The 70,354-nt window shown below is 48.6% G+C and overlaps 1 protein-coding gene and 2 non-coding genes across 7 annotated transcripts; 2 read left to right on the top strand and 1 right to left on the bottom strand.

The window, feature by feature from the left end:
* The first annotated feature begins 4,423 nt into the window (after nt 1-4,423).
* On the top strand, nt 4,424-4,496 carry TRNAE-UUC (transfer RNA glutamic acid (anticodon UUC)). Its single transcript has one exon. It is a non-coding gene; the product is annotated as a tRNA-Glu (tRNA).
* A 13,914-nt stretch (nt 4,497-18,410) lies between these two features.
* INCENP (inner centromere protein) lies at nt 18,411-51,255 on the top strand. Of its 5 annotated transcripts, none has more exons than XM_055415753.2 (19): nt 18,411-18,524; nt 26,252-26,403; nt 26,802-26,915; nt 27,721-28,505; nt 34,076-34,127; nt 34,995-35,052; nt 35,136-35,250; nt 36,650-36,701; nt 37,126-37,243; nt 37,437-37,571; nt 38,031-38,042; nt 43,533-43,642; nt 43,712-43,832; nt 44,155-44,277; nt 45,440-45,618; nt 47,346-47,424; nt 47,607-47,714; nt 49,153-49,303; nt 50,729-51,255. In XM_055415753.2, exons 2-19 carry the CDS (start codon nt 26,264-26,266, stop codon nt 50,941-50,943), a joined length of 2,667 nt encoding a protein of 888 aa, XP_055271728.2. In that variant the 5' UTR covers nt 18,411-18,524; nt 26,252-26,263; the 3' UTR covers nt 50,944-51,255. The 5 variants fall into 5 exon arrangements, with proteins under 5 accessions (XP_055271728.2, XP_055271730.2, XP_055271727.2 ...); XM_055415755.2 differs by lacking the exon at nt 18,411-18,524 and adding an exon at nt 22,815-22,971 and having other exon boundaries at nt 35,136-35,229; XM_055415752.2 differs by lacking the exon at nt 18,411-18,524 and adding an exon at nt 22,815-22,971.
* A 16,880-nt stretch (nt 51,256-68,135) lies between these two features.
* On the bottom strand, nt 68,136-68,207 carry TRNAH-GUG (transfer RNA histidin (anticodon GUG)). The gene has a single exon. It is a non-coding gene; the product is annotated as a tRNA-His (tRNA).
* Nucleotides 68,208-70,354: the final 2,147 nt, after the last annotated feature.

Raw genomic sequence — 70,354 nt, 5'->3', positions numbered from 1 at the left:
GAGTGACATTTCTGCTTTAACCCAGCCTCTTCATTCTTTCTGGAGCTATTTCTCCACTATTCCCCCAGCATATTGAACGCCTACCAAGCTGGGGGGCTCATCTGCCTTTTCATTGTGTTCACGGGGTTCTCCAGGCAAGAATACTGCAGTGGTGCCATTCCTTTCTCCAGTGGACCACATTTTGTCAGACCCTGACTAAGCCTGACAGGCCACTCCATGCAGCAGAATGACACATCCAGTGCCCTGGTTAATGCACTTGTATGAAATACATAAACATATATATCTTTTTGTTTTTGTTTATAGGCCTCCCTCATAACTCAGTCGCTTAATCATCTGCCTGCAGTGCAGGAGACCTGGGTTCGATTCCTGGGTTGGGAAGATCCCTTGGAGAAGGAAATGGCAACCCACTGCAGTATTCTTGCCTGGAGACTTCCATGGACATAGGAGCCCGGCGGGCTACAGTAGTCCATGGGGTCGCAAGAATCTGACATGACTTAAACCACCACCACCGTATTTTTGTTTGAGTTTTTCTTTTGGCTGCATCATGCAACCTGCAGGATCTTAGTTTCCTGACCAGGGATTGAACTGATGCCCCTTGGAAGCTTGGAGTCTTAACCACTGACCACCAGGGAAGTCTCTAAGTATGTATATTAATCCACAGTTGATTCATTAGTTTCCTGCTGAAAAGTTCTTTTTGTAACTCTGGTATTTTACTTGTCTATTCTCCTTACAATAAAGTGATGGCAATTAGATAATTCATCTTTTTCTTCATCTTTTTCTTACTGACACATTTGAATTCTTTTCATGTTATGAACACGGATCCCTTGCTTATCTGATTCTCTGATTACTTCTTTCACCTGGTGGCTTCTCTGTTCTCTTTACGGCATCTTTTCAAATACATGATTTTTACACATCAAAGACAAATATATCTGTCTTATCCGTTCTGGTGAATGCATTTTGAATCTTCTGAAATCCCTCCAGATCCCAAGGTCATGTGTTAGTTTTCTATCTTTTTACTTTTAAAAGAATTTTAAAGATTGGCTTTTCACATTAGATGCTTAATCCCCCATGGTTTTACGTATTTGGTGCACCAGCTCTTCGTCCCTGTGAACTTCTCGCTGGCAGAATGCACACTAGAATAGCCTTGGGAGTTTTTAAAAAACCAATTTCTGGGCTTCTTCCCAGAACTGATAAAATCTTAATCCCTGAGGATAGAGCTGAGACATTAGGACTTAAAAAAAAAAAAAAAAGGCAACTCTTTCAGGTGGTTCTAACATGCAACCAGGGTTGAGAAATTTTGCTAGAAGGTCAGATCAAGGATAGAATTGCTGAGGTGTGGTATTACATCATAAGCTCTACTGGATATTGCCAGTGCTCTATAAAGTGATTATAACTATTTATGGTCCTTCCAGTAGGAGAGGTCCAATTGCTTAACATCTTTGAAAACACATGGCCATTATTATCCCAATTAAGTGATAAGAAAACCACACCCAGAGAGTTCAGGTGATCTGGTGTGTGTGTGCTAAGTTGCTTCAGTGATAAGCCTGTGTGCTTAATTGTATCCAGCTCTTTGCAACCCTTTGGACTGTAGCCCGCCAGGCTCCTCTGTCCATAGGGTTTTGCAGGCAATAATATTGGATCAGGTTGCCATTTCCTTCGCCAGGGGATCTTCCTGACCCAGGGATTGAACCCATGTTTCCTGTGTCTCCTGCATTGGAGACGGATTCTTTACCACTGAGCCACCAGGGAAGCCCCTCAGTGATCTGAGGACTTGCCTAAAAAATCACACAGCAGATGCAGCTGCGTCTCCACCATCGCTGACATCCCGCCTCTTGGTTTACACACACTGCTTCTATCCAGTGCACCTCACTAGTACCTCTGGATGAAGACACTGGTAATATCTCTGGTTCTGTATGTACCCAGTTTGGCTCCTATTTGGACTCTAAATTCAACCCCAGAGTGGACAGATTCACCCTACAGCTAACTTCTTGAATTCTGGAGTCGGTCACTCCCATAAGCCCAAGCTTTCGAAACACACAGAAACATCTAATTAAGAAGGTAGGGGTCAGGAGGTGGTGGCTGGATATTAACCAATTATGTGCTCCGTCGTGTCTAACTCTGCAGCCCCACGGGCTGTAGCACACCAGATTGCTCTGCTCATGGATTTTCCAGGCAAAAATAATGAAGTGGGGTGCCATTTCCTCCTCCAGGGGATCTTCCTGACCCAAGGATCGATCCTGCGGCTCTTGCATCTCCTACATTGGCAGGCAGGTTCTTCATCACTAGCGCCACCTGGGAAGCCCATTAACCAGTGAGTTACTCTTCAAATGTCTGTTGACAGTTTGTCAAGTTTACAAAAATGTATGTATCCCTAACTCTGTGCCAAGGAGCAGGCAAAATGTTTGAAGAGTTTCAGAAGCATAAGGCAGGTTTTCTGCTCTTCAGAGATCTGGGGGTTCTCATACAAATGAGGCAAGGCTTATGCAACTCAGTTTTAAATTATCAGTAGAGATTTTTAAGTGACATGATTTTAAAGAAGTGATTCCTGGACTTCCCTGGGGGTCCAGTGGTTAAGAATCCCCCTGCCAAGGCAGGGGACATGGGTTCGATCCCTGGCTTGGAAAGATTCCACATGCCTCAGAGCAACTAAACCCACGTGCGGCAACTATTGAAGCCCTTGCGCCCTAAAACTCATGCTGTGCCACACAGGAAGCCACCACAATGAGAAACCTGAGCACCCCAACTAGAGAAAGCCAGCGAGCAGCAAATAAATTTTTTTTTTAAAGAAAATCTAATTTTTAAGAAAGTGCTAAAAATAAAAAAAGGAAGTGATTGCTGTGAGCTAGATGTTTGGACTAACTGATCCTGGAATTTCTTTCCTACTCTGCGTATCTAGGGCTTTATGAGATAAGGAAAGCTTTATGGCAGAAGACTAAATAATAGAACCTTCTCCTAGGTCATGGTAGGCAGCCTCGAAGCTAGCCCCTGGTGATCCTTGTCTCCTGTTATTCGTGCCCTCGCATGGTCCCCTCCATGCTGAGTAGAGTTGACTTGTGTAGCCAGTTGGATGCTGTGGACAGGATACCTTGAGACTTCTGAGCTAGTTCGTAAAAGGCATTGAAGCTTCTTCCTTGTTCTGTCTTGAACTGCTTGCCCTGTGGAAAGTCAGCTGCCGAGTGGTAAACACACTCAGGCAGCCCTGTGGGGAGATCCTTGAGAGAAGCTGTGACTTCCTACTAACAATCAGCACTGACTCATCATCCACGTGAGTAAGGCATGGTGGGAGCAGATCCTCTGGCCCTAATCAACTTCAGATCAGCTGCATCGTGTCTGACATCATGACCACAGCCTCGTGGCAGACTTGGGGCCAGATCTACCCAGACAAGCTGCTCTTGAATTCCTGACCCACAGAAACAATGTGAGATAATAAATGTTTGTCCTTTTTTTTAAGTTACTAGGCTTTGGTGTAATTTGTTTTGCAGCAATAGATAACTTGTACAATGATTTTCTTATAGATAATTACCAGCCTATTAACAAGAAAACAATTCTAATTGCTCAAAAGCCTTTAACGATTATTATTACTCCCACAGACTCTTAGAGAAGAAGATGGTGAAAGGGAAGTCTTAGAGAAAGTGAACTATTTCTTTAATTTAGAGGGATAGATGACAGGGATAAAAAGATATTTCAGATTTCAATGCACAGTACAGTACTTGCACTCCCAAGTTATAGCTATTTTTAAAACACTCAGGGGAATTCTCTGCAAACACCCCTTGTTCCCAGTACAGAGGACCTGGGTTCGATTCCTGGCCAGGAAACTAAGACCCTGCATGCTACAACCAAGATTTCATGCCACAGCTAAAAGTTCCCATGTAACTAAGACCTGGCACTGCCAAATAAGTAAATATTTAAAAAAAATGAAAACAGTCTGGCAATTCATTTAAGCCTTACAATGCTAAGTTTATAGATGCATACATGGTATATGTGTGATTTAGAAAAAAGTTTTGCAGCTTCCTAAAGTTCCAAATAAGATGGCTGGATGGCATCACCGACTCGATGGACATGATTTGAGTGAACTCCGGGAGTTGGTGATGGACAGGGAGGCCTGGCATGCTGTGATTCTTGGGGTCACAAAGAATCGGACACGACTGAATGACTGAACTGAACTGAAAGTACCAAAAATATGCTAGCTAGTATTCTACACACTCCTGTCGTTACTGATCTGTTTTTCCCACTTTAATAAATGGTCACCATTCATTCCTAGAGAAAGCATCAACTTGTGGGCAAATTCATGTTTGACAGTCTTTTTCCACTCCACACAGAGAAAAGGAGGGGAGATTTAAAATATTCAAAAAGAAAACAGAACCAAAACAAACAAAAAGAGTTTCTTATGGCATCTTTAACAAATACTGAAAACTGAGGGACTTCCCTGATGGTCCAGTGGTTAGGACTTGGTGCTTTCACTGCAGAGGGCCCAAGTTCAATCCTTGGTCAGGGAACCAAGATCCTGCAAGCCATGTAGCACATTCAAAAAATAAACTATAAATTAAAAAAAAAAATTTAAAAGAAGATGTAGTACATATTACACAGCCATAAAAAGGCCAAAAAATATGTTTCACTGAACTCAAAATTAAGGTGTCAACAGGTCTGAATTTATTCTGAAGAGTCAAGGGTAAATCTGTTTCACACAGATGGGGCTGAGTTCAGGATCTTGACATGGGGAGATTATCTAGGATTCTGCAAATGAGTTGATGTGATCATAAGAGTCCTTATAAGGGAAAGGGGGAGATAGGTGACTCAGAGGAAATGCTACAGGCTGCCTGCATTCCTTGGCTCATGGCCCCTTCCTTCCTCTTCAAAGCCAGCATCTTCAAACTTCTTTCTTTCTGTGACATCTGCTGTTTCCATTGTCAAGATCCTGAACTCAGTCCCACCTGTAAATTCCTTTTTGCCATGTAAAATAGCATATTCACAGGTTCTTGGAATTAGAATGTAGACATCTCTATGGGCAATTATTCTGCGTGGCGGGGGGTGGGGGTGGGGTGTGCTCAGAATCACAGATGAGAAGCAGGATGAAAATGCACTATGGTAAGTGGGCAACCCACTCCAGTGTTTACATATATCCATTCTTTTTCGGATTCTTTTCCCACTTAGATTATTATGGCATATTGAGTGGAGTTCCCTCACTATACAGCAGGTCCTTGTTGATGATCTATTTTATACCTAGTAGTATGCATATGTTAATTTCTTTTTTTTTTTTATGCGACTGTACTAAGTTCATATCTTAGATAACTAGTATGCTTAAGACAACTTAAGTATTTTAATAGCTACAAAAGGAAAAATCAAAAAGTCTGTATTTTAAATTCTTCACATTTATATTCTAAAAGAGTACTATATTTCAGAACATTTAAGACCCAGGACCAAAAAAAAAACATTCAAGATGATCAAACAGATTTGACTGAAATTACATACCTCTAAAAATGTGTCCACTTTAGTGTCAATACTATACACATCAAAGACATAAAAAATACATTAGTTTGATTTGCGTTTATGCATTACATGTTTAATCACTTACTGAGAACATTAAGTTATATTATCAGAAAAATGAGAAAAAAAAAGAAATACATTTTCTGTGATTTTTTTATACCTAGTAGTATGCATATGTTAATTTCTAATATATCCCTCCTCCAACTTTTCCCTTTGGTAACCATAAGTTTGTTTTCTATGTCCGTGCATCTATTTCTGTTTTGTAAATAAGTTCATTTGTATCTTTTTTTTTAAATTTATTTTTGGCCACTCTGGGTCTCCATTGCTTTGTGCGGGCTTTCCCTGGTTGCAGCGCTTCAGGATCTAGAGTGTGGGCTCAGTAGTTGTGGTGATGGGCTCAGTTGCTCTGACGCATGTGGGGTCCTCCTGGGCCAGGGATCGAACCCACATCCCCTTCACTGGCAGGAGAATTCTCAACCACTGGGCCACCAGGGAAGTCCCCATTTGCACCATTATTTTTAGATTCCACATATAAGTGATATCATATGATATTTGTCTTTCTCTGTCTGACTTACTAGTCTTTCGCTTTAAAATAACTTTTCATCTATTTATTGTCCTAGTTGTTTAGTCATTGAGTCATGTCTGACTCTTTGCGACCCCACGTAACTGCAGCATGCCAGGCTCCTCTGCCCTCCACTATCTCATGGAATGTGCGCAACTTCACGTCCACTGAGTTGGTGATGCTGTGTAACCTATTTATAACTGTTAACCTAGCTAACCTACATCTAATTTAAAATAGATTATTTGATAATTACAGCTACAAAGTTTAGCCCTCTCACTCCCACACTGTACGGAATGCTGCCTCTTTGAACATGCACTGCTAATCTCTAAATGGTTATCAACGGGAAACATCCTTCTACTTGGTTCTGCCTGAAGGATTTAACCAGTATGTCCCCAAAACAGAAGATGCAAACAAAAGAATATGGAAAAGTGTTCAACTTTACTGATAATCAAAGAAACATTTATTAAACACAAGCTCTTATTTTAATTCAATTAGTGAAGATTTTGAGCATAACAATGACTAACATAGGCAAGGGCCTGGCAGAATGAATCTTTCAGGAGTTTCCAGTGAGTGACAACAACAAAAACTGTATTGTCCTCAAGCTCAACAAGGAAATATTAACTGACATGTGCCACTCACAGGAAGCAATTTCATAGGCAGTAAAAGTGAGACTCGTGGAGTGGCGACATGGTAAAATACACACACACACACAAGTGACAAAAGAATATGAGGTGGTTAGGAATGGTTTTTCCAGGAGTCATGTATGGACATGAGAGTTGGACTATAAAGAAAACTGAGCGCCGAAGAATTGATGCTTTTGAACTGTGGTGTTGGAGAAGACTCTTGAGAGTCCCTTGGACTGCAAGGAGATCCAACCAGTCCATTCTAAAGGAGATCAGTCCTGAATATTCATTGGAAGGACTGATGCTGAAGCTGAAACTCCAATACTTTGGCCACCTGATGTGAAGAACTGCCTCGTTTGAAAAGACCCTGATGCTGGGCAAGATCGAAGGCGGGAGAAGAAGGGGACGACAGAGGATGAGGTGGTTGGATGGCATCACCGACTCGATGGACATGAGTTTGAGCAAGCTCCAGGAGTTGGTGATGGACGGGGAGGCCTGGCATGGTGCAGTCCTTGGGGTCACAGAGAGTCGGACACGAACTGAACTGAAGGATGCGCGATTACAGTTGTGCTTAAAAAAAAAAACCCGGAAGGAGTCATGAGAAGAAATATAGCCACGGTGTAATGAGGTAGTGAGGTTAGCGACCACTTTCTATCTCGGTCTGTCTCAAAGTTCCTATAATGAATGTGCCCTATTTGTAAATACTTTCTTTTACTTTATAGTTCATCTTAAAAATTTATTTTAATTATGTAAAAACCTGGTGGTTAAAGATCACAGACCTTGGTCCCCAGTTCATATGTTGATGGAAAAAAAAAAAAAATCACAGCTCTCAAGGTGACAAAAACTCGGGTTGCAGGAATAGTAGAATGACTATACCATTCTCCTGAAAGATTCTAGAACATTCCTAACAGCCTACCTGGTGAAAAAGGTTTTGCGAGTAATATGTACTTATCTTTGGGAAAATATGTACTAACCCATCAGAGCTTCTTAGTGTAGCAGAAACTTTATAATCGTTAAAGTGTTTTCTTTTTTTAATTCATTTATTTGGCTGCATCAGGTCTTAGTTGGGACCTTTCCTTGTGCAGGCTTAGTGGCTCTGCAGCATGTGGGATCTTAAGTTTCCTGACCAGGGATTGAACCCATGTCCCCTGCTTTGCAATGTGGATGCTTAACCACGGGATCAACAGGAAAGTTCAAACAGTTTTTTTTTTTTTTTCTTATTTCACCCTCTCTCCCTGGATCAACCTTTCTGAAGAAATGAGATTTTCAGGCATAACTTCAAGTTCTGGAGAGATGTCATGGCACAAACCCCATTCCCTTCAGGTGGTCATGGTTTCCTGTTCCCTGTAGGTAGAAATTCCCTGGGCTCCTACTTTATTCAAAAGCACACACAGTGCCTAAGGAGTGCCCTGAATGTCCCTACTCTCTGGGAAGAGCCCTAGATTCACTTTTATTTGGCTCTTTGAAGAAAAGAGGCAGAGTCTAAAAGAGAGAGCAAAATGGATCATTATTGATAAAACAGAATGTAGGTACAGTCTTATGACCGAAAGGTGTTGGGAATCATACTCTGACTTGTATACACCCAGTAAATCTCGAAAGAGGATGAAGTTTGTTTTTTATTCTTTTTTTAAGTATGTGTTTTTTTCAGACAAAGAAGAGACAGATAAAGTGCAGAGTGCCAGTTGCTGTCAGGAACATGTTGCTTGTTAAAACTGGAATCTTGGGACTTCCTTGGGAGTCCAGTGGCTAAAAAGATCCCACATGCCACAACTAAGACCTTGCAGCTAAATACATAAATGAATAAATATTTTAAAAAGAGAAAAAGAAAACAAAATAAATTAAAAAAAAAATAAAAAGAGAAAAAGCTGGAGGGACTTCCCTGGTGGTCCGGTGGTTACGACTCCATGCCCTCAGTGCAGGGGTCATAGGTCCCATCCCTGGTGAGGGAACTAAGATCCCACATACCATGTAGTACAGTAAAACAAAACCACAAAACAGCTGGAATCTTGTTTAAAGAGAAGAAAAGAAAAGCCAGCATTATCTGAGTGTCATACGATGTCCTTTAAAACTGTGCACAGGGATTAGTCCCTTTGCCAAATAGCCACTGAGTAATAAAAACAGGAATTCCGGTGTCTCGGTTTCTCCTGGGGATGACTTTTGTTGTTTTTCAGACACTCAGTCATGTCTGACCCTTTGCTACCCCATGGACTGCAGTACACCAGGCTTCCCTGTCCTTACTGTCTCCCAGAGTTTGCTCTAACTCATGACTTGAGGCAGTGATGCCATCCAATCATCTCATCCTCTTGTCTCCCCCTTCTCCTCCTGCCCTCAGTCTTTCCCAGCATCAGAATCTTTCCCAGTGAATCAGCTCTTCGCATCAGGTAGCCCAGGTACTGGAGCTTCAGTTTCAGCATCAGTTCCTCCAATGAACACTCAGGGTTTATGACTGCCTTTCCCTTACCTGCACTCTCTGCATTTCTTGATTCAGAGCACACTGACTCGTGAGCCCACACAGCAGCCGCCTACACCATCCTGTAGGATTTAACCTACCTCTTACTGGTCCAGCAGGTTAACATTCACAGAAGGAAAATTTTTTCTCTCTTTCCCACGCCTATTTGACTCCTAAGCTTCCAGAATGTTTTATCATCTAGAAATCCAAGTTACAAATCTTCTCCTAGGAAGTTCTTTGCAAGTTCGGCTTTAGAAGACCTACTTTCCCACTCTCACTATTCTCTCTCAGTTCAGTTCAGTTCAGTCGCTCAGTCGTGTCCGACTCTCTGCGACCCCATGAATCACAGCACGCCAGGCTTCCCTGTCCATCACCAACTCCTGGAGTTCACTCAAACTCATGTCCATCGAGTTGGTGATGCCATCCAGCCATCTCATTCTCTGTCATCCCCTTCTCCTCCTGCCCTCAATCCCTCCCAGCATCAGAGTCTTTTCCAGTGAGTCAACTCTTCGCATGAGGTGGCTGAAGTATTGGACTTTCATTTTTAGCATCAGCCCTTCCAAGCAGCCTGGAAATATGTTCAACCTCCAGCATCTCTTGAGGGGAGCCAGTCACAGGCAGAAGAGTTCTTTCGTAGAGGAACTTCAGTCACATTGGTTAGTTCCTTACGGCAGTGGTTTCCAAGGCTGATGTGTAGGCTGGGTTTGGTGAGTGACAAGGATTCTACTGATTTGGGCAAAATGAGAAAAATAAGAACAAGGCAAGTGTTTTTCAAAAAGGAATTTATCTAGCTGTGACGGATTCTGAGATTGCATACTCTATTATTTTTTGAGTTAAAATGTCTTTTATAATAGTAGAGTCATAAAGAGTGACAGATTTTTTAAAAGACATGTGTGTTTGCTCTGTAAAAGCAATACAATGTACATTTTTATTAATTTACAATTTTGTGAAATCCAGAAGTCCAGAGAGCAATTGCTCTCATGGATTTCATCAGAGACTTAATATGAGATAATGGTATTTAATGAGACTTAATAGAAATTCATTCCAATGAGGAAAGTTCTGAATAACCTGTCTTTGTACACTCAAAAGGTCAACCTACTTGGAAGCAACCACGGTGTCCTTCAGTAGATGAATAGATAAATAATAGATAAATTCCATTTTCTGTGGTCCATCAGAAAATGGAATATTATTCAGTACTAAGAAGAAATGAGCTATCAGAGCATGAAAAGACATGGAAGAAACTTAAGTGCATATTATGAGCTGAAAGAAGCCAATCTGAAAAGTCTGTGTATTCTGGGATTCCAACTATATGACATTCTGGTAAAGGCAAAACTTTGAAGATGATAAAAATAATCGTGGTTGTCAGGGGTTACAGGCAGGGGTAATGACTAGGTTAAAAAGCAGAGACATTACTTTGCCAACAAAGGTCCGTCTAGTCAAGGCTATGGTTTTTCCAGTGGTCATGTATGGATGTGAGAGTTGGACTGTGAAGAAGGCTGATCGCCGAAGAATTGATGCTTTTGAACTGTGGTGCTGGAGAAGACTCTTGAGAGTCCCTTGGACTGCACGGAGATCCAACCAGTCCATTCTAAAGGAGATCAATCCTGGGAAGTTCTGATGCTAAAGCTGAAACTCCAATACTTTGGCCACCTCATGCGACAAGTTGACTCAGTGGAAAAGACCTTGATGCTGGGAGGCATTGGGGGCAGGAGGAGATGGGGACGACAGAGAATGAGATGGCTGGATGGCATCACCGATTCGGTGGACATGAATTTGAGTGAACTCTGGGAGTTGGTGATGGACAGGGAGACCTGGCGTGCTGTGATTCATGGGGTCGCAAAGAGTCGGACATGACTGAGCGACTGAACTGAACTGAACTGAATGACTAGGCAAAGCAGGAGGATTCTTAGTACTCTGTTTGATATGTAACATTTTGATACGTATCATTGCAATTTTAGCTAAATCCTACAGCACCAAGAGTGAACCCTAATGTCTAAGCTATAGACTTTGAAGCTTAGAAGTCTGTAGACTTCTTTTTTTTTCTATAGACTTCTTTTTTAAATATAGAACTTTATAGACTTCTGGTGATAATGATGTGTCAGTGTAAGTTCATTAATTATAATAAGTGGACCATCTGATCAGGGATATTAATAACTGGGAAGGCTAAGCATGTGGAGGGGCAGAAGGTATATGGGAAATCTCTCTATTTTTCACTCCAGTTTGTTGTGAACCTAAAAATTCACTTAAGAATAAAGTCTTTTTTAAAAAAGTCAACCTACCAAGCAAAATTAATGATTAGTTAGAGCCTCCATGGGGGAGCAGAGATCTCTGACCAAGACCAGAACATCAGTTTCTTAAGCCTAAAGCTTTAGCTCTTCAGAGATCACTTCTCATATAGCTGAGAAAGTTCAGTTTGATGCTTTCTAGTCCTGGCCCTACCACTAACTTGACATATATCCTTGAATTAGCCACTTACCAGTCTGGTCCATTTCCTCAGGCTGCAAAGAGCCCTTTCCAGATCTGAAATTCTGTAACTTAATAAGTTAATGATCTGCGTGTTCAACATATTAAGAAAAACAGAGGGTTCCTTCTGGTTAAGGGGTCAACACTGGGGAAATTCACATTAATTATAGAAAGCAGCAATATACTCAGTGAAACTAAAAACTGGAAACACAGTTTTTCTTTATTGCCCTAAATGGTCATGACTTATAAGTTGTTATTCTAGAGTGGTTTGGTATTGGGAGGAAAGCTAAGAAGATATTCCTACCCCATCCCCTCCCCTCTCCCCATTCACTGACTTCTAATAAGTGAGAAATCCCATGGACAGAGGGGCATGTCAGGTTACAGTCCATGGGGTCACAAAGAGTCAGACACGCATGCATGTTAAGTCGCTTCAGTCATGTCCAACTCTTTGCGACCCCATGGACTGTAGCCTTCCAGGCTCCTCTGTCCTTGAGATTCTCCAGACAAGAACACTGCACTGGGTTGCCATGTCCTCCTCCAGGGGATCTTCCCAACTCAGGGATGGAACCTGTATCTTCTGTGTCTCCTGCATTGCAGGCGGATTCTTTACCACTGAACCACCTGGTAATCCTGAAGAGTCAGATAGGACTTAGCAACTAAAACAAAATAAGTGAGGCATTGTTCTCAAAGGGCAGTGGATCCAAGTGCAGACAGTCACTGCCTCTTAGTGGACACACAGCGTGGGGCTCATCTCTAGATTCAGAGATTTCAACTCAATTGCCCAGAAGCTGCAAGAATCATTAAGGCGGGAGGGGCCTTAAACAGCTGGCTGTTTCACTTCCTTTACTTTGCAATGGGGATGTTGACACTTGAAGTCACATGGTGGGGCCCAGGGTTTTTTGTCTCAAGTCCAGGGACCATCCCCCTGCATCACATGGCAGCTTCATAGGGCTGCACAAACTCTGCCTATTTCTGTAAACATCTTGAGTGCTGGGGAACTACCTTTGGCAGGAAAAGAAAGATACCTCTCCATGTCAATTGGTCTCCCACTGGAACAGGAGGAGGATGCCTCAGACACAGCCATGTGACCTGCGGACCTGAAAAATATTCACAACCTAAAAGTTGAGAGTTATGTTTATTCAGTGGGAATTTTTAGGACTTCAGATCCAGGAGACAGCATCTCAAGTAGCCCTAAGAGAACTGCTCTGAGGAGGCAAAGGAGGAGCCAGGTTGCATAGAAGTTCTGCAACAAAGGGCAGTAGTCTAAACATCAAAAGATTGTCGTGAATTAAAGGAAAACCAACCTGCCATTGCAGGAGATGCAGAAGACTCAAGTTCAATCCCTGGGTAGGGGAGATCCCCTGAAGGAGGAAATGGCAACCTACTCCAGTATTCTTCCCTGGGAAATCCCATGGACAGAGGAACCTGACAGGCTACAGTCCATGGGGTCACAAAGAGTCAGATGCAACAGCACACAAACACACACAGACACAAAGCAGCAAAATACCAGATACCTCAAGTTAAGGAATTTAGTGCTTTCCTATGTATGGGAAAAATCAAAGGTTTCTGTTGGCGAAGGAAATGGCAACCCACTCCAGTATTTTTTCCTGGAGAATCCCATGGACAGAGGAGCCTGGTGGGCTATAGTCCATGGAGTCACAAAGAGTTGGACACGACTGACCAACTAACACACAAGAGTCTCTGTTCACTTAACTCATTCCTGGGATATGCACCTATGTAGGATATTCCCTATATGTCACTTAGCAGCAGCAGCAGGATATTCCCTATATGTCACCTATCTGGGGCCAGTAAACTGTGTTTTCCCATCCTGAGTTTCCTCAGGGCTCACCATGGGGAGTGGTTGCAGTCTGATGGCTGCTAGATGGCAGGTATTCTTTCCTTCCTGAGTTCCCTCAGGACTCACCAGCTTACCATCCATAATGGTTATAATTGCTGATGACTGTGACATCCTTTGTTTACGATATGGAAGAAATTATTCCATTTCTCGGGCCTGATAAGGCTAACACAGAGGGAGAAGGTCATGGAATATGAAGGCAGAGATGGGATGTGCCAGGATGCCCAGCAAACCACCAGACACTAGGAGAGCAGCAGGTAACAGCTTCTCCCTCAAAGTCCTCAGAAGGGGCAGATGCTGCCAACCCTATCTTGAACTTCAGGCCTCCAGAATGATGAGACAATACATGTTTGTCATTTAAACCACTCAGTTTGTGGTACTTTGTTACAGCAGTGCTAGGAAATTCATAACAGATTTTGCAGAGCTTTCTCCATCAAACACCTTCCAGTTGTCAAACAGATTTTGATTTTGCAGGACCAAATGAATCTGCCTTTTCTCCAAAGTATCCAATGACTGTGAAATTTCAAAACATGGAAAGGTCGTGTGTACTGAGAATTTCAGAATCATTCATTGAGGGACTTCCCTGGTGGCCCAATGGCTACCAAGTGCTACCAGGTTCAGCACTCGCAATGCAGGGGCTCGGGTTCGATCCCTGGTCAGGAAACTAGGTTCCCACATGCCTTGACTAAGAGTTCAAATGCATCAACTAAAGATCCTGCATGCCGCAATGAAGATCAAAGATCCCATGTGCTGTAACTAAGACACAGAGCAGCCAAATAAATAAAAACAAATATTTTCTAGAAAAGAATCATCAGTTGGAAGGAACATAGTCTAAAGACAGAATGAGTAGGAATCCTTATACAGTAATTCCTTCAGCCAGGGGCAGAAAAGAATACTGTATCCCAGGATGCCCCTCGTGGTCCAGTGGTAAGAATCCATCTGGCAATATAGGGGACACAGGTTCGATCTCTGATCTGAGAAGATCCCACAAGTCTCAGAGCAACTAAGCCAGGGAGCCATAACTGCTGAGCCCAATCTCTGGGGCCAGTGCTCCACAAGAAGAGAGCCCCCTGCAATGAGAAGCCCACACACTGCAATGAAGAGTAACTCCCACTTTCCACAACTAGAGAAAGCCTGTGCACAGCAACAAAGACCCAGCACAGCCAAAAGAAAGAAAAGAAAGAGAACTCGCTCAGTCGTGTCCGACTCTTCACAACCCCATCAACTGTTGCTGACCAGGCTCCTCCATCCATTGGATTTTCCAGACAGGAATAGTGGCGTGGGTTGCCATTTCCTTCTCCAGGGAATCTTCCCAATCAAAAATAATAAATAAGTAAAATTAAAAGGAAAAAAAAAAAGACTTCTGTATCCCTAGGGCACAAAAAAGGCAGGACAGTCCAGAAAAGATATTCTGTAATAGAACAGACATGTAGCCTTAGAACTCAGCAAAGGATTAGCACACTCAACCACCTTCCATACTTGAAGCTATAGAGGAGCTCCTTATGAACCTTAAATGAGGTAACTGGGGTTGCCATCCATGAGCTTGACTCTGCGATCATGTATAAGGGACTAAATCAGAGACAAGCAAAGTCCCCCGAGCAAAGCAAAAGGAACAGCAGGAAGCAAACGCTTCCTGTCCACGGGCCATACAGGGAAGGGTGAGTTTTAGTCACCAACTTTAAGCAGTTCTGTTCCAAAGCGGTATTTTTCCAACTAGAATGGTTTACTCAGGATCAGCAGAGAATTGCAATTTAGGGTAAGCCACCATGGTGAGCTATATGCAAGTCGCCATACGGCAAAGGAAAGGAGATAATTTTTTATGGAGAAGAAAAGGAAATTGGGGGGTTTCCCTGGTGGCTCAGTCAGTAAAGAATCCTCCTGCAATGCAGGAGACCTGGGTTTGATCCCTGGGTCTAGAAAATTCCCCTGGAGAAGGAAATGGCAACGGGTGCTCCAGTATTCTTGCCTGGGAGGGCTAGCGTAAACAAAGGGTCCTTGGCTTTTCAACGGCAGAGTCCTTGCCAGGAGTCTTTCTGGTGGGCTCTGCTGTTCTTGCAGGGTGTGAGAGCTCCCCCTGCTGGTCTCCCAACTCTATTTAACTGAGGTATCTGTTAAGAGTAACTTTACATCTCAGACTATGTATTTCTGATTCCACTGGCAAGACTCTCTCTGTTATAAGCTGGATGCATCAGGCTGTAGTAGCTGGCTGCCATTAACCATTCATCCAAATCCCCATGCTAATTAGCAGCACAGGGGACTACAGCGTGGCTTTTGCTGTGCATTAAAGAGAGAAATGCACTTGATTGCCTCCAGCCTAAAACCGGCTGCCCCAAAACTAGGATTCCTCAAACTAAACCCTCAACAAATGAACTTCTGATTGTGATTTCATTCACTGCCTGAGGGAGACTATACAGATAACACTTACTCAAGGGTTTAGTTTGGTGAGCTTTATTCTTTACTGCATGAGGATCAAGAAGCATTCTTTTAATAAATTTCCTTTGCACACTTCCTAGCTCATATAAATGAGTTTCTCAGCCATTATGATCAGAGGGTAACAACGAAAAGAGTGATTCTTTGAGACTCCAGTATATAGCCCCACCCCCAAATAAAACACAGCTGTGGAGAACTTTGGCTACCAGCTGTGATGGAACTAGTACAGAATAAACCCTCCTATGGTAAACAACAGCAAAGCTGGAGTGAAAAATGTGAGCAACTCTTTTTAGGCATTAGACCACAGGAGGAGGCAGACTGTTGTCCTGGAGAGAAGAGACACACCTGGGGTTGAGCCCCAGGACCACTCTGTCTCCCTGGGGTGCAGCCAGCTGGCACCTCAAGTAGCTGAGGAAGCAGATATCAGATCTAGGAGCAGGTGGACTGACTGGAATTTCACAGCATGGGCAGACATTTGTGTGGTCCTCTGCAAGGTAGGGAAGATGCGGAGCAAATGAAATTAAAATCAGTTGCATGTGGAAGGTACAACCACTCTGGAAAACTGTATTTTATAAAGTTATGTATACACTGGCTATATGCCTCAGCATTTTCATAATAACAGAAATATGGAAAAAATCGTATCCCAAATATCCCCGTCAGCAGAATTAATTAAGGTTGCAAAATATTCGTAAGTTGTATTAGTACTTGTATACAGCAGTAGTAAGAATGAAGGAACTAGAGCCACAAATAACAGCATGGATGAATCTCACGTAATATTGATCAAAAGATGCCAGACACAAAAGCAAACTGTTAACACTTTATTTATTTTTTTAAACACAAACTTTTATTTTTAAAAAAGCAAAAATTATGTTGAGAGATGCATGTGTTTTGGTGGTAAACCTATACAGCAGTCTCCCTTATCTGTGCGGGATAGTTTCCAAGACCACCAATGGATGCCTAAAATCTCAGACAGTACCAAAGTATATAGCAGGTTTTTTCCTACACATACATACCTACGATTAAGATTAAATTATAAATTAGGCACAGTAATAATTGACAACAATAATAGTAGAACAATTATAACAATGTACTGTAATAAAAGCTATATGAATACGGTCTTTCTTTCTCAAAATATCTTATTGTACAAATGTAATGAACTGTGGTGCCGGAGAAGACTCTTGAGAGTCCCTTGGACTGCAAGGAGATCCAACCAGTTCATTCTAAAGGAGATCAATCCTGGGTGTTCATTGGAGGGACTGATGCTAAAGCTGAAACTCCAATACTTTGGCCACCTCATGCGAAGAGTTGACTCACTGGAAAAGACTCTGATGCTGGGAGGGATTATGGGTGGGAGGAGACAGGGACAACAGAGAATGAGATGGCTGGATGGCATCACCGACTCGATGGACATGAGTTTGAGTGAACTCCGGGAGTTGGTGATGGACAGGGAGGCCTGGTGTGCTGTGATTCATGGGGTCGCAAAGAGTCGGACACGACTGAGTGACTGAACTGGACTGAACTGAACTGAATGCCTTCTCCATCATAACTAAGCAGTTCTTGGGCACTGTAGGCTGAAACATTTACAGTTTGTGTTGTGACAGCAAACTAGAGTTTCTTTTTCCTTCTTCACAATAGAAGGAAGAGATAGAAGGAATAGATAGAAGAGTCATTTTTACCAAAGTTCTTAGTAACCTGTGTATTTTTTTTTTCTTTATTAAGAACTTCCACATTTTCACTTAAAGGAAGCACTCTATGGCTTTTCTCTGTCATATCCGAATTGCCAGCATCACTACTCTGGTGCCTTGAGGCCATCATTAAGTAAAAGTAGGGCCACTTGAACACTGAGCGCTTTGATGCCTGGACAATTAATCCAATCAACCAAGACAGTAAGTAGCTAAATGGGTGGGGTACACTGGAATGGGATGGATCTTGGCACCAGCTGGATACAGCAGGTGGTGTGAGATTTCAACACCCCTCTCTGAACACAGCACAATTTAAAACTTATGAATTATTTACTTCTGGAATTTTCCATGTAATATTTTTAGACTGCCTCTGACCCCGGATAACTGAGATCTTGTAAAGTGAAACCATGGATAAGGAGAGACTACTGTACAAGCAATCAATGATTACCATATATTTTTTTAAAGGCTTTACTTTGGGAAAGGGAGCAAGTGGGCTTCCGGGAGGCTAGCGAAGCTCTATCTCTTAACCTGGGAGGTGCTTTTTAGGGAATGATTTTGACAAACTAATAAGCTGTATACCTCTGTTTTGTGCGTTTTTCTAGATGTGTGCTCTATTTCACAATTAAACTGTTGGAAGAGAGGAATGAAGGGAAATCCCCACTCAGGATAATTTGAGGTGTCCAAGAAGCCAGGATCTGCCCCCAGGTCCATACACTACCCGCAGCATGAAGTCCCAGCCAAGGTAGCCCGTTCTTCGCTGGTAGCCAGATTCTCTGGCACAAGCTGCCTAGAAAGTAAAATGCCTCCAGGGGCGCTTGACAGCACAGCATTCTGGGCTGCCAATCAGCGGCTTCTAATCACCTGCGCCTGCGCAGAGGTGCCTGCGGGAGACACGCCTGCGCAGTCTGAACTGGTGGACTTTAACTGCAGTCCAGGAGCAGCTGCAGCAAGGGAATCCTTGGCAGCTGCCCAGTGGGTAAAGTATTAATACTTGGCCAGGAGGTGCAGTCGCATGTCCGCTGAACCGAGTTGCAAGCTACTAAAGGGGTACCCGTGTTTAGTTCCAGAAATGTTGTTCTAACTTGTGCTGTGCTTAGTCATTGTCGTGTTCGACTCTTTACGACCCCGTGGATTGTAGCTCGCCAGGCTCCTCTGTCCATGGGGATTCTCCGGGCAAGAATACTAGAGTGGGTTGCCATGCCCTTCTCCATGAGATCTTCCCAATCCAGGGGTTGAACCCAGGTCTCCTGAATTGCAGGCCGATTCTTTACTGTCTGAGCCACCAGGATTCTAACATAGGGATCGCAAACTTCTATAGAGGATAGATAGTAAATAGTTTAGGCTTTGTGGGCCAAGAGTGGAAATCTATATTATGCAGGTACTTTAATAATGAGAGAAAAACTTATCTACAGCTTTAAAAATTGATGTAATTCAAAATAAAGCAATAATGATTAAAATTTTTAAGGGAATAGGCCTACTAATTAAAATAGAAGTGTAGTTTGAGGCTGGGGCATGGAGGATAATATTTTCTTAATTGTGGCTCATAGTTAAGCTTGAGCGAATGCCAGGACACAGTCAAGGACAGGGAAGCCTGGAGTGCTGCAGTCCATGGGGTCACAAAGAGCTGGACAGAACTGAGTGGCTGAACAACAATAATCATTAAAACTCAAATATGATGTTCATCTGTAAATGTAGATCTACAGTGAGATTTTTACCCACTTCCTTTTTAAAGTGTCTTTTCACACAGATATGTAATGCCAGATATCGATAATCTGAGATGATTTCAGCTGACCATATTCATCACCAGAAAATGGGCTTCCCTCATGGCTCAGTTCCCCAGGTCGGTAGGTGCCCAATATGCTACTGGAGATCAGTGGAGAAATAATTCCAGAAAGAATGAAGGGAAAGAGCCAAAGCAAAAAAAAAAAAAACACCCAGTTGTGGATGTGACTGGTGATAGAAGCAAGATCCAATGCTGTAAAGAGCAATATTACATAAGAACCTGGGTTGTTAGGTTCACGAATCAAGGCAAATTGGAAGTGGTCAGACAAGAGATGGCACGAGTGAACGTTGACATTCTAGGAATCAGCGAACTAAAATAAGCAATAAGCGAACTCCTTATTGCCAAATTCAGACTTAAATTGAAGAAAGTAGGGAAAACCACTAGACCATTCAGGTATGACCTAAATCAAATCCCTTATGATTGTAGAGTGGAAGTGAGAAATAGATTTAAGGGACCAGATCTGATAGACAGAGTGCCTGATGAACTAGGGACAGAGGTTCATGATGTTGTACAGGAGACAGGGACCAAGACCATCCCCATGGAAAAGAAATGCAAGAAAGCAAAATGGCTGTCTGAGGAGGCCTTACAAATATCTGTGAAAAGAAGGGAAGTGAAAAGCAAGGGAGAAAAGGAAAGATATACCCATTTGAATGCAGAGTTCCAAAGAATAGCAAGGAGAGATAAGAAAGACTTCCTCGGTGATCAATGCAGAGAAATAGAGGAAAATAATAGAATGGGAAAGACTAGAGATCTCTTCAAGAAAATCAGAGATACCAAGGGAACATTTCATGCAAAGATGGGCTCAATAAAGGACAGAAATGGTAGGGACCTAACAGAAGTAGAAGATATTAAGAAGAGGCAGCAAGAATGCACAGAAGAACTGTACAAAAAAGATCTTCACGACCCAGATAATCACGATGGTGCAATCACTGACCTAGAGCCAGACATCCTGGAATGTGAAGTCAAGTGGGCCTTAGGAAGCATCACTACAAACAAAGCTAGTGGAGGTGATGAAATTCCAGTTAAGCTATTTCAAATCCTAAAAGATAATGGTGTGAAAGTGCTGCAGTCAATATGCCAGCAAATTTGGAAAACTCAGCAGTGGCCACGGAACTGGGAAAGGTCAGTTTTCATTCCAATCCCAAAGAAAGGCAATGCCAAAGAATATTCAAACTACCACACAATTGCACTCATCTCACATGCTAGCAAAGTAATGCTCAAAATTCTCCAAGCTAGGCTTCAGCAATACGTGAACCATGAACTTCCAGATGTTCAAGCTGGTTTTAGAAAAGGCAGAGGAACCAGAGATCAAATTGCCAACATCCGTTGGGTTATTGAAAAAGCAAGAGAGTTCCAGAAAAGCATCTACTTCTGCTTTATTGACTATGCGAAACCCTTTGACCATGTGGATCACAATAAACGAAAATTCTGAAAGAGATGGGAATACCAGACCACCTGACCTGCCTCTTGAGAAATCTGTATGCAGGTCAGGAAGCAACAGTTAGAACTGGACATGGAACAACAGACGGGTTCCAAATAGGAAAAGCAGTACGTCAAGGTTGTATATTGTCACCCTGCTTATTTAACTTATATGCAGAGTACATCATGAGAAACGCTGGGCTGGAGGAAGCACAAGCTGGAATCAAGATTGCTAGGAGAAACAAAAATAATCTCAGATATGCAGATGACACCACCCTTATGGCAGAAAGTGAAGAACTAAAGAGCCTCTTGATGAAAGTGAAAGAGGAGAGTGAAAAAGTTGGCTTAAAGCTCAACATTCAGAAAACTAAGATCATGGCATCTGGCCCCATCGCTTCCTGGCAAATAGATGGGGAAACAGTGGAAACAGTTGCTGACTTTATTTTGGGGGTCTCCAGAATCACTGCAGATGGTGACTGCAGCCATGAAATGAAAAGACACTTGCTCCTTGAAAGGAAAGTTATGACCAACCTAGGCAGCATATTAAAAATCAGAGCCATTACTTTGCCAGCAAAGGTCCGTCTAGTCAAGGCTATGGTTTTTCCAGTAGTCATGTATGGATGTGAGAGTTTGACTGTAAAGAAAGCTGAGCTCTGAAGAACTGATGCTTTTGAACTGTAGTGTTGGAGGAGACTCCTGAGAGTCTCTTGGACTGCAAGGAGAGTCAACCAGTCCATCCTAAAGGAGATCAGTCCTGGGTGTTCATTGGAAGGACTGATGTTGAAGCTGAAACTCCAATACTTTGGCCACCTGATGCGAAGGGCTGACTCATTTGAAAAGACCTTCGTTCTGGGAAAGATTGAGGGCAGGAGGAAAGGGGAATGACAGAGGATGAGGTGGTTGGATGGCATCACCAACTCAATGAACATGAGTTTGGGTAAACTCCGGGAGTTGGTGATGGACAGGGAGGGCTGGTGTGCTGCAGTCCATGATGTCGCAAAGAGTTGGACATGACTGAGCGACTGAACTCAATTGAGTGGCTCAGTCAGTAAGGAATCTGCCTGCAATGCTGGTGGACCAGGGTTCAGTCAGTGGGTGGGGAATGTCCCCTGGAGAAGGAAATGGCAACCCACTCCAGTATTCTTCCCTCGAGAACCCCAGGGACAGAGGAGCCTGGTGAGCTACAGTCTACAGTGTCAGCTATAGTCCATGGAGTCTCAGGAGAGTCTAACACAACTTGGCCACTATATATCACCAGAAAGTTATGTGTAGAATTGTTAGCTTCTTCTTTTGATATTTGCCTTTTGACAGGTCATCGCATTGCAGATTAATGACTTCCAGTTGGAGATTAAGTGGCAAGTCCTGAATAACAGAGTTAAATGGATTATGAAATAACACAAATTTCCTCTGCATTTGCATCAAAGTCTGAAAAAGTATGCTGGAACTGCAGTTTGAGGTTGGAGATTTGTGTGGAAATGGAAATCTGGATTCTTACTTTAACCTTTGACAGCCTGGAAAGCATATAAGCAATTTGGCTTTACTTGTGACTCAGACAGTGTTAATTGTTATGTAAATAATTTGGCTGTATTATAAATTTTGCTGTTTTGCTTTGTAATTTTAAGTTCAAATCATTAAGAAATATCATCGTCTATATTATTTCTGTAAAGTGGCAGAGGTCGTCCCGTATTGAGGACAGAGTTGGGTGAAGAAATGGCAAAGGGAAGACTCCCGAAAACAGCACAATCCACAACTAAGGCTTCACCTATCTCCCAGGTCCCTCAGGGCACTCGCAATGCACGCTGGGACTTGTAGTTCTGGCGTTTGAGGCCTTGCGCGTGCAACCCCCACCTCGGGCGATCTTCTCTCTAGGCCGCGCGCCGCTGTTCCCGGAAGCTGTGCAGGTTAAAGTTTCAACGCTTCCTCTCCTCCTCTTAGTCCCGCAGACTGCCAATCCACGTAGCCAATCGATGGCCTGACTGGTGCTTCCTTTTACCTGATTGGCCTAGAGTTTTGCAGCCGCCGAGACAAACTTGACGGGGATTGGTCGAATCTTCAGTTTTGAAAATCGTAGGTTTGGCCCGCGCTGTACCGCCCCGTTGCTTCACTGCAGCCGCAAGCCTTGGAGGCCGGGAGCCGTGGGGCTTGGGCGGGCTGGGATTTGTGTTGGGAAGGTCGCCGGACTTGGATCGGAGCAGCACGTAAGGAGACGCAGTGCAGTCGAGTGAGTGTGCGCTGGCGGCCGGCGGGGCTGGGGGGTCGTTAGCAATTTGTTAATCCTCCGCCAGCCCTGGACCGGGGGGCATGACCTTCCCTATCCCCGTTGCGGCCCTCAGGGGATGGGTCACCTCTTCCAAGTGACGAGGTGCCCTGCCTTGGTCCTGGGGCCCAAGATGACTCCAACCCGCCCCGTCCCCCTCCAGGTGCCTTTTGTTGACCTGGACGCGCAGGAAGCACCGACCGACCCGGTTGTGTGGCGGCATTATACCAGATGGCATTTCTGTACAGTTAACCCTCGCTCACCACCTCCCTTATCGGCTGAGCAACATTTTAAATTGACCCATTTACGGAGGCCAGTGCTGCCTTGTCACTCCCCAGGCCCGTTTACTGACAGTGGCCTTCTCTGGGGCGCCCGTTCAGAACTTGGCGCCTACCTGTCCGAAGTTGAAATGGAGTAGGCGGCAAAGCTTGAGGTTAAGAGCACAGTTTAAATCCGGGCCCCGCCCCTGACTTGCCCGAAGACCTGGATTTAACTTCAGTCTGCCTCAGTTTGCTCATCTGCACTAGGATCTCCTTGAGGTTGTGGCGAGAATGAAATGAGATAATGCTTCACCCGAGCATGAAGCAGGTCTCTTTACAGAAGGTAGCTATTAGGACCCTCCTTCACTGAGGTGTGGTCAGGGTTGGCTGATGGACTTCCCACACCCTCAAAAGAACAGGCGTTGTGAAGGAGGGCCGTGGGGCTCTAATGTAAGACGTGAGAAAAGTACTGGGAGAGGAAGATGAGCCTCCTTCACCCTTGGTGGGACGTAAGGTGCTTTGTGTTTGTATCTAGGTTCTTATAGGGACGTAAGGTGCTTTGGGTTTGTATCTAGGTTCTTATAGGGACTGAAAAGATTTTTATGGCTCTTCCCCGGACCCTCATTCTTAACACTGATCTCCTTTCTCAGGGTCATCTCTGATCTAATGACAGTGACCCTTTTTATAATAGGCTGAGGCTGCTGAAAACAAACCTCCTTATGGAAGAAGCTCAAACACTTTTTGCACTTTGTGTAAGAAGCCCTCACCCACTTTACCATTTTGAACAAATACTTTTTTAAATAAAAGAGCAAATTGTTGCTTTCTCTAGCCCAAAGTAGTTTGTGTTCCTTAAACAGGTCTCTCTTTCCTGCCCTCAAACTGGATTCCTGTCGTTAGCCAGGGCTGAGAGCTGGGACAGAGGGACTGGGGGGAGTCAGAGGGATGGCAGCCCGGAGACTATGCTGTGACTGGAAACTGCACACCTGTCTCTGCCCAAAGCCTCTGCGATCCTGCCCAGTTAGTCCTGCCCTGATGGGTGCTGCTCTCGGCTCCTCAGAGTAGAGCTTTGGATGAGGAAGGCGTGCTCTAACCTGTGTAGAATGCCCTCATTTGGTGTCCCTGTGTGTGTGTGTGTGTTGTGTGTGTGTCTTTGGGGGAGGGAGTTAGAGTGGCTGTAGAATGTTTATTTCTAGGTGTGCAGTTGATAGATGGATCTGTTCATCCAACAGGTATTCCTTTTGTGCCAGGCACTCTGCCAAGCTCTGGGCTTCAAAGCTACGAGCAAGACAGACCGGGGCTTGCCCTCGGAACAGATGCTTAGTGGGCAGAGACAGGCAGTCAGCAAGCAGACACATCGTGCTGTGCTGAGTATTGAAATTGATGGATAGGACGGTGGCTGGTAGTCCGGTCCTCCCTGCGTTGCTGAGAGCCAAGTGCTGAAGAGTGAGCTGTACCAAATAGGAGACAGGAGGTTCCAGGCAGAGGGCAAAGCTTGCTCGAGGAACAGACGCTAATGTGCCCTGGAAATCAGGCCCCAGGAAGTCCGTCCTGTGAGGCTGCAACAGCACCTGGCGTTAAGCCCTTTGTAGGGGTCAGTGACTTAGCCCCTCCTTCCAGAACCTCCTGTCTTAGGTGTAGGCTGAGCTGTGTGTGGTTCTTGGTTTTGAAGGTGTCGGTCGGGGTGGCGGGTCACTGCCATGGCATGAGACGTGCAGTCTGTTATTATGGCTTGTGACTGTCGCCCATTAATTCGTTCTTTGTTCATTGCCCCAGTCGTAATATTTATTGAGCCCCTGCTGTGAACCAGAATAGAACACTTCTTCCTTGCCTGGGGCTTTGGTGATAATTTTATAACTGAGTTTTGAGGAGAATATCTGAGTTTCTAGTTGTTTTTGTTTGAGTAGCTAGTTTCTTAAGAAATTAAGACATAGAAAGCAAGCTTATGGTTACCAAAGGAGAAAGGGGGAAAGAGATAAATTAGGAGCTTGGGATTAAAATATACATATACACACTATGATATACAAAATAGATAACCAGCAAGAACCTACTGTATAGCCCAGAGAACTCTACTCGGTATCTTTTAATAATCTGTAATGAAAAAGAATAATATATATGTATCTGTAAATTGAACCACTTTGCCACACATCTGAAACTAATAAAACATTGCAAATCAGCTATACTTCAATAAAAATTATTTTTAAAAAATTAAGGGAAAACTAATTTTGTATTTTATACTGCCTTCTAGACTGAGTTTTCTAAAAAAACAAGACATTGCTTATCCGCTCCCCTCATGCTCCCTCATCCATCTGAAGGCGTTTCAGCTCAAGGGAGAGAGTTATAGGGGCCCCTTAGAGAAGAGCCTGTCTCTGGACCACCACTTTCTTACCCAGTCCTTTGGAATGCGGATCTCCTGTCATTTACTGGCATCCATAAGAGGCAGTTGGATTCGATGTTCTTTGACCTGACACCTGGGGTTAGCTTGTGTGTAACTCAAGTGTTAGTCACTCAGTCGTGTCCGACTCTTTGCAATCCCATGGAATGCAGCCTGCCAGGCTCCTTTGTCCATGGGATTCTCCAGGCAAGGATACTGGAGTGGGTTACCATTCCCTTCTCCAGGGGATCTTCCCTTCGCAGGGATTGAATGCAGGTCTCCTGCATTGCAGGCAGATTCTTTGCTGTCTGGGCCACCAGGGAAGCCCCTAGGTGTCCCTTAAGGTGGCCCTCAATCACCTTCAGGCAGTAAGAGGGGTGGGTAAGAGCAGGCCTGTGTGTGGGCAGGTCAAGGGGTCCTACCTGTTGGGACCGCAGTTTCTCCTGAACCCAGGAAGGCCATTTGTAACGAGGTCCATTGATCCCAGAATTGGCTGGGCAGTGTGGACTTCTGCGGACAGTGTCAGTTGTATGGGGCTGGGGAGGGGGTGGTGTTTGAAGAGTGTGAAGATTCCAGCCTGAGCCCCCATGCCTCTTGTCTCTGCTTTCTCCAGGCAGAGCCCACCATGGGGACAACAGCCCAGGGGCCCATTCACTTGCTGGAGCTATGTGACCAGAAGCTCCTGGAGTTTGTCTGCAACGTGGACAATAAGGACATGGTGTGGCTGGAGGAGATTGAGGAGGAGGCTGAGCGCATGTTCACCAGGTGCGGGGCTGGAGGGGCGGCAGCAGGAGTGGGGTGCGCTGGCAGGATGCACCAGGGGCTGCCTGGCTGCTGCGGCCTTGGGGCACTTCCCCACCTGCCAGGTAAGACAGGATGCCAGGGGTCCCTCCTGAGTGCCCCAGATGCTCGGGGCTAGGGAGAGGGGTTGGCCTGCGCCTTGGAAGGTAGGCCTGCCTGCCAACCTTGCTCCCTTGCTGTGTCTACGCGAGGAAGCCCCGAGCGCCTGGCAGTGGCTCACACGCAGCCTTGGAGCACTTGCTTGGCGCTGGTCACCCCAGCTTGACCAGCCACTGCCAGGAAAGGGGCAGCGGTCTGGCTGGGTGGGGAAGGGGCAGTGGTTTCCAGGCAGCCTCGACCATCACTGTCTTCGTACCAAACAGAGAATTCAGCAAAGAGCCTGAGCTGATGCCCAGAACGCCTTCGCAGAAGAACCGACGGAAGAAGAGACGAATTTCTTCCATTCAGGACGAAAACAGAGACCCCATCCGGAAAAGGTAGGAGAGGTGGGAGGCTTGGTGCCCAGGAGGAGAGTTTGATTCGAAGGTGTTAATTGAGATCAGGAGCAGTGGGCACCGTGTGTGCCTTGCCGCCGGGAATGAAGCAGGACTGGAGACCGTGGAGTCCAGAGCTTGTGCGCGTTAGGGTAGGGGTGGTGTTTGATCTGGGCCTCGGAGGATGGGAAGGGTTTCTGGAGGTGGGAGAAGCAAGAGAATCTGACTTTCTGCTTGGAGGAGAGTGACCAGAGGTGTAGACTGGGGGCTGGCTGTCTCCCAACCCCCTGTTGCTATGCTGGTTCTAGCTGCCCCTGTAACGACTGTGGATTTCACAGTACCAGGGGAAAGAGGCTGGGTCTTGGAGTCAGACAGTCCTGGGTGTACACTCCAGCTCTGCTGCGTAGCAACTGTGTGTCCTTGGGTTAATGTTCCACCTCTCTGAACCTCAAGTTTCTGAAATCTAAAGTGAGGATGAGGATCCCTGCCTCTCTGGGACTGTCTGGTGGATTAAGTGACAGAAGGAGCGATTCCTCCTGCAAGGTGCTTGACCCAGTGTGACCCAGTCAGCGGTAGGTTTATGAGAATTTAACCTTCCCAGCGGTTTTGTGAGGATTTTCATCATCCCAGTTCACAGATAGGGAGACTGAGGCTCGAAGAGCATCTGGGGTCTCTTGGCTAGAGGTGGCAGATCCTGAATTGAAACCCTAGTCTTCTTCAGACTCCACTGGAGCTGGCAGTTCCTCCAGCTGGAGCTTCGGGCAGCCTCCTTGGGTCTTCTCAGCTTCTGCTCCGCCCCCTCCACCAGGTTGTCCCGCAGAAAGACGCGGAGCAGTCAGCGGATCTCCCGGCACCTCCGCAGCAAGGACAAGGTGGAGAAGCTGACCACGGTGGTGGGGGAGAACGGCTCCGTCCTGCGGCGCGTGACCCGGGCTGCCGCTGCAGCAGCGGCCGCCTCTGTGGCAGCCGCCCCTCCTTCACCCACCCCCGAGTCTCCCACCGTCCTGAACAAGAATCCCAAGGAGAGCCCACCCCAGTGCCAGCTGATGCCTGCGGTAGAGATCAGTTCCAATGAACGCCAGAGCGCTGAGCAGTACCTCAATCAGCTCCAGCCTGCCCAGGCTCCGACCCCTGCCCTGGCCCCGGCCTCCCAGATCCCCTCGAGCTCAGATGAAGATTCAACACCCCAGAAGGCAGAGGCCGGGAGGCTGGAGTCTGTCACTGTGAGCTCCCTGATGACTACACCCCGGGACCCCAAGGGCCGAGGGGCCGGGGCAGGAAGGTCCGCCTCCAAGCTCCGGATTGCGGCGGCCGCCCCGGGCCCGCAGGACTCACCCAGCTCTCCGGCCTCCCCTTGGCGGGAGCGGGTCCTGGCTCCCCTGCAGCCAGATAACTTCTCCACTCCCATGGGCACTGGTATGGACCGGCGGTCTGTGCGGCGCAGCTTGATTGCCCCATCCTCCCCGGGCCCCCAGGCCTCCCTGGCCCAGAATCGCTCCCCAGTTTCCAAAGAAGAGAGCACCATCCGACAATCAAGCAGAAGGATCGCCAAGAAGGCTGCCAAAGAGCCAACTGCCTCTGCTCGCATCATCTGTGAGTCGGGGCTTGGCGTTGGGCAAGGCTGCAGAGGGTGGTCCTTTGTGTCTGGCTCAGCGGAGTGTGTCTGGGGGCTTGGCGTTGGGCAAGGCTGCAGAGGGTGGTCCTTTGCGTCTGGCTCAGCGGAGTGTGTCTGGGGGCCCTCTAAGTAAGAAACTGTCTGCAGAACTTTCTGTGATGATGTGAACGTCCCAGATCTGTGCCGTCCCACACAGTAGCCACTAGCTAGCCACTTGTGGCTATAGAGCCTTCAAAAGGTGGCTCCTTTGATCCAGGAGCTGAATTTTTAGTTTTATTACATTTTACTTATTTCAGATTTAAGTTGCCACACAAAGCTCATGGCTGCCACGTTGAACAGGGCAGATTCAATCCAACGCTCTTGTTTTCCAAATGAGAAAATTGAGGTCCAGCACTGTTTTCCACAGTGTCCCCATGATTAATGCCATGCTGAGCTCAAACCTGGGCCTGTCCCCCAGAGCTGGCGTGTTCCCCTTCCCTCCTGCCCAGACTTTCTTAGATTCAGCCTGTTTGTGGGCCACCTCCTGTTAGCATAACTGTAGGGCTTGGAGATACTGAGGTGAAGAGAGATGAATTCTGGGAGGGACACATAGCTGGGTTCGAGTGCCAGCTCAACCCTTTACCCACCCCGTGACCTTGGGCAAGTTACAGGAAGTCCTTCATGAGCTTCAGTTTCTCATGTGTCAGCTGATAATAATAGCATCACCTCAAAGGGTCATTGGGAGGTTTTCTTGTTAATGCACATAGGATGCTTAGAACAGTGCCTGCACGGAGAAAGGGCTGTGTAATGTTAGCTGCTTTGTCATCATCTGATCCCAGCTCCAGGGATCCTTGTCCCGGGTAGGAGCAGGTGTCGTGAGCCACAGAGAAGGACAGGCAGCTCTAAGAGGGCTGTCTGCATGGAGGAGGTGGGGTCTGAGCTTGGAGGGTTGCGAACGCTTCCTGGACTTTTGTCTGGTGGAAAAATGCAGGAAAAGGTATTCCTGGCAGAGGGAACAGCTTGTCCAGAGACCCTGAGGCCCGAACTGGCCAGTATGCGGTATCTGGGACTCGAGCTTGACCCCACGAAGGATGTGGCCCCTTGATGGTTGTTGGAAGGTTCCGGCACTGTGTGAAAAACAGCCAGGAAGAGAAGGAGCAGGGCAGGGAGGCCAGGGAGGAGGATGCAGGGTCCAGCCAGAGGATGATGAGGTCCTGGGATTGGTGGAGAGGACAAGCCAGGTTTTTACATTAATGAAACTGAGGCTTAAGGAGGCCACTGAGTCTGTTAAGTTGGGAAGCTGGGTTTAGAGCCCCATGTGTTTCGTCCTTTCTGGGATGGCAGGCCGCTCGCCAAGGAGGCCAGGTGGAAAGCCTCAGGGAAAGGCATCAGGCAGGTGAGGGCCTGGCCCAGTTTCTTCCCTGCCTGGGTCTGGGGCTCAGGGACACACAGCCGGCGGCCTGTACAGACCTGTGTTCTGACACACTGACCACATTTGGATTCTCAGAAGGGCCCAGATGGTTCTGACATGTCTTGGGGATTTCTTTAGGTGTGAATCTCATCCTGGGCAGGAACCTAAGGGGGAGGGCAGGCCTGGAACTCTAGAGTGGGGAGTCAGGGAGAGACCCTTAAGGCCCTCCTCATGCTTCTGGTTCAGACCTCTGGATACTCTTAAGCCAGTCTTTTCACTGGAGAAGGAAATGGCAACCCACTCCCAGTATTCTTGCCTGGGGAATCCCATGGAGGGGAAGCCTGGTGGGCTGCAGTCCATGGGGTCACAAAGGAGTTGGACTTAGTGACTGAAAAACAACTCGGCCCCCGCCCTGCCCCAGGTGGTCTTCAGATTTGATCTGCCTTTGACCCAGTCCTATGGAAGGAAGACAGTCAGACAAGGTGGTTAAGCCCTGGAGTCACCTAGAGCCTGGGGGACCTGGGGCACACCCTTCTCGAACCTCAGTTTCCCCATCTGTTAAATGGTAAGAATGCCTGCCTTGAGTGTAGGTAGAAGAACCATTTTAGTGGTTGGATATGGTACAGCTCATTCCTGTAAAACAAAACAAAACTGGATGATAAAACCACAGTCAGCCTGTGTCCCTAAAGCTCAGCGGAGGTGTGGCCTGGCTGACCCTCCTAGGGTGTGGAGCAGGGAGGGGCAAGAGGGCTTCCTGGAGGCCTTCCTGACACCCGGGCCCTGGGGCTCAGCTGGGCGGGCAACTTAGAGGTGGGGGTTTTAGTTTGGGTTTCCTGGAAGCAGCCCTCAATGTCAGGATTTGAGAGAAGCTTGTTACTGTGGGAGGGGGAGGAAGCACCTGCAGCAGGGGAGCAGGGAAGTGAGCCGGGTAGAGAAGACCACCAGTAATGGGACTGGGGCCTCAGGGGGCCTCTGGAGCCAGTGTGGAGTCTTGGGAGGGGCTGCTGGGTGGAGGGATTAACCCCCCCAAACTCCTGGCAGGGTGCACAGTTGGCCACACTTCACTGGGCAAAGAAGTGATCTCTGAAGTGGTCAGGTGGGGCCAGGGCTGCTGCCCCGGGGTTTCTGCAGGGCCCAGCTTTACAGGCTGGGCTCCTCCTCGGGTGCCCCGCCCAGCTCTGCACTGGGAAATGGCCCCTCAGCCCCTCTCCAGGCCTTCTCCCTACCACCAGACCTGTTCTAAAGCCCTAATGGCATGAGTTGGCACTTAACATTCCAGAGAAGTCTTTGCACGCTTCTGCGTGGTCACATGGGCGTCTTCTCACCTTTCTCCCCCCTCATCAGCCAGCCCTGAGCTGGGATAGGAGTCTGGGGATGGGAGGAGTCTCCTGGCTGTGGACCCCGCAGGTAGGAGCCTGCCCCTGTTCTCCACCCCGCTCCCCCAGGCCTGCCTACGTCCCCCCAGTGTAAGTCGCTCAGTCTGTCTGACTCTTTGCGACCCCATGGACTGTAGTCTGCCAGGCTCCTCTGTCCATGGAATTCTCCAGGCAAGAATACTGGAGTGGCTTGCCGTTCCCTTCTCCAGGGGATCCTCCCAACCCAGGGATCAAACCCCGGTCTCCTGCACTTGCAGGCAGATTCTTTACCATCTGAGCCACCAGGGAAACCTCCCTGCAGGAAGGTGCCTGCTTCCAGCCTCCCATCTGCTGCCTTTCAGCCTTAACTTCTGGCCACACCCCCGTGGCTCAGATGCTCCACAAAGCCTGCTCCTTCCTGCCTCATGGCCTTTGCAGATGCTGTTCCTTCTGCCTAGACTGGCACCTCTTAATTTGTGGCCTCAGGACCTCAAAGAGCTTTTGATTATAAGGACTCTTATCTGTTGGTAGTTATTTAATACTTTAATATAAGAGTAGCAAACAATTATCAAGGTTAGTTTTTCTTTTTTTTTTTTTTAAGAAAAAACTGTTTTCTAAGCAAACGTGGTGAGGAGACTGGCATTATTCTCATGTTGTAAATCCCATTCATGGGTGGCTTAGAAGGCAGCTGGGTGCTGCGTTCAGTCTGTTGCATTGTGTTGTTTGGGTTCAAGTCTGTGACAAAAATCTGGCCTCACACAGAAACCTAGTTGGAAAAGGGAAGAGGACTTAAAAAGCCTTTTGTTGTGTATTCTCTTTTTTCTTCCAATTAATTTGTGCATACTCACAAGTGTGCAGAGTTGCACACATCCTCCAGGTGTCGACACACTTTATTTTATTTTATTGGAGGCTAATTATTTTACAACATTATATTGGTTGGTTTTGCCATACATTGACATGAGGAGCACGTTTGTTTTTTGGTCTCATCAGAAAGGTTTTTAGGTATCAGGAAGCTATGAACTTCATGGCAGTTTTGATTTTTTGTGGGGCTCAGTTTTTTATTCTTGGCAGCAAATCCTGTTCATTAGATTTGAAGGGACAGGCTCCCTTTGTTCATTTCTAAGGAAGTATCTGCCAGACACCCAAGCTTGTTAAGCCATAGTTTGTCAGTTATTCTTTGACTTAAAAACAGCATTCTGTTTAGAAAAAAGGGAGGGGGTGGGACCAGTTCAGGTGAGACCTCAGACCCCTGTGCTTTTTAGAGGTTTGGCTATGCAGCCCAAGGGCATTTTGCATACTTTCTACTTTATGACACAGTGTATTAAAAAGATATGTACTTAAGTTTATTTTAAAAATATTTTATTTATTTATTTATTTGGCTGCAAGTTTTTTTTTTATGCTTACTTGTTTGACTGTGCGGTATCTTACTTGGGGCACACGGGATCTTCAATCTTCGTGGCAGCATGTAGAATCTTTAGTTGCAGTTTTGGTATTATGGTCAAAATAGTTAAGACCTGTGGGTCCCCTGAAAGAGTCCTCTTGGGCCCTCAGCTCTCAGGAGCCCCAGACTACACAGAACTACTGGCCCAGTCTACCCCCACCCCCGCCTTTACAGCTTTCTTACACTTCACGTTCCAGCCTCTGGACCAGCTTGTCTCCCCATCAGAGGCTTTTCAAGCCCTCTCCTCTTTCCTGTCATGGCACGTGTCCCATGTCAGCCACAGGATTATCTGGTGATTGTCTGGATCAGGTTGTGGCCCATCTGGTTTGCTCTCTGTTGGGTCCCCAGGGCCTGGTGCATAGTAGGCCCTCGACGTATGTTTGCTAAATGCATCTGCTGCTTTGTGTTTGGCCTGTGCCAGGAGGTGGAGGCCCGAAGCCAGGCATTGTCCCTCTTTCCAGACACTCCCAGCCCAGTGAACTTTGTCCTCGGAGGGGCATGTTACCAGCTAGGGAGTATTAGGAGACATTCAGGCAGCAGCTCTGCGGAGGGTGTGAGGAGTCAAGGGAGTGCTGACGGCAGGGCTATGCACCCTGGAAGCAGGGAGAAGTCTGTGGGGTGGAGGGGTCTGGTCTAGTGAAGGGAGGGGTCTGCAGGGTGGGGAGGATCTGTGGTAGTGAAGGTGGAGGGGTCTGTGACTAGTGAAGGGAGGGGTCTGTGGGGCGAGGGGGTCTGTGACTAGTGATGGGAGGGGTCTGCAGGTGGAGGGGGTCTGTGACTGGTGAAGGAAGGGGTCTGTAGGTGGAGGGGTCTGTGACTAGTGAAGGGAGGGGTCTGTGGGGTGAGGGGGTCTGTGACTGGTGAAGGGAGGGATCTGTGAGGTGAAGGGGTCCGTGACTAGTGATGGGAGGGGTATGCAGGTGGAGGGCATCTGTGACTAGTGGAGGGAGGGGTCTATGGGGTGAGGGGGTCTGTTACTAGTGATGGGAGGGGTCTGCAGGTGGAGGGGGTCTGTGACTAGTGAAGGGAGGGGTCTGCAGGTGGAAGGGGTCTGTGACTAGTGAAGGGAGGGGTCTGTGAGGTGAAGGGGTCTGTGACTAGTGAAGGGAGGGGTCTGTGGGCTGAAGGGGTCTGTTACTAGTGATGGGAGGGGTCTGCAGGTGGAGGGGGTCTGTGACTAGTGAAGGGAGGGTTCTGTGGAGTGAGGGAGTCTGGGTCGAGAGAAGGAGGGGTCTGCAGGTGGGTGGCGTCTGATGCAGAGAGATGCAGCCAAGCCCCCAGCAGAGCCTGGCTGCCCTGGACTTCTTGGACAGGCCAGGCTGGTTCTGAGGGCATCTTTTTGTCCCTTTGTTTTCCTGTCAGGCCACAGTTACCTGGAAAGGCTCCTGAATGTTGAGGTGCCCCAGAAAGTCAGGTGAGTTGAGTTCCGGGGCTTGGGGACTTTCCCAGGGCTGGGCAGGGCACACACACTGGGGGCCCTTTCCAGGTGAGCCCCCAGGTGGAGGCATTTCTGTGCCCGAGCCTTTCCTTTCCTTGGGAACCACTCCTGAGCAGCCCACCGCTGCCCCCTGCCCCTGCCCCAGTCTTACCAGGAAGTGCCCCATAGGTGCCAGGTCTTCGCACATTGCTTGTCAACATCCCTTGTCAGCCCTGACCCCTTCAAACCTTACCCTGGGGCCAGGGTTCCATAGGGTGTCAAATCCAAAGCCCTGAGGGTGAGCCAGCGCAGCCATGAGGAGCCAGTTCCTCCTGGAGTGGGCGGCGTGGGGATTGGGGCTGCTCCATTTACACCCCAGCACCGCTTGGGGCCAGTGCCCCTTTTCCGGAAGGCCATGTCCTACCATCCCTGAAACTACTGCAGCAGTCTGGAGCAGAGGGTCGGTGCTGGGGATGGGCAGACCCACTGGCTTTGCTGGCCCCATGGTGAATGGAGGAGAGGCCTCAATGAGACATGGCTTATTCCAGTCAACCGGGTTGACAGGGAGCTGGGAAAGGGCTGACATCTGGAACCCAGGCCCCAGTGGGATCTGAGTGAAGCCAGACTCAGAAGCTGACACCCCTCATCTGCCCGGGCCGCAGACTTAAAGCACCCAGCACCTGGTTCTGGCTGCCCTGCCCGCCTGGGGCTTTGGGGCTGTGGTCCAGTCTGGGGAGTCTGATGGACCCCTCCTGGCTTGCTCCCCCAGGGCATGGGAGAGGGGCTCCCAGGGCATGGGAGAGGGGCTCCCATGGGGAGGCTTGGGCAGGGTGGGTCCCACAGTGCCCCCTGCTCTGCTTCCAGCCCCAAGGAGGAGGAACCCAGCAAGGAAGCTGAGCCTAAGAAGGCAGCCGAGCCAGAGGTAAGTGGGCAGGCCAGGGAGGGGTGGGCTCGAGGCCTGCAAGTCCCTGGGGCTGACTCCTGAAGCCTTGGTTCTTCCCTTAGGTCCCCAAGAACAATGGCAAGGTCTTGCAGCTCCGCAGCACCACCAACATCACCCTTAGCCCACCCGGCTCACAGCCTGCAGCTGGTGGCCAGGGTGAGTGGGAAGGGCGGCAGGGTGAGTCTCCTGACGTGCTGGTGAGGGACACTCAGGGCTGTGCAGGCTTTGGTAGCCTCTGCCTGACTTTCTCTCAGAAGAGGGGCCAGCCCGGGTTTCTGGGCTGACAGGTTGAGGGTACGTGAGACCCGCGGTGCAGAAATCTCCTTGAGTCTACGTGTTTCATCTCCCACCTTTTGGCTGAAGCTGCTGCCGGGTACAATTGGGTGGCCATGGCCGGTCGGTCCAGGAAGCTGGGGTGGGGGGACCTGAATTAGGGCAGTAACTATGAACATGCCAGGTCAAAGCCTCGAGCCTCCCTCCAGGGTGGGGAACAGGAGGGACTGGGTGCTGGGGTGTGAGCAGGTGGCCTCGTTTTTCTCTGCCGCTGGCTCACTTCTCACCGCTGGGTCTCCCGGCTGAAAGGGCAGGAGTGCTGTGGGCTCTGGAGCCCCGCCCAAACCTCCCCTGGTTCAAAGTGCAGTAACTGAGGGGGCTTGAACGTGGCTCCCTGGCTTCATGACTGGGTTAGGGACAACGGCCACGCCAGCCCCACAGACCCCAGGGGTCGCTGCCAGAACCCTCTGGAGTAGAGAGTGTTGTGAGGGACTTCCCTGACGGTCCAGTGGCTAAGACACCACACTTCTACTGCAGGGGGCATGGGTTCAGTTCCTGGCTGGGGAACTAAGATCCTGCATACCACATGGTGTGGCCCCCCAAAAAAAAACAGAAGTGAAGAAGTGTAATGAGTGAACTCCGGGAGTTGGTGATGGACAGGGAGGCCTGGCATGCTGTGATTCATGGGGTCGCGGAGAGTCGGACACGACTGAGTGACTGAACTGAACTGAACTGAACTGAATAGTGTTGAAGAACCAAGGGAGGGGAGATCGGCCCCTTCTCTTGCCAGGGAAACAAAACCTACTGACCCACACCCCACATGTTGACCCTGCTCGGGAGCACCCCACCCCCACCCCTGTGCCACCCCCAGCGGAAAGGGCCAGGAGAGGTCAGGTTTTGAAGCCAGTGCAGGGGCCTGTTAGAGCGTGCAGCTTCCAATTCTTCCCCCTATGAAAGGCACCCCATGTTAGTGTTGGGCTGGGGCGAGGGGGCAACTGGGCTCTCAGTGTTAAAGGCGGGTGGGACGTGCTTGGGGCCACCTCGATGGGACTGTCTCACCATTTTTGCCCCGGAGGCCAGGCCTAGGGACAAGGGGTCTTTGGACTGGGGACAGCATGCTGGCTCTGCACGTCCCGAGATGTGTCAGGACCAGATGGTGCTAAGGCGGATGCTTCTGCCCCTGGCCACCCTGAGATATGCTGGGAAGAGATCTTTGCCCCTGCCAGGGCTGCTGCCCGTGGGCCACTTCCCTGGACCCCTCCCCACCCTCCCTGCCACCCTCCTGAACCTGCTCTCTCCACAGAGGCCGAGGCTGACCAGGCAGATGGCCCCGAGGAGCCACCCCAGAGTGCCAGGTGTGCATCCGGGAAGGGGCGTGCAGGCACCATTCAGCGGGATCCAGAGGGGCGTGAACCCTGAGTCCTTGGTTGGGGAGGGTGGGCACCTGCGTTTCCTCTCGCCAGAGGTAGGGCCTGGTGCTCTCACTTAATAAAGGAGACAGCTTCGTGCTGTGGGGTGAACCTGGCCTGGGGGTGGGCGACGGGATCCCAGACCCCATCCTCCTGGCCACGTGACCTTAGACTGGTTCATTTCCCTTCCTCTGTCCAGGCAGCAGAGGGTCAGTCAGGAGACTCAGCTCTGCAATACCTTTCAGGCTGGAGTCTTGGGGGCTGGGCCCAGTTCTGTTCACAGGGGGGCACCTTTTCTGGGGCGTGGTGGGGGTGCTGGGGAGGACGCCAGGGCTGGCCCCCTGACACTGCTGCCTCCATGCCTGGGTAGGAGGAAGCGCAGCTACAAGCAGGCGGTGAGTGAGCTGGACGAAGAGCAGCAGCTGGAGGATGAGGAGCTGCAGCCCCCCAGAAGCAAGACCCCTTCCCCGCCCTGTCCTGCCAACAAGGTAAGTGCGCGTCTGCCCTCCCTCCACTGCCCTGCCCCGTCCCCGGGATCTGTCCCGCCCCTCGGGGTCTGACCCTGGTCTCGTCTGTCCCCGCCCCTGGGGACTGACCCTGGTCTGTCTGTCCTGCCTCCTGGGGTCTGACCCTGGTCTGTCTGTCCCGCTCCCCGGGGTCTGACCCTGGTCTTGTCTGCAGGTGGTGCGGCCCCTCCGGACCTTCCTGCACACTGTGCAGAGGAACCAGATGCTCATGACCCCGACCTCGACCCCCCACGGCAGCATCATGAAATCCTTCATCAAGCGCAACACTCCCCTGCGCGTGGACCCCAAGGTGAGGAGCTGCAGGGGTCTGGGCCAAGGCAGGTTGTGGCCTGCCCCACTGGTCAGGGGCCAGCTCGAGCCTCTGTGGCCCTGGGCTGCCTCGACCCTGGGGACTGTTCCATCCCCTTGGGCTCCACCTGGCAGCCTCAAGGCTTGGCTGCCTCTGGGTGGCGTCCTGGGTCCTGGCCCAGGAAGTTACAGAACTGACCTGGCCGGCCACCACCATGACCGTCCATCCCCACACACACACCGTTCCCTCCCGCTGGCCTGAGTAGTTAAAGTGAAGGACACACGTGGACACTGATTTGCTGGGGATGAGGGCTGGGTGACGCCAGAGGAGGTGGCGGAGACGCTGGTGAGAGGTGGGCAGGCCCCACACAGACTGGCGTCACCAGGAGGGTGGTCTACCTTCCAGGTATCCCCCAGCCTGGCATTAACTCTTGGCTTTTTCCCTGTCTCCTCTCCACAGTGCAGCTTCGTTGTAAGTAAGGCTTTCCCCTGTCCTCGTAACCTCGCTCCACGCGGCACTTCCCCGCTGTGGCCCTGTCTGTGAACCTGACAGCACTTGTCGAGGCACTAACATCATGGATGGGGCGTTAAGGGGGCCGGAGGAGGGGGTGAAGCTGAGGTGCTGGCAGGCTGGCCCAGCAGAGCCTGCCTGGGAGGACGAGCCTCAGAGCCTCCCTGAGTCAGGAGGCAGCAGAGGGGGTGCGACCTGCGGCCTGTCCCCGGGGCCACATCTTGCAGGGTCCCCCGACCCCCCAGCCTCCTCCTTCCGGCCTTCCTCCCTCCCTCTTCCCCGTTGCTGGGCTCACCCTCAGGGGTCTGGGGCTGCGAAGAGAACAGACAAGGCTTCTGTGATCCCAGGCCACTGAGATTTACTGGGTCGCAGACCTAAGCTGCCACCTTGAGGGGCAGGGCAGTGCAGGGAAAGGAGGGCCGGGTCCGCTGCGTGACACTTTCTGGAACGGTCAGTGTCATCCCTTCAGAAAGAAAGCCACAGGAGCTGTTCTCTTCTCAGATGTCCCAGAGCCGAGCTGGACCACCGGCCATGTGCAGGGAGCCGTAGGGCACTGGGACCGGCTTGGGCCACGGTCCTGGCTCCCGGGGTCTCCTGAGCAGCTGCAGAGCTACAGTCCCTACGGTCCTTTAGTGTCCACTGGCGCTTTAAAGGGTCTCCTACCAGGAGGGCTTCTGCCTCCAGCCGAGGGTCTTAGGGCTTCAGCTTGGCAGTCAAGGGGCTTCCCCACAGCTGTAGAGGCAGGCCCTGAACTTGCCTTTCCTGCAAGAAGGCTGGTCCCGTCTGGGTGGACAGGGCCGGGGCATGCCATCCAGTATGCCAGGGAGCAGCTGTGTGGTCCTTAAGCACCTGTTTTTGTGCCAGGGCCCTGCTGGACATCTGTGCCCACAGCAGTGAGCCAGCCTTGGGCTTGTTCCTCCTATGAGGAACTACCTGTGCCCCACCCAGACTGCTTGGAGCCTCACAGGACCCCTGGGGATGACCACGGGATCCAGGAAGCTGCCCTTCCCAGCTGTGGGGAGCCCAGGTCTCTGCACGGGGCATCTGGTGGGTAAGACAGTCCTCAAGGAGACCAGGGGACCTACGCAGGTCACTGTGGCCTTGGACTGGTTTCCTAACCTTTGGGCCTACATTTCCTTGGCTGTGAATTGTGGAGACAGTGGTCCATTTATGCAGACCCAATGAACCAAAGAGTAATGTGTGTCAAGCCCCCAGCACAGGGCTCAGCATGGAGTGGTAGTTTGATGAACGGCAGAGACGCTGCTCAGCTGAGGCCCCCGGAGGCAGAAGGGGCTGTGCAAGCTTTTGGATTCTTCCTACCCTCTGCCCTGGCCTTGATGGGACCATCTGGGGAGCGGCCCACCTCCCAGGGTTGGCGCAGAGAGGAAGCACTTATGTTACTGGCATAAGTAACTCTTGTTTCCCTTCTGTGAGATTCACAATGCAACAAATTCTGTGATCTGGACTGGGAAATCCTAACACTTGAACTTCAGGACAAGAGCCTGTTTTTCTGAGCCCTGCTGGGAGCAGGAGTCTGGCGCATGGGGAGGGTACCGTAGGAAGAGAGGGTGGGCACTCTCTGGGTGCCACGTGGCCTTTGTTTCCCAGGTGCTTTCCTCACAGGCCAGCAGGCAGGGTGGCCTCTTGCTGGGTTCCCCTGGATCTGGGTGGTTGGAGAGCAAAAGGCCACCTGCTCCTTCCCTGAGGGGGTCTCCTGAAGGCCAGCGTCCTCCTCAGCCTGGCTCCTATGGCTCAGGATCATCTCTGTTTCCATTTCTCTCTCCGTCTTCTAAAAAAAAAACTTTTATATTAAAAAAAACTTTACAGTAAAATTTATGTTAAAAGTGATCATGCGGTAAAATCTACACTTTGTGAAAGTATAGGTTTATGTAACCCCCTGCCACAATTGGGGTGCAGAGCATTTCCATCACCCCCCAGAAACTCTCTCCCCCACCATAACCCGTGCTCTTCATCACTGTAGTTCTGGCTTTGTGAGAGTGTCACGAGTGGAGTCGTGACAACAGGTGACCTCTTGAGATCGGCATCTCAGCCATTGCATTTGAAGTCAGTTTCTGGTTGATCGCATATAGTTGAGTCATGGTGGTTTGGTTTGCTTTTTTCTTTTTAAAATCTAACAGTGCCTTTGATTTATTTTGTTGTACGTTTGGATTTAAGGATTTAAGTCTACTGTTTCATTATTGTCGGCTATTACCCGACAGCCGTTATTTTTTTTCTTCTGTTTCCCCTTCTTGCCTTTTTTTAGGGGTCCCTTGAACATTTTTTAGTATTCCATTTTCATGTGTCTTCCACGATTTGGACTGCATCATTTTGGGTGTTTTTTGGTGTTTGTTCTGAGGCATTACATACCTAACTTTCACCATCACTTTAGCATCTGTGTCTTATCAATTACCTGTAGGCGCCTTGACTCCCGGCTATGTGTGATTCTTGTTTCATCTCCGTACATCGACAGCCCTGGCAGAATAATTTTAAAGAAACTCAAAGGAAAGGAAGTCTGTTGATATTTACCCAGATATTTGTTATTTCTGTTCTTCATTTTGATGTTTTCTTTTGCTATCATTTCTCTTCCATCTGGAAAACACACTTTAGCAATTTTTTGAGAACAAGTCTGCTGGCAGCAAATTCTCTAGTTTTCCTTTGTCAGAGAAAGTTCATTTATGAAGGATATTTTCCCTGAATAAGTGGAATTCTCGAGTAACAGTTCTTTCCTTTTAGCAATCCTGATGTCAGTCAGATGATTGCTCCCTGTTAGATAATGTGTCTTTTTTTTCCGGTGCTTGCTTTTCAGATTTTTTTCTCTTTATATTAAGTGGTTTTTGGGTTTTGTTTTTTTTTCCAGCTATGCTGGACCTTCGTTGCTGCATGCAGGCTTTTCTTCTGTGGCAAGTGGGGGCTGCTCTCTAGTTGTGGCGCGTGGGCTTCTCATTGCCGTGGCTTTTCTTACTGTGAAGCATGGGCTCTAGGCATGTGGGCCTCAGCAGCTGTGGCACGTGGGCTCAGTAGTTACAGCTTCCGGGCTCTGGAGCGCAGGCTCAGTAGTTGTGGCACATGGGCTTAGCTGAGCCACAGCATTCGGGATCTTCCCAGCCCACGGATTAAACCCATGTCTCCTATATTGGCAGGTGGATTCTTTACCACTCAGTCATCAGGGAAGCCCTGTATTATTAAGTTATTAGCAGTTTGATCCTTTTCTGGCTGGGTATGGGTTTCCTTGGGTTTATCCTGTTTAAGTTTTGATGACCTCCTTTAATCTGTAGATTTATATCTTTCAGCAACTCTGGGCATTTTCAGCCATTATTTTTCATCAAGGTTTTTTTCTCCTCCCCAGGATTTTATAAACCTTTTGTTGTCATCCCACAGTTCCTTCAGACTTTGTTAATTTTTCTTCAATATCTTTTCTCTCTGTGCTTGGACTAGATACATTTTATTGATTTATCTTCAGGTTTTCTCCATTCTGCTGTTAGGTCCATCCACTGTATTTTTTTTTTTTTTTCATTTACTGTATTTTTAGTTCCAGAGTTTCCATTTGATTCTTCTTTAGATCTTTTACTTGCTGAGGGTTTCTATTTTTCCAGTTTCTTAGGAATCCTCTGATGACTTATTAAAGCATTTTTGTCACAACTGCATTAAAGTCTTTGTCAGGTAATTCCAACATGTCGTCTTGGCATTGGTGTCTGTTGGTTGTCTTTTCCCATGGGAGTTAAGATTTCCCTTGTTCTTTTATGCTGAGTAATTTGGGATTGCATCCTGAACATTCTGAATATGATGTTGCTGCTGCTGCTGCTAAGTCACTTCAGTCATGTCCGACTCTTTGTGACCCCATAGACAGAAGCCCATCAGGCTGCCCCGTCCCTGGGATTCTCCAGGCAAGAACACTGGAGTGGGTTGCCATTTCCTTCTCCAATGTGTGAAAGTGAAAAGTGAAAGTGAAGTCGCTCAGTCGTGTCCGACTCCTAGTGACCCCATGGACTGCAGCCCACCAGGCTCCTCCATCCATGGGATTCTCCAGGCAAGAGCATGGGAGTGGCTTGCCATTGCCTTCTCTGGAATATGATGTTAGGAGTGAGTTAAAGTTTCTCAGTCATGTCCTACTCTTTGTGACCCCATGGACTGTAGCCTTCCAGGCTCCTCTGTCCATGGAATTCTCTAGGCAGGAATACTGGAGTGGGCTGCCATTCCCTTCTCCAGGAGATCTTCCTGACTCAGGGATCAAACCTGGGTCTCCCACATTCTTTACTGTCTGAGCCACCAGGGAAGCCCTATGTTAGGAAACTGGGTCTTGTTTAAATCTTATGGAGAATGTTATTGTTTGCGTCAGTGGCAACCCACTGGTTCCGGCTGTGGTTCCAACCTGCTTTCTGTGGCCTGTGGTTCCAGTGTCAGTTCAGATTTCAAAGCCTTCACAGTGCTCTTTGGACCTGTCCAGGTGTACCGGTCAGCAGTCAGGCTAGGATCTGGCCGGTGGCCTGTGACTTGTGAGATAGTACAGGGATTGAACCTGTGTCTCCTGCACTGACAGGCAGATTCTTTACCACTGAACCACCAGGGAAGCCCTGAAACAACTAATACTTTTAAAAAGTTGTTTTTGAAATTATTATGTAGCTATATCTTAAGAAGTGTGAAAAATAAAGAGAAAAAACAGCATCTCTCATCTGCCTCTGCAGCCTGTAGTATAAACCTCTGTTAGCATTAGGCAGTATGATCTTTTCTTTTTTTTCATCTATTAGGAAATAGTTAATACACACAAAAGTATGTGTGTATGGTCATAAAGTTATTACACATATATAAATAATTAATACATGTACCCACCCAGGGGCTTCCCTTGTGGCTCAGCTGGTAAAGAATACACCTGCGATGTGGGAGACCTGGGTTCAATCCCTGGGTTGGGAACATCCTCTGGAGAAGGGAACGGCTACCCACTCCAGTATTCTGGCCTGGAGAATTCCATGGACTGTATAGTCCATAGGGTTGCAAAGAGTTGGACAGGACTGAGCGACTTTGAGTTTCACCCATCCACCCCCTTATAGAACAATAACAGTAACTTTCAAAACTGCCTTTCTGTCCCTTCCCAATCCCATTCTTCATTCTATTTTCAAATATACTTTTTACATAGCTAGATTCAGAGCATACGTCCAATGCTGAGCCTGACTTTTGTGTTGCCCAGGACTTACCCGGGCCCAGGTGAGGGCACATGTGTCTCAGGCCCTTGGGAGGCCTTTGGATTCCCCCAGGAGAGAGACCGAAGCCCCAGGCCTCTATCTGGGCAGGAACGGAGGCCCATTTGGGGTGACTTTGCCCCTCAGAAGCAGTCTGTGCTGCTGCCTGTCTGGCGGGGTGGGGGTGGTGGTACTGTGGGGGTTCCAGGGCAACGTCTGGGGGTCGTCCTGGCCCAGCACCGGGCTGTGCTCTCTCACTCCCTACCCCCCACTCCAGGAGAAGGAGCGGCAGCGCCTGGAGAATCTGCGGCGGAAGGAGGAGGCCGAGCAGCTCCGCAGGCAGAAGGTGGAGGAGGACAAGCGCCGGCGGCTGGAGGAGGTGAAGCTGTAAGTGCCCCGCACCCTGCAGCCCACCCCAGCCTCGCTGGGCCCCCGTGACCACCAGTGTGCCCGCAGGAAACGCGAGGAGCGCCTCCGCAAGGTGCTGCAGGCCCGGGAGCGAGTGGAGCAGATGAAAGAGGAGAAGAAGAAGCAGATCGAGCAGAAGTTTGCTCAGATCGACGAGAAGACAGAGAAGGTGCGGGCCGGGCTGTGGGCGGCAGCTTGGTGGACTGGACTCGTGGGGACCTTACCAGTCTCCTGCCCCATGTCCTTCTCCTGTCCGTCATGGGCCCTGGGGTCTGTTCTGAGCCACGTGGAGGGTGGAAGTTCTGCTCTGGAGCAAGCACAGCCCTGTGCTCCTGGCACAACTGCCTCTTGGGTGCCCCCTCCCTGGGGCTGTGGGAGCAAGCCGGGTCCACAGGGACTCAGAGTATCTGCCACGCAGAGTGCCAAGCCCCACTCCGTAGGGTTGAGTGAGGGGGGCTGTTCCAATGGGCATCTGGGCATGGGCTCCACAGGCCAAGGAGGAGCGGCTGGCAGAGGAGAAGGCCAGAAAGAAGGCAGCAGCTAAGAAGATGGAGGAGGTGGAGGCGCGCAGGAAGCAGGAGGAGGAGGCGCGGAGGCTCAAGTGGCTGCAGCAGGTGTGAACGCCGGGCATGGCCTCAGGGAAGAGGTGGGGGAGTCCGTGGGGCTCCGAGGACCCCTGGGCACACGCCGCTCCATCAAGTTGATCCTGGTGGATCTTGTCGCCTCGAGCTCGGAAGGAGGTTCAACAGAGGCTGTGGAGATGGGGATGGTGACAGTGACCTGCCTTGTGTTTTCTGTAGAGGTGGCAGCCGTTTGAGGGCTAAGTCCATGGCCTCTGGAGCTAGACTTCCAATTTCATTTCTGCCCTCTATTAGCTGTGTGACCTTGGGTGGGTTCCTTGACCTCTCTGTGCTTCATTTCCTTCAGGTAACAATGGTATCTTCTTGATAGGGTTATTGTGAGGATTAGGATTAAGATTACAGGGCTTCTGTGGTGACTCGGATGGTAAAGAATCCACCTGCAATGTGGGAGACCTGGGTTTGATCCCGGGGTCGGGAAGATCCCCTGGAGAAGTGAATGGCAACCCACTTCAGTATTCGTGCCTGGAGAATCCCTGTGGACAGAGGAGCCTGGCGAACTACGGTCCGTGGGGTTGCAAAGAGTCAGACACGACTGAGCGGCTAAGCACAGCACGTGAGATTGCAGGCCGACCTGCTCCTGAGAACTGTCAGTCTTATGACTCTGCTGCCGCTGCTGCTGCTAAGTCGCTTCAGTCGTGTCCGACTCTGTGCGACCCCATAGATGGAAGCCCACCAGGCTCCCCCGTCCCTGGGATTCTCCAGGCAAGAACCTTGGAGGGAATGCAGATCTTTCCTTAGGGGGTTACGAGACTAGTGGCTGAGATGTATGAAGTGTTTCCATAGTGCCAGGCACTGTTCTAAGTGCGTCGTGTGTATAAACCCAGCAGTCTCATGAGGCATGGGCATAACTCTTGTCCATGTTTTATCAATGAGGACAAACTGGGCCAGAGGGCTTCTGTGACCCGCCCGGTGTCCCCCAGCTGCAGGGTCGGGCTCCAGTCTGTACCCTTAACTACTGAATATGCTGCAGCAGCAAAAGTTGTCATGGGATGCCTCTCAGGCTGGTCACGACGCTCCTTGTGGCCGGGGCTGTGGTGGGGCGCCCCTGGGCTCACCCCCTCTTCCTCCCCGGACGCTCTGCGGCCCCTGCAGCCCGGGCTGGCCTGCGGGCCCTGACCGTGCTCCCTGTTGACAGGAGGAGGAGGAGCGGAGGCACCAGGAGCTGCTGCAGAAGAGGAGGGAGGAGGAGCAGGAGCGGCTGCGGAAGGCGGCCGAGGCCAGGAGGCTGGCGGAGCAGCGCGAGCAGGAGCGGCAGCTGGCGGAGCAGCGCGAGCAGGAGCGAAGGAGGGAGCAGGAGCGGCTGCAGGCGGAGAGGTGAGGGGCCGGGCGGCTGGCCCACCCGCTGGGGGCTGTGCCGTCCTCCTGTGCGTGTGGTTGACCCAGGTGTAGCCATGACCAAGGGGCAGCTCCCACCTTCACTCGGGGGTCTGGAAAAGAAGGTTTCCCTTCTTCCTATAGGCTTCCCTGGTGGCTCAGATGGGAAAGAATCTTCCTGCAATGCAGGAGACCCAGGTTCGATCCCTGGGTCAGAAGGATCCCCTGGAAAAAGAATTTGCTACCCACTCCAATACACTTGCCTGGAGAATCCCCATGGACAGAGGAGACTAGTGGGCTGCAGTCCATGGGGTCGCAGAGTCAGACGTGACTGAGAAACTAACGCTTTGCAAATAAGGAGGCTTTTTTTCTCTCGGCTCCAAACCAGGCAGACCACCCAAACGTGGTGTGTTGGCTGCTGGAGAGTCAAGGAGTACCTGGCAGAGTCACTCAGGATTTTGTCTTCATTCTGCCTCCAGCCGGATAAGCTGAGCCCTTTGGTGTGTTTTTTTCTCAGCTGACACGAGGCAGGGAGGTCGCAGGACAAGCCAGCACTTCTCAGCAGTTGCTGAGGGTCTTTGGGTGGGAGCGTCCCACCAAGAAGGATGCCCTCTGGCGTCCTTGGCTCTTGCCCACCACTCGGCTCCTCTGTTCTGATAATGACTCGGGTTGCCCCCCATCAACATTTCCTGGCTGCTCCCTGCCCTCACTGGAGACCGAGGTGGATGAGCCCTTTCAGAGATAGGAGTCTGTGCAATAGACAAGATTTCCACACTTAGTTCCACCGGTGTTTATCCAAGGCCAGTCCCTGTGCCTGGTTGTGCTGGGTCCTGGGGGTGCCAGGGAGGATAAACCCCATTCACCGTTGGCCCAGAGCTGTATGGGGCCCTGTGCCTGTGTGTAGACATAGAGAACTCTGCCTATGCATGTGTAGACACACGGGCAGACCTCAGGCTAGGCTGAGGTCTGCCTCCACCTCCTAGGAAACACCAGGCGACCGTCTGCATGGGGGGTCCACTGCCAGGGGGCTCACTGCATCGGGGCTGCCTCCCATGCTTGATCATTGGCTCAAAGGTGTCCTTTGACCTGTGGGCAGAGTCGGAGACAGGAGCCTGGGAAGGAAGCAGAGGGTGACAGCTGGTGTAGTTTTAGAATTGTATGGGTGCCGGGCAGCGCTGGGGGCTTCAAGGTGACGGACGATGGTTGGTTTGGTGGTCATAATGGTTGGCAGCTACACGCCTTCCACCCATTTCCTTGTTTAAACCTGTGGCAGGCACACCAGCAGCTCCACCTCCAGAGGGGCACACAGGTTCAGAGAGGTTCCATGACTTGTTCAGGGTCATCCAAGCAAGTACACAGAGGTGGCCCGTGAGCAGCCCCGCCCAGCTTCATGTCAGGCCTGGGCCCGGGTGTCGGCCTGTGGTCAGGACGAGTCGAAGTGACTCAGAAGACCTCATTTCACTCTCCCGTCAAGGACAGGGGCTAGGTTCCCTTCGTATGAACAGATAAGAGCGAGGTGCAGGGGTGTGTGGAGGAGGGGGCCCAGCTTGGTGGCCTCGAAGCCCAGCACCCCCCACCCTGTCGGGTGTGCAGCCAGCCCCCAGCGCAGCTGCTGGCCCTCAGCTGGTGTGCCCGCCTCACCAGTGGGCCAGGGGGCCTGGCTTCCCTGGCAGGGACAGAACAGGGGCTTGGCTTCCCGCCCTGACCGGCTCTGGCTTGGTCCTCAGGGAGCTGCAGGAGAGAGAGAAGGCCTTGCGGTTACAGAAGGAGCGGCTGCAGCGGGAGCTGGAGGAGAAGAGGAGAAAGGTAATGGGCCGGGCGTGTGGCTCCCACGGGCTCTGCACTGAGCTCTGGGCTGGGGCGGCCTGGCGCCGGTGATTTGGGCAGGAGCTGCTGTGCCCGCCTGGCTGCGCTGGGGTTGTTGCGGAGGAGGGGCGCGCACTCCCCTGGTCTGTGACAGCCTGCCTCCTGCTGTCTCTGGGCCCCAGGAAGAGCAGCAGCGCCTGGCTGAGCAGCGGCTGCAGGAGGAGCAGGAGAAGAAGGCCAAGGAGGCCGCAGCTGCCAGCAAAAGCCTGAACGTGACCGTGGACGTGCAGGTGAGGCCCAGGCGTCAGGGTGGAGAGGGCCCCCCGGCTCTGATGATTCTCTTCCCAGGAGCTGGAGGCACAGGCTGAGTATATTAGGACAATGAGAAAGAGCGGGGCTTCCCTGTGGCTCAGCTGGTAAAGAATCTACCTGTAATGCGGGAGACTTGGGTTCAATCCCTGGGTTGGGAAGATCCCCTGGAGAAGGGAAAGGCTACCCACTCCAGTATTCTCACCTGGGAGAATTCCATGGACCATACAGTCCATGGGGTAGCAAAGAGTTGAACACGACTGAGCGATCTTCACTTCCCTTCATGAGAAAGAGGAAGGATACAGTCGGCCCAAGTGTTTTTACCGCCCTCCCTTACTATTTTCGATATATGTATTGTTCTTTATTTTGAAAGTAGAAAGTAGTTAAAAAAAGAAACTGAACCTTATAAAAGAATACAAAGCAAAAGAAAGGTGCCCTCAAGGGATAAGTCTAAGTCTGGTGTATTTCTTTCTGTATTTAAACATTCATAAGTGTTTTGTACACACTTTTTCTCACACCCCATATATATGGGATCTTTTAAATGGGCCCAGACTGTACATACCATCTCAGCTGTTCATGCTGCTACAGCAAATGACCTTAGACTGGGAGGCTTAAACAGCAGAGGTGCTGGGAAGCCCAGGGTCAAGGCGCTGGCAGGTGAGGCCCTCCTCTGAGTCACACATGGCCGTCTTCTCATGGCTGGAGGGGAGAGGGAGCTCTCAGGGGTCTTTTCTAAGGGAACTAATCCCACTGAGGAGGGCTGTGCCTCCCAAAGGTCCCACCTCCAGATACCATACACTGGGGATGAGGATTTAACATAGGAACCTGGGGGAGAATACAAACGTTCAGTCTAGAACACATACCATTTGGCAGCTTGATATTTTTTTTTCTTCTCCTTTTTTTTTGCTTGTTTAATGTGTTGTACACACCTATTTCACCACTTATTAATTTCTTTTGGTGGCTGTGTTCCACTGAGTTGGTACCAGAATTTCTTTAATCAGCCCTTCCAGACAAGCATTTAGGCTATTAATGCTGTTACACGGATATAGTGTGAGGAAGGATTTTCGTTGCAATATAGTTTAGGATGTTGAAAACTTGGAAAGTAGCTGAACCAGGTGGTTAAATTACAAATCATGGAGTTCCCAGTGCAGTGCCCTGCAGCCATTCAGAGGACACACACACACACACAGACACACACAGACCTGGAAGAACGTTTACAACATACTTTTACATGAAAGAGGAAGACAGAGTCATGTATGTGGCATGATTTTTTTTTTTCCAATCAAAAAGCGACCCCTGAACCGTTTTCTTTCTTTTCCCTATGAAATGAGGGAAGGTGGCCAGAGCCCGGCGCTTCTCAGTGTCAGGAGAGGCCAGCATGCAGGGTGGGCAGCCAGTAGCCGTGTTCATCTTTTCCAGTCTCCAGTTTGTACCTCATATCAGATGACGCCCCAGGGGCACAGGGCCCCCCCCAAGATCAATGCAGATGACTATGGAATGGATCTAAACAGTGATGACTCCACCGATGACGAGGCCCATCCCCGGAAGCCCATCCCCAGCTGGGCCCGAGGTGAGCTGGGCCTGGAGCTCCCCAGGAGGGCGGGTCCCCACTTGTGTCTTCAAGGGCCTGGAGAGGGTGGCTTGGCAGCTGTGAGTGTCAGGAGCCCATTGTGCCCGTGGGCTGACAGCTTGCGTCTTGGGCCAACTCTGCTTCAGACCTCTGGATGCTCCTGGGAAGGGTGGGTGCCCCGTTACCAGTGGGCTCACCTGTAGACCAGATCTACGGTGTTGGGTGCCTCTGTTCTCAGCAGATGTGTTAGATCTTGGCTGACTGCCGGCAAACATGGTACTGGGTATTCTGTCTCAGACTCTGGCCTCCCCCTGGGAGCCTCACCCAACAGGCCAGATAGACCCAAATGTGTCACCTGGGTTGGGAATAGAACTCAGAGAGGTAGCGGGGTTTTGGCCTTGCATGAAGAGCTGGAGTGGGGGTTCCGGTCAGCTGGTGGTGGGAGTTGGGGGTGGAGATGGGGGCCCTTGAGCAGGATTGGTCTCCGAGTTTATACGTCTCTAAATGGGAGTGTGGGTGAGTTTGAAGGTGCCTCAGGCCTGGCTCCAAGGCCTGCAGGAGTGAGCATGGCCAGTGGATGCCCATCTCACAGAGCTGGCCAAGCTGGGGGTGGGGTGGGCCTCACTCCCCGGAGGAAGGACCCAGAACCCCAGGGGCTCAGCCCTCTACAGACCACAGGCCCTGTGAGTCTCACCTCATCTAAACCCCACAGTAACTGGAATCTGACTCCGTCTCCTTAATAGTAAGTCATTCTGGAGGTGGCAGCTGGCGGGAGTCAGCGTGGCTGGGATGCCAGGCTAATTATGGTTGACTTCCAACAGCCCACTTGAACTCTCAGTTTTCCCATCTGGAATGGGGGTGCTGAGAGCACCCAGCTGAGAAGGGCTGCTGATGACAAAGCATGTTAGTGCAGGAAGGCCTGGTGCCAGGCAAGCGCTGGGCATGCATTCTGCCACCCTGACCCCCTGGGTTCCTCATCAGCCTCACTCTAGGCTGTGAGCCACCAGCAGCCCCAGCCTGCACCGCGCATGACGGGGCTGCGGTGTTGATGATGTGAGTACCCTATCAAGGCCTTCAAGCATGGCGTCAGATGTGTGGGTCCTGGAGCTGGACTTGTCTTCAGACCCCAGCTCTGCCGGTCACCAGCTGTGTGCCTTTGGGCAGGTCTCACCGAGGTGGCCGTGGTGGTCTCACAGTGAGGCAGTCATGCAGTGACCTCGGCCGAGTGCCTGGCTCACGTGAGCTGCCAGAGCAGGGCTGCAGGAGCGGGCAGTGTGGAGGAGGGCTCTGAGGAGAGTTGGCGTGGCAAGAGGTGGGGGAGTGATGAGGTGGAGAGGTTGACAGGTTCTGTGGGAGGGCAGGGAGATGGGAGGAGGCTCAGGGGGAGCCCAGGGCAGTGAGCCAGCCCCTCATGTGCCCCCGCAGGCACCCAGCTCAGCCAGGCCGTCATCCGCCAGTATTACCAGCCCCCGGACCTTCTGGATCTCTTCGGAAGCCTCCTCCAACTGGACTTGGAGGAAATCTTCCAGAAGAGCAAGCCCCGCTACCATAAGCGCACCAGCTCCGCCGTGTGGAACTCGCCGCCCCTGCAGGGCCCCAGGGTCCCTGGCAGCCTGGCCTACAGCCTGAAGAAGCACTGAGCCAGGCCCGCGGGCCCGCTCGGCCGTCTTGGCTTGCCTGTGTCTGTCTGTCCATCTCTGTGTTGACCTGGTGCCCTCCCGCCTGGTATCCTGTCGCTGAGGGTTTGGTCAGGTGTATATAAACGTCCTCTGTGCTACGGGTGAAGAGCAGCCCAGGCCGCTGAGGAGGCTGAGCCTGGTGGGTGTTCAGGGAAGACCCGGGCCCAGACCCACCTGGTCTGTTGACAGCACTCTGTAAATAGATTGTTAGAGTTCCGCTGAATTTTAGCCTCTAGTGTTTGAGAGCTAGATTAATAAAGTCTGTTCCTTTAAGCCTGCTGTGGTGTCATGGCGCCAGGGCTTCTCTGCACAAAGCCCTGGACCCTGCCCCTGTCTTGGGCCACCGGAGGGGCCGGAGGAGGAGGTATGCGTCAAGATCAGCTGGATCCCACCCCCAGAGAGGCCGCTGGAGCAGGCGATTCCGATGGCAGCCCTGAACAACCCTGGGAAGCATTTCCGTTACTCTCGTGTTGAGGCGGGTGACATCACAAGCCTGTCTTTCTGGGCACCGCCCTGCCTGGAACGAGGGGCTCGTTCAGTGGGTCAGACTTGGAGCTGAGGTCAGAGTTGGGCTCTTGACACAGCTCTGCCACTTTACACAGGCCCTCAGCCCCTCCACGCCTCAGGTTCCATCCGCCCTCGCCACACAGATGCTGAAAGGACTTTAGAACATGGACGTGCCGCTGACGCAGATCTGGGTTAGGAAGGGGACGTCTCTTTTTGTGTGTGTGTATTTGTATTTTATTTTTTTTTACTTTACAATATTGTATTGTTTTTGTCATACATTGACATGAATCCAGGACATCTCTTGAAACTACCACGGGACCAGTACGTGCAAGCAGCTGGGATGTCTCTCCAGCAAAACCAAGCAGCCGCTCATTAAATGCTTCTTGTCCATGGAAGCTGGCCCTGCCCCACTGCCGTCAGCTGTGTGCTAAACCTGCCATAGCTTCATCTCCTCCAATTCCTGGGACAGGGGTTGGTGAACTTAGGCCTATGGGCCAAATCAAGTCACAGTCCATTTCTGTCAAGTTTTGTTGGAACCCGCTCTATAGACATGAATTAACTACTGTCCCCATCTGCCCTGCTGAGGGCAGAGTTAAGTAGTTACAGCAGAGGCCTAATGTTTCGCAAAGGTGAGAGTATTTACTCTATACCTTTACAGAAAATGTTCGCTGACCCTACTTCAGGACAAAATCAAGGCTGAATATAAGAGAGATTTTTTAAAATGAGCAAAGAGTGAATACACATAACAGGCTGAAATCTAGAAGATTCCACCCATGAAAAGAAAAACATTTTACTGTTCATTCAAACAATTTAAATTTGTTTCATTTGTTCTCTGGGCTTCCCAGGTAGTGCTATTGTTAAAGAACCCACCTGCCAGTGCAGGAGACCTAAGAGACATGGGTTCAGCCCCTGAATCAGAAAGATCCAGTATTCTTGCCTGGAGAATCCCATGAACAGAGGAACCTGGCAGGCTACAGTCCATGGGGTCACAGTCAGAAATGACTGACTGTATACACACGCACACACATGTTCTTTGATGAGAAACTTGAGTCTACTGGTGAGGGTGTCTTTGCCTAAAGTCATAATGTCAAAATATGGCCTCTTGTAAGCTTACTTGTATGGTGGGTTTGAGAAGAAACTTAATCAGCAAAAGGGTAGTTACAGTTACTCTGCATCTTCACCAGCACTTGATATTCTTGGTGCTTCTTATTTTCGCTGTTTTTATAGATGTGTAGTGAGTTCTTGTTGTCGTTTGTTGTTTTTTTACTTTGGCGGCACTGTGAGGCTTGCAGGATCTTGGTTCCTCACCAGGGATCAAACCTGTGCCCCCTGCAGTGGAAGCTTGGAGTTAAGTCCTAACCAATGGACCACCAAGGAATTCTTAATTTGCATTTCCAAATCGGCTGGTTACACTGAGCATCATCTCATGCGCTTACTTACCGTCTGCGTATCTTTGGCGAAGTGTCTGTTCAACTCATTTGTTCATTTTTAAATTGAGTTGTTTTCTTGCTGTTTAGAATATTCTAGACATAAATCTGTTGTCAGGTATGTGCTTTGCACTCTTGTCCTAGTCTGCAACTTGTCTTTTCATTCACTTACCAGTATTTTTCATAGAGCACAAATTTTGATAAAGTTCAGTTTATTAATGTTTTCCTTTTATGGATTATGCTTTTTGGGCTTCATGTCTAAGAAATCTTTGTCCAGCTCCAGTTCTCAAAGACTTTCTCCTATGTTTTCTTCTAAATATTTTAAAGTTTTACATATTACATTTAGGTTTATGATCTAGTTTGTGTTAATTTTTTTTAATGTGAAGTTTATGTTTTTGTTTTGGGAGCATATCTATATGCTCCCAGTTGTTTTAGGACCGTTTGTTTAAATGACTGTTCTTTTTCACTAAATTTCTTTTGTGTCTTTATCGAGAGTCAATCAGCCGTACTTGACTGTATCTGTTTCTGGACTTTGTATTCTCCTTCATTGGTCTGTGGGTCTCTCCTTTTACAGTAATCTTGACCATACTACATGGTCAAGATTACTGTAGCTTAACGTCTTAAAAATCTGATAGTGTGATTTCTCCATCTTTATTCTTCCCTTTCAAAATTATCTTGGCTTTTCTATCAGTGTTGCCTTTCTGTATAAAATTTAGAATCAACTTATCTATATAAAAGTGCTGCTGGGATATTGATTGAAATTACATTAAACCTGTAGGTAAACTTGGGGAGAGTTGACATGTTAGTGATGGTGAGTCACATGACATAGCTCTCCATTTATTTGCATCTTTAGTTTCTTTTATCAGCAATCAGCAAAATTGTAGTTTCAGCATGCAGGTTCTGTATAAATATTGTTAGACTTCTAGCTAAGTGTTTTCTTGGAGCTGTTATAAATGGTATTGTCTTTCTAATTTTGGTTCCTACTTGTTCATTGCTGGTATATAGAAATCCAGTTGACTTTTGCGTGTTGACCTTATAAGGCAAATTCAGCAATACTTAGAGGGAAATTTATAGCACTAAATGCTTATATTAGAAGAAGTCTCAAGTCTATGACCCTAGCTTCCACTGTAAGAAACTAGGAAAAGAAGAGCAACCCAAAATATAAGCAGAAGGGAAATAACAAAGGTAGGATGGAAGTCAATGACATTGGAAAGGAAAAATAATGGAGAAAAGTTTAATTAAACCAAAAGCTGATTCTTTAAGCTCAAAAAAAAAATTGTAAACCTCTTTCAAAACTGATAAAGAGAAAAAGAATAAACAAATGACCGATGTCAGGAATGAGAGGAAACAGTGTGGAACTATACACAGTAAAAGAATACTGTGAGCAGTTCATGACGTTTGACAGTCCAGACGAACACATATTTCTTGGAAGATACAAATTACCTCAGTCACTCAAAAAGAAATGTAAAACCTAAGTAGCCCCATCTATGAGAGAAATATAATTTGTTGTTTAAAATACATATGTATGGTCACATGGTTTTGGACAAAGGTGGAAAGGCAATTTAGTGCGAGCAGAGTAATTTTTTTTTTTTTTAGCAAGTTGTCTTGAAATCGTTGGATATATTTAAAAATCTCCAACCCTACTCCCACCATCTACCAGATTAATTCATGATGGATTGTAGTGCTAAATGTAAAAACTAAAAATATGAAACTAGGAAAAAAACGGGACAAAATCTTAGCATCTGTGTTCAGCACAGATTTCTTTTACTTACACATGACAACAAAAGTATTCTCTGGTGGCTCAGACAGTAAAGAATCTGTCTGAAATGCAGGAGACCCAGGTTCTACCCGTGGGTTAGGAAGATTCCATGGACAGAGAAGCTACCATCCACGGGGCTGCAAAGGTTCAGACACAACTGAGTGGCTAACACTTTCATAAAGGGAACATTTAAGACTCTTCCCCCTTTAAAAGTCACTGCTGGGACTTCCCTGGTGGTCCAGTGATTAAAAATCTGGCTACCAATGCAGAGAACACAGGTTTGACCCCTGGTCTAAGAGGATCCCACATGCCGTGGGGCAGCTAAGCCTGAACATGGCGACTGCTGAGCCCACGTTCTAGAAATGGTGCTCTGCAACAGGAGAAGCTGCCACAGTGAGGCGTCCGTGCACCGCAGCAGAGTAGTCCCCGCTCGCCACAGCCAGGGAACGCCCACGGAGCAGGGAAGGACCCAGCACAGCCAAATGGTTAGCACTGTTGCTAACCATTCCCCCACCCCCGTGGCTGGGGTGATGCAAATAGCCTGTGACCATATTCCTGGGGTTTCCCAGGTGGTGCTAGTGGTAAAGAATCCACCTGCCGGTGCAATGCCACAGGAGACTCGGGTTTAATCCCTTGGTCGGGAAGATCCCCCTGCAGTAGGAAATGGCAACCTGCTCCAGAATTCTTGCCTGGAAAATCCCAGGGACAGAGGAGCCTGGTGGGCTACAGTCCGTGAGGCCAAAAAGAGTGGGACCCGACTGAGTGATTGAGCACACCGTATTTCCAGGGATAAAGCTGGGAATGGGTTCAACTAGGCTCTCTCTTGCTTCGGTAGGACCTATTCATGTGTGCCCATCCCGCCCCTCATTATAACCTTCTTTCACCTACCTGACCCTCTTCCCCTGGTCAGGCCCCAGCTGGCTAACTGCTCTGTGAAGCTTTCCTGTCTCCCTCAGGAGGACTAGGGCCAACTGCTTTCCGGCTCCCCCTGGGGTGGTGATGCTCTGGGTACCCACAGCTCTGAAGTCAGCTGAGCACCAGTGAATGCTGGGTAATCTGCTTGGGCAAGAGCCATAGCAGCCTCTGCTCCTCTGGGTTTCCCTGATGCAAACACTCCTCCAGAAGCTTTAGGAAAGAAGGGAACGCAGGCATGGGAAGAGAAACTGACCATAGCCTGTATTCCAAAGGCTTCCAAACTTGACCCAGACCTAAGGTTACGGTCCTGTCTGAGCCACTCGGAGCTCTGAGGTTCCCTTGGGCATCTAGAGAGCAATCAGCAGCGCCTAGTACTAGAAGCTGAGTCACTTGAGCCCCAAGGCACTAGCTTCGTATCCTTCCTGACTGAGGAGAACAAGCTTAGTTGTCCCCAACCAGCAAAACAGAAAATAAATTCCACGGCCCAACCCAACCAAAGCTCCACTCAATGCAAATAATTTTGAATTTTCTTGACCAAAGCAATCTGTCGTGCATGCTTGAAGGAGGAAGTGAACTTATTTTCTTATAATGAGGAGGGGGGCTTTTAAAATATTCATATCTTTTTCTTTCTTTGGCTGCACTGGGTCTTAGGTGTGGCACCCAGAATCTAGTTCCCTGATCAGGGGTTGAGCCCGGGCCGCCTGCATTGGGAGCACATAGTGTTAACCACAGGGCCACCAGGGAAGTCCCTAAAATAGTCACATCTTCATTTGGGACTTGCCTTGGTGGCAATTTATTAAGCCTGAAAAAGTGGACATAAAAGGTGGACGCTTTCATTCGGATTTAGCTGCCTTTAATCATACTTGCCCACAGATACACACACACCTGCCAACATTATTTACCTCTTCAAACATTCCCCATCCTCTGCTGTTAAGATACAGGAGGGCAGGTCATATCAGATTAATTTCAGGGTAACCATTCCAGGGTTACATGTCAAGGGAGAGGAGGTCACAACCCATGACAGTTGTGACATTCCTTTGGGCGTCTGTGTTGTCCCTACCAGCTCTGCCTCTGGCCTGGAGGGCTCGGTGGGGGTGAGGATCCGTCCCTCAGAGCAGCAGAACTTGAGGGATCTATTTGTGTCCTTGAATTGTGATTTGAGAATAACAAAGAGGTAAGGGCCCCTGGGATTCTGTAACAAGTACAGGATCACTTCCTGTACCCTCTCCACAAAGGCAGTCACGGTGTTTTTATTGAGAGAAGCCGAGAAGGTGACATTGTGGGAGCAATGGGGGGTCCAGACAAAGATGGGGGCACTCAAAAAGGAGCTGGAACGTGTCCCCACTCTGGTCCAGCCCGGAGGACGCTGCTCTAAAAAGCATGGTCTCCTGGGCTGCAGCCTCAGGACCGGATCCTGCTGGTCCTTCCGCTGTTGTGTCTCATGTTTTGATGAAACAGATCAAGAAGAGTGGCTCAGGCAGAGAACGTAACCCAGCAGTAAACTCCTTACTGTGTGAGGGTCAAGGGCATGGGGTTTGTCATCCAACCTGAGTTAACTGCTTCCCCCAGGAACTGTCTGGGAGTAAGGATGATAACTGTCGATTACAAAGCACTGACTGTGGGCTTCCCTGGTGGCTCAGTTGGCAAAGAATCCATCTGCAATGCAGGAGACACAGGTTCAATCCCTAAGTTGGGAAGATCCCCTGGAGAAGGAAATGGCAACCCACTCCAGTATTCTTACCTGGAGAATCCCATGGACAGAGGAGCCTGGCGGGCTACAGTCTATAGAGTCGCAAAGAGTCAGACACAACTTAGTGACTAAACCTCCCCCACCGTGTACAAGTCTTCTGCAAGGTCTGAGGGTCTGTGCCCTCAATCACATCTTCTCTCCCAGCCAGGGGAGGGGTGGTAATGGTATCATTTTCATCTTCATTTTAAGTTTATGCAAATGAGACTCAATGTCAATGCCAAGCTCATGTAGGGCGTGTGGTTGGGTCGGAATCTCTTGACTCTGAAGGTGTTGCTCCAGATCAGCTCTACTGTACTGCTGTCCAGACATGAGGAGGTAAGGGGAGGCCCTCCATTGTCTCTTGCTTGCACCCAGACTTTTCTGATGCCGCAGGCAACTACTAGTGTTTGGCCTGCGATGTTGTGTCCTCATCCAAGGCTGCTGTAACTTACCCAGACTTCCTGCCGCCCCCTAGTGGCCAGGCATGTATCACCCAGCAGGCTGGCAGATGACATACACAGAAGTGCCAGGAACTGAAGTCTTCCTGGGGTGGATTTTGACTAATGGGGAACTGGAAGTAGAAGGGAGCTGCCACCTTCCTGTCTCCCACAGAGGTTTCTGAGGCATCGTTTCTCCACACAGCCCATCTGCAGAAGTCTCACTGCCCAGCAAACTGCCGTGTCTCCGTGCTGGGTGGGCGTGGAGCGGTGGTTGATGCAATCAGGCCCATTTGCCCGACACCTGTCCTGGCTCACTTCCCTTTTGCCAGGTTCCCGGGAGGCCTGGGGACATCTAGTGGTGAGGTAGGGGCACAGCGGGTGTACACAGCATAGATCCCCCGACTTGGCCAAGTAAGGGAGCGGTAGAGTAGATCAGGGACAAACACAAATTTCCTTATTTTTTATTATTTTCTAAGTGACAGTGGTAAAGAATCTGCCTGCCAGTGCAGGAGTTGCAAGAGATGTGGGTTCGATCCCTGGGTCAGGAAGATCTCCAGGGGTAGGAAATGGCAACCCGCTCCAGTATTCTTGCCATGGACAGAGGAGCCTGGCAGGTTACAGTCCATGGAGTGGCAAAGAGTCAGACATGACTTGAGCATGCACACACACACACACACACACACAGTGACCCCCACAAAGGACCCTTGTAACTGGGTGTTGGGATCTCCATTGGTCAGAGGGAGAATCTAAAAATCAGATTGTCACACTGGAGCACTGGCTGCATATTGATGAAATACAGTGAAGCAGACCTCCATGTCTGGGTTCTGGACCAGGTCCCTCTGGGGTTGTCCTGCCCAGGACTGAACCCTGACTCATGATGGGTGAGAGGAGAGCAGAGGGGCTGGGAGAGCTGGGCTCACCTCCATGTCTGCTATCACTGCCTTCTCCTCGGCCACGAACTCAGCAAATGAGCTCTCAAAGCAAGCTTTGACAAACACATTCAACTCTGCCCACAGATGCTGGAGGAAAAGGCTTAGGCCTTTTCACCATGACAGCAACCCAGCACTTGTGTGTTGTCAGGGGAGCACTGTGCATGGAGCATGGCCCCACCTGTGAAGCAAGGTACCAGCCTATGGACACCCATGTCTGGATGGATGAGGAAAAAACTCGAGTTAACACTGGCTGCATCCGAGTGACTTCCATCATCTTCCATGAGCTTTCTTCATTTTTTTCAAAATTTCCCAGGTGTGCTCTGTCCATGCCACAGTGCCTTGCGTGAAAACTTTCATCGATTCCTAAAAACCCTGCCCACTGAGTGACAAACATTCCTGTTATTGTTAACGGGAAAAAGGATGATGTGTTTCATTACAAACCAACGTTCCCAAATTATTTTCACAGATAGAAAAATATATCAGTGGAACAAGGAAAAGTTTATGTGAATAATATATGACACCTTAAAAGTCAAAATGCAGTTTCTGTCCATAAACGTGTCGCAATAATGGTATGTGTGGTCTTTTTCTTTTTCCGTCATCATCTCCACACAATTTTAATTATCAGTTTCTCAGTCTTTTGGAAGCTCATAATTACCTTATACCCAAATGAGACTTGAAAGTATAGCACCTTTACTATATATAAAGTTGCATATGTGAATATATATACCTTTATATCCATATTTATATCTGCATCTGTATCTTCATGTCTACAGCTGTCTACCTTTAGAACAAAATTAAGGCCAAATACAGGAGGGCTTTCCAAAAAATGAGCAGTTGGTTAGCATGCGCTGTACACGTTAGTCTGAGAGATTCTATCCATGCAAAGAAAACTGTTTTACGATTCCTTCAAATACAGAGTGCATTTCAAATTTGTTCCATATGACAGTCTATGACTGGGAGGGGTTGTGCTGAGTAAAGTGGCAAGTATGTCTTTGCCTGGGCTTCCCAGATTTCCCAGGCAAGACAACTGGAGTGGGGTGCCGTTTTCTTCTTCATCCCAACCCCATGTTTCCTGCATTTGCAAGTAGATTCTTTGCCACTGCCTGCAGTGCAGGAGTCCTGGGTCAGGAAGATACTCTGGAGAAGGAAATGGCAACCCACTCCAATATTTTTCTGTAGAGAATTCCATGGACAAAGAAGCCTGGCGGTCTATAGTCCATGGGGTCGCAAAGAGTTGGACACAACTGAGCAACTAACACTTTCTTTCACTTTCTTTGCCGCTGAGCCACAAGGGAAGCACAGCTGGAGCATAGGAGCTCTAAAAGTTCCCAAGGGGATTCTAGTTAGGGAACCACTGATGTATTGTAGAAGCAAACATTTTCATTATGGAGCATGACAAAAGTCATCAAGAATGATGTCATCAACAGCTCCATTTAATAAAAACTTAGTGTGTACCTGGAATTATGATGAGTTCTTTACCTGTATTATCCACATTTACCCTCTCAGAGCCCTGTAGAACAGTCATGCCCATTTTCAGTTCAGTCCAGTTGCTTAGTCATGTCCAACTCTTTGCAACCCCATAGAGTGCAGCATGCCAGGCCTCCCTGTCCATCACCAACTCTCGGAACTTGCTCAAACTCATGTCCATCTAGTCGGTGATGCCATCCAACCATCTCATCCTCTGTCCTCCCCTTCCCCTCATGCCTTCAATCTTTCCCAGCATCAGGGTGTCAGGAGCTGGCAAGAGAGACCCCGCCCATGACAAGGTCTTCATTCGAGGATCTGGCACGCAAGGCCGTCCAGACCTCCAGGGATTTCTCGGGGCCGCCCCATCATCTGCTCCCGGGCCTCCGTCTTTTCTTTTTCTGATGCTTGGTAGTCCTCTATGCTTTCTAAGAATTCTTCTGACTCCTGCTCAAAAATCCCCCTTGAAACCTTTGCATGGCAGCAATACAGTCCCTTAGGGTGCATGGGTCCCTGTAAACAGGCCAGGGATGAGGAAAATATCTTTACACAGAACATCCTACCCCTCTGGCCCTGTTGGGGTTATCAATGTCAATTTAGAATTTGGAATGCTCAGTAATGCACAAAGCGCCCCTGACATAAAACTAAGTCTGCTAACAATAGGACCAAACACTCCACAAGCAAAAGTAAATACAGAGCCCTTCGCGAGTTTAGAAGGGCCCCTTAGGGTGAGATCTGGAGGGAGCTCATGAGACCCTTGGCCCTCAGGGTCACATACCAGTGCTTGCTGCGATGTCTCCCTGCCCCCTGTCTATGGTGTGCCCGGGAGTACGCTGGAAGTCAACATAGAGATGAAGGTAGATAACAGCATAAGTAAGCATGTAGAATCAGTGTGGAAAATCGTCTCTGCAGATGTTTGGGGGTGGAGCCCAAACCCAGATACCATGCTACCTATGGAGCCATAAAGTCTGCCAAGGACTGAGGCTCCCAAGATAAGGCTTATTTATAACTTTCACAGCTGACTAATTACTACACAATAAAGTCATTTTTCATGCCTTGTGGCCTTGATGTTTTAAGAGTCCATCCAAATTAGCACGATCTTATCAAGACATTCCCCTCTCTGAAACTGTTGGTTTTAGGGTTTTTAAGCACTGATGTAGAAAAATAAAGTAGTCTTGATTCTGCACTCAACCAAGACTCGACTCGCTTTTTTTTCTTTCTTTTCTCACCGATGCCGCTCATCCTGAGGGTATCCCTGGACTCTGCCGAGGCTGGACCCCAGCATCAGGGTCTTTTCCAATGAGTCAGTTCTTAGCATCAGGTGGCCAAAGTATTGGAGTTTCAGCTTCAGCATCAGTCCTTCCAATGAATATTCAGGACTGATTTCCTTTAGGATGGACTGGTTGGACCCCCTTGCAGTTCAAGGGACTCTCAAGAGTCTTCTCCAACACCACAGTTCAAAAACATCAGTTCTTCAGTGCTCAGCTTTCTTTATGGTCCAACTCTCACATCCATACATGACTACTGGAAAAACCATAGCTTTGACTAGGTGGACCTTTGTTGGCAAACTAATGTCTCTGCTTTTTAATATGCCGTCTAGGTTGGGCATAGCTTTTCTTCCAAGGAGCAAGTGTCTTTTAATTTCATGGCTGCAGTCACAATCTGCAGTGATTTTGGAGCCCAGAATAAAGTCTCTCTCACTATTTCCATTGTTTTCCCATCTATTTGCCATGAAATGATGGGATCGGATGCCATGATCTTCGTTTTCTTAATGTTGAGTTTTAAGTCAACTTTTTAACTCTCCTCTTTCACTTTCATCAAGAGGCTTTTTAGTTCTTCTTCACTTTCTGCCATAAGGGTTGTGTCATCTGCATATATGAGGTTATTGATATTTCTCCTGGCAATCTTGATTCCCGCTATGCTTCATCCAGCCTGGAATTTTGCATGATGTACTCTGCATATAAATTAAATAAGCAGGGTGACAATATGCAGCCTTGATGTACACCTTTCCCAATTTGGAACCAGTCTGTTGTTCCATGTCCAGTTCTAACTATTGCTTCTTGACCTGCATATAGATTTCTCAAGAGGCAGGTCAGGTGGTTTGGTATTCCCATCTCTTTAAGAACTTTCTACAGTTTGTTTTGATCCACACAGTCAAAGGTTTTGGTGTAGTCAATAAAGGAAAAGTAGATGTTTTTCTGGAACTCTCTTGCTTTTCCAATGATCCAACGGATGTTGGCAATTTGATCCTCTGGTTCCTCTGCCTTTTCTAAATCCAACTTGAACATCTAGAAGTTCATGATTCACGTACTGTTGAAGCCTGGCATCCTGACCTTGTGTCAATGTTATCTCAAAATGCATGTTGTGGGTGAGGGGCCTGTGCCAGTCTCTGAGTTTTGAGACATTTCTTTTCTCTAATTAGCAGACAGCTAGATGGCGGAGCCTGGTGGGCTGCCATCTATGGGGTCACACAGAGTCGGACACGACTGAAGTGACTTAGCAGCAGCAGCAGCAGTAGCTGTATAACATCCAGCTAAAGATTAGCATGGGGGCATTCTTTCTGCCCCCTTCTGATGTCTATGTCAGAAGCTTTCTCTATGTCTCTTATAGTTTAATAAAACTATTACACAAAAGCTCTGAGCAATCAAGCCTCATCACTGACCCTGGATTGAATTCCTCTCCTCCAGAAGCCAAGAATCCTGGCGTCTTTCACGGCTCAACAACAATCTTTCAACAACCTTTTTGCATGTAAGTTAAATATGCCCATTTCACACAGGAGTAAACAGGCTTAGGGTTAAAAATCACACAGCGAGTAGATGATGTAGTCACATTCCAGTTCAGGTCTCTGTCCCTAAAACCCAGGCACACGGTTAATATTTGGTCTCCTGGCTTCCCTGGTGACTCAGACAGTAAAGAATCTACCCTCAATGCCGGAGACCTGGGTTTGATTCCTGGGTTGAGAAGATCCCCTTGAGGAGGCTTGGCAACCCTCTTCAGTATTCTTGGCTGAAGAATCCCCATGGACAGAGGAGCGGCAGTCCGTGGGGTCACAAATAGTCAGACATGACTAAGCAACTAAGCACAGCACATCTTCTATATCCAATAAAGGATTTATGGGGTGATGCCCCTGGAAATTGTTCCAGAGATCAAATGGAGCTGAGGATGTCAAGGTGACCCATGTTCTGCTGGCAGGAGACATCTGACCTGGAGGACACTCAGCTGGGTGAAGAGTCCCAGAGTGAGCATCAGTAAGGCCAAGATCACCTGCATGACTGGACTGGCGGTGGACAGTGTTTAAAGGCTAGAGCAGAGAGTCTCCGGTGTCCACTGCTTATGTCCCAGCATCTGAGCCCACCTGCCACAGCAATCTGGGCTCCTGCTGGCAGCCTTGACATGCTTTGGGGACAGGTAGGGCGTGGAGGCCAGTGCCAAGGTGTGACAGGGGCAAGAATGTGAATTTGCGACACAAGCTCTTCTGGGAGTGGTGTCCCTATGCGCCTCAAGGTCAGCGGGAGCGCTGGGCCCCTTACAGAGAAGACTTCGTGCCCCAGGGATGGGAATCACTTCTTTGCCTCCAAACCTCAGTGCTTCTGGGTTTTGCCCCGCCTCCCCCCATTTCACAGTAAATCGAGCTCTTAGAGAGCACAGACACGGTGCAGGAAAAGTTGGGTCACACTGGAGTTCCCTTTTCTTCATTGATGGTTCTTTTCTTGAATCTGGACTCTGGAACCCATCTCTTCAATTCCATTGCTACTTCCTCATCATCTCCTGCTTGGACTTGCCCAGGAGCCCACTTCCCTCATAAATCATCCTTTGACTGGTTCCTCCCTGCAGTCATGGCCATTCATGCATAAAATCTCTTGTTGAACATGTGTTTCATGTAAGCCACAGTGGATACATCAGTAAAGAAAACAAACCAAAATCCTTGTCTTCACAAAGCTTATATATTATTGAGGGGAACAAAACAATAAGCCAACTAAAGAGGTAAAGTTTAAAGTACGAGGTGATAAATACCGTAGAGAGAAAATAAGGCAGGAGGTAGAGTGGCTTTGTGGTTTTAATTAGAATGGACAGCATCTGAAACTAATATTTTTTTTGTAAATCAGCTAGAGCACTAGTGTAGTGTTAGTTGTTCAGTCATGTGTGACTTTTGGCAACTCCTCCGTCCATGGAATTCTCCAGGCGAGAATACTGGAGAGGGCTGCCATTCCCTCACTGCAATAAAGCTATTAGGATGCACAGGTAAAGCCTCGCCAAAGAGGAAATGTTTAAGCCCAAATGAAGGAGGTGAGGGACAGAGCCGGAAGTGTCTGGTCAATGAACAATCCAGGTGGAGTGCTCCAGGGTCTGGTCATAAAGTTCTCTTTAGTTTTTATGGAAGTTTGTGTTTCTTGACTCCTGCCAGGAACCAGTGTTCCAGGAAACAAGCAAGTAAGTTCTGTTGGCCAGCAAATGGGAGATGCTCCAGGGCTGTGTTTCTCAAATACAATTTGTATCAGAATCCCCTAGAGGTCTTGATTAAACAGTTTGTTGGTCTCACTCTTGGGGGTTTCTCATCAGTATCTCTGAGGTGAGGTCCAAGAAGCTGCATTTCAAACATCAGGTGATGTTGCTGGAGTGAGGATCATATTTTGAGGTCTGCTCTGAGGCAACTTGCCATCTCCTGGAAGGCTTGGGGTTTGGCCCCAAGCCCAACCTTGGGACTTGGCTGACTTCAGTAAACTAAAGACACAACTTCTACTTATCAACTTATTTCATCCTCAGTAAACCACTGATGGAACATTCTCTTCCATTCTGAGAGCATTTGCCTGGCCAAAAGAAAGATCATTTTATTAAAGACCCTGTCATCCCCAAACTTCCAAACAGATGGCTTAGTGTTGGTTTAAACCTCATTTATTTTACTAAAATATATCCAGTGTTAGTCAAATAAATAAGGTTAGGAGCTTCCCTGGTTGCTCAGGTGGTAAAGAATCTGCCTGCAATGTGAGAGACCCAGATTTGATCCTTGAGTCAGGAAGATCCCCTGGAAAAGGAAATGGCAACCCACTCCAGTATTCTTACCTGGAGAATTCCACAGACAGAACAGCCTGGCAGGCTACCGTCCATGGGGTCCCAAGAGTTGGACATGACTGAGCAAGAAATAAAACAACAACATCCAATATTAACAATGTTCCCTCCTGTCATCCCTCCTGTCTTCTTCCAGCTGCACATCTTGAGAACAGCAAGCTTGATATTTTTCTCCCTTTGTTGCCTTGTGCAGCACAGTTTATAGGCTCAATTCACCATTCAAAAATTGTAAATTCAACAACAACAAAAAAAAAGTAAATTCAACATTCAAAAAAAGATCATGGCATCCAGTCCCATCACTTCATGGCAAATAGATGGGGAAACAATGGAAGCAGTGATAGACTTTATTTTGGGGCTCCAAAATCACTGCAGATGATGACTGCAGCCATGAAATTAAAAGACACTTGCTCCTTGGAAGGAAATTTATGGCAAACCTAGACAGCATATTAAAAAGCAGAGACATTACTTTGCCAACAAAGGTCCATCTAATCAAAGCTATGGTTTTTCCAGTAGTCAGGTATGGATGTGAGAGTTGGACTGTGAAGAAAGTTGAGTGCTGAAGAACTGATGCTTTTAAACTGTGGTTTGGAGAAAACTCTTGAGAGTCCCTTGGACTGCAAGGAGATCCAAGCTGTCAACCCTAAAAGAAATCAGTCCTGAACATTCATTGGAAGGACTGATGTTGAAGCTGAAACTCCAATACTTTGACCACCTGATGAGAAGAACTGACTCACTGGAAAAGACCCTGGAAAGACCCTGATGCTGGAAAAGATTGAAGGCGTGAGGAGAAAGGGATGACAGAGATGAGATGGTTGGATGGCATCACCGACTTGGATGGACATGAGCTTGAGTAAGCTCCGGGAGTTGGTGATGGACAGGAAAGCTGGTGTGCTGCAGTCTATAGGGTCACAAAGAATCAGACACAGCGGAGCAGCTGAACTGAACTAAACAATGGTAAATTATTGGAACCAAATGGCAGATTCGTTGTCTCTGCAACTGTAAGTTTTGAACCTGCAGGTGGCGCCATTTCACACAGAATCTGGGCTCTCCCTGCTGGTCCCTAGAAGGAGCCTTGATGTTACTCTCCTGAATGCAATGGTCAAAGTCACTAAAAGGAAGTAAAACTTTCCATGGATCTGTACTTGTTCAAAACAACTGACCAGAATTTCCCTGGAGTCCCAGGGGATAAGAATCTGCCCGCCAATGTAGGGAACACGGGTTTGATCCCTGGTCCAGGAAGATTCCACATGCCTCTGAGCAACTAATCCCATGCCATACAACTTTGGAGCCTGTGCTTTAGGGCCCAGGAGCTGCAACTCCTGAGCTCATATGTCCTAGAGCCCATGTTCTACAACAAGAGAAGACACTGCAATGAGAATCTCTCTCACTGCAAGTAGAGAAAGCCCGTGCACAGCAACAAAGACCGATGCAGCCAAAATAATACAACTGACCAGCTCTTCTCGAGAGCGCTGCCTGACCACGCCAGGTGTATTTATTGCCTGTCTCTTCAGATTTCACACCCACGGAGCAGAAGATGAGAAACAGGGCTACACGGTTGACGAAATCATGAGACACAACGAAGTCAAGCCTAAGAGCTGATTATTGAGGGCAGAGGTGACAGAGAGGCAGATAAATGATCATGTTGGCGGTGAAACTAAAGAAGGAGTGAATATCAAAAGTGCCTCACGCAGAGGACTGTCACTGTCTGGGGGTTTCCCAGGTGGCGCTAGTGGTAAAAAACCTGCCTGCCCATGCTGGAGACGTAAGAGATGCAGGTTTGATCCCTGTGTCGGGCAGATCCCCTGGAGGAGGAAATGGCAACCCACTCCAGTATTCTTGCCTGGAGAATCCCATGGACAGAGGAGCCTGGCGGGCTAGAGTCCATAGGGATGCACAGAATCAGACAGAACTGAAGCGACCTAGCACCCGCACACGACACTGTCTGGGTTTATGGTTCTCACTGAAGTGGTAATCTGCACGAGGCACTGCGCTGAGTGGTTCACATGTATACTGCTATTTAATTCCTAGGGTTTCCTTGTTAACAAAGTGCATCTCCTTTTATTAAATAAATAAAAGATTAGTGGCATCCTGAATGCGTGTGTGCATGCTTAGTTGCTCAATCTCTTTGCAACCCCATGGACTTAGCCCACCAGGTTCCCCTGTCCATAGGATTCTCCAGGAAAGAATACTGGAGTAGGTTGCCAAGCCCTTCTCCAGGGGATCTTCCTGACCCCAGGATCAAACCAGGGTCTCCTACATCAGCAGGTGGATTCTTTACCATCTAAGCCACCAGGTATGCTCTGCTGCTGCTGCTGCTAAGTCATGTCAGTCGTGTCCGATTCTGTGCGACCCCATAGACAGCAGCCCACCAGGCTCCTCCATCCTTGGGATTCTCCAGGCCAGAACACTGGAGTGGGCTGCCATTTCCTTCTCCAATGCGTGAAAGTGAAAAGTGAAAGTGAAGTCTCTCAGTCGTGTCCAACTCTTCGCGACCCCATGGACTTCAGCCCACCAGGCTCCTCCGTCCATGGGAGTTTCCAGGCAAGAGTACTGGAGTGGGTTGCCAGTGCCTTCTCTGAGGGAAGCTCTACTGATAGACAAATTCAAAATTAGAATATGGAGAGCGGGCCTTGATTTTCACCTTGGACAATACTGGTATTGTTTCCCTGCTATTGCTACAGCTCCTTCTCTGGAACTATCTTTACCATTCTCACTAGCATCATTCACAGGAAATTAGGTCATCTCAGTACAGAAACAGTTGTCAAAAGGAGATCCGGAGGAAGTTATATTTGTTTTAAAAGAACACTGACCTTCATTTGCAACCCTGTGGACTGTAGCCCACCAGACTCCTCAATCCACAAATTTCCCAGGCAAGAATATTGGAGTGGGTTGCCATTCCCTTCTCCAGGGATCTTCCCAACCCAGGGATCGAACCCGGGTCTCCTGCATCACAGGCAGACGCTTTACCATCTGAGCCACCAGGGAAGCTCTCATTTGCCACCACAAGTTCACAAATATCTGTTATGTATCAGTCAAAGCACCTGAACACAGTGAAAATTAAACACAATATCTGAGACTGGATCAAGAACACAGAGTGTAAGTTTAACGTCTGCTCAACCTTCTTGGAAATCCCCAAGAAAACAAAAATGATATTAAAAGAACAAAGCAATAAACTCGAGAGTGGGGTAGAAAAAAGAAAGCGACACTGACAAGTGTTTAAGATTTCCTGGTAGGCAGAGGACAGATGGGATGAAGTCTACTGAGAGACGAATCTGGAGGAAACTGAAGCCCAGTCATGTGCTGGAGACAAGCCTTCAGAGACAGGAGTTTGGGGCACAAGACAGGAATCGAGGTTTAGGGTAGGATGATAAATATTAGAGCTGAGAACGGTGAAGGATGAAAGTAGAAACACCACATAACCAGAATGGGGCAGCTACCCACCCTAGTTCTCTCTGTCTTTGCTCAATGTGTATGTGTGTGTTAGTTGCTTAGTCATGTCCAGCTCTTTGCAACCCCATAGACTATAGCCCACCAGGCCCCTCTGTCCATGGGATTCTCCAGGCAAGAACACTGGAGTGGGTTGCCATTTCCTTCTCCAAAAGGAACTACAGAAAGAAAGAAAGTGAAGTCACTCAGATGTGTCCGGCCCTTTGCGACCCCATGGACTGCAGCCTACCAGGCTCCTCCATCCATGGAATTTTCCAGGCAAGAGTACTGGAGTGGGTTACCATTTCCTTCTCCATCTTTGCTCAATATGTGGTGCTTAATAACTGCCAGTTTGTGCCTCTGATTCACCCTCATGCATGTCTGTCTGCCCCACACCCTCCTCCCCTCTGGCAACCACCCGTTTTTCTCTAAGAGGTACAAACTCTCAGTGACAACATAAGCAAGTCCTGGGTATGAAATGTGCAGTGGGGAATATAGTCATTAATCATGTAGTGTCTTTGGAGGGTGACAATCAACAACCAGACTTATCACGGTGATCATTTTGAAATGCACAGAAATGCTGAAACGCTGCGTGCGTGCCAGGAACTAACATGGTGTTACTGGTCAATCAGACTTCAAAAACAAACATGCAAACTTATAGAAAAGAGATCTACTTTGTGGTTACCAGAAGCAGCGCTGGGAGGGAGAGAGTTGAAAGTAGTCAAAAGGTACCAGCTTCTAGTTAGAAGAAAAATATGAACCAGGGATGTAAGGTACAGCATGGAAAAACATAATTAGCATTGTTGTATGTTATATATGAGGGCTTCCCTGGCGGCTCATTCGTAAAGAATCAGCCTGCCAATGCAGGAGATGCAACAGACACGATTTCAGTCCCTGGGTTGGGAAGATCCCCTAGAGAAGGAAATGGCAACCCATCCTGTATTCCTGCCTGGAAAATCCCATGGACAGAGGAGCATGGTGGGCTACATTCCATGGGGTCACACAGAGTCAGACACAGCTTAGCAACCAAACAACAACAACAGCAATGTTAATATAAAAGTGGTTAAAAGACGAAATCCTAAGAGTTCTCATCACAAGGAAAAAAATTTTTCTATTGCTTTAATGTTGCATCCGTATGAGATAAATGATGTTCCCTAAACTTACTGTGGTCATCATTTCATGATGTATGTGAGTCAAATCATTATGCTTTACACCTTAAACTTACACAATGCTGTAGGTCAATTATGTCTCAATAAAACTAGAAGAAAAGTATTAATATCAATTAGGAGCACTAAAAACTGTTTCACCATGGAAGACACTAGTAAACAATTTCGTAACTGATTTATTTCCTTTGTGGACATTAAGTTACAAGGATGCCAGATGAGATTGAATTGATACAATATCACAAGGTATCATATTGTACCAATTATCAAATGAGCCATAGATTAACAAATTTTCTAAAGTATTGATAATGGTGGTAATAGCATGCTTTTGAAGATGCCAGAGTATTTGCTCAGAGATTGCAAAAATATAAGGCCTTACAGTTTGTTGACAGTTTACTTACGTTATCTGACAGTCAATGTGACCCCCAATCCCATCCATGATGGGGCTTCTTGCTTCCCTTTTGTAACTCTGCAAGCTATGATTTTCACGAATGTAATCATCTGAGTGGGCTTCCCAGCTGGCTCATTGATCAAGATTCTGCC

Source organism: Moschus berezovskii, chromosome 25, assembly GCF_049115385.1.
Source record: "Moschus berezovskii isolate FMDL1 chromosome 25, NW_MosBer_1.0, whole genome shotgun sequence".
Lineage (NCBI taxonomy): Eukaryota > Metazoa > Chordata > Mammalia > Artiodactyla > Moschidae > Moschus > Moschus berezovskii.
Note: the sequence above shows the minus strand (reverse complement) of the source record. Positions and strands in the feature narration are given on the sequence as shown.

What these genes read in the sequence shown, in the direction of transcription:
- INCENP (XM_055415753.2), top strand. Translation starts at nt 26,264, where the DNA reads ATGGGGACAACAGCCCAGGGGCCCATTCACTTGCTGGAGCTATGTGAC. An exon ending in AGAGACCCCATCCGGAAAAG is followed by an intron (nt 26,916 to 27,720) that starts GTAGGAGAGGTG and finishes CCCCTCCACCAG; the next exon opens with GTTGTCCCGCAGAAAGACGC. An exon ending in GAGCCACCCCAGAGTGCCAG is followed by an intron (nt 36,702 to 37,125) that starts GTGTGCATCCGG and finishes ATGCCTGGGTAG; the next exon opens with GAGGAAGCGCAGCTACAAGC.